Below are 72,089 nucleotides of genomic sequence, written 5' to 3'. Positions count from 1 at the left end.
GATACATCTTCATCGCCTCGGGATGAATGGAGAATCTCGACTTGTGAGCCTCCGCCATCATAACCTAGCTCACACTGCCCCAGTAAGGAATTGAGACCCTACGATGCATGGTTAATAATCCACGACTATCGTAGTCGAAGGATGCCACATACCCTATAATCCACTCACACTTCCGGCATTCTTCCTTCATAACCTCGACCTGATCCTCCCGTATCCATTCCAGCAATAAACTAATCACTGTCATCCTCAGGCATACATACCTGATCAGAGCCGCAACCGCCTTGCGACTAAGAGCATCAGCCACCACATTGGCCTTCCCCGGGTGGTAGATGATCTTGGAATTAAAATCCTTCCCCACATCCAACCAACTTCGTTGCCTCATGTTCAGATTTGGCTTATTCATCAGTTACCATATGCTCTTGTGGTCCGTGTAGATAGTACAGCGGACCCCATAGAGGTAATGTTGCCAAATCTTGAGGGCAAAAACAACTGCCCACAACTCCAGGTCATGTGTTGGGTAATTCTCCTCGTGAAGCTTCAACTACCTCGAGGTGTATGCGATGATGTGCCCTCTCTGCATCAACACTACGCCTAAGCCCGTGATAGATGTGTCACAATACACTACAAAATTCTCAACCCCCTCTAGCGGGGTCAATATCAGTGCCTCACGCAACTTATGCCTCAATGTCTCGAAAGCTACCTGCTTCTCAAACCCCCAGCAGAATGTCACGGACTTCTTGGTTAGTCGGGTCCATAGAACAACAATCTTGGAGAATCCATGGATGAATATCTGATAATAACCCGCTAAACCAAGAAAACTCTAAATCTCAGATGGAGACCTCGGAACCTCCCATCTCATCACAACCTCTACTTTGGCCGGATCAACCAATATATTGTTTTGGTTGACAAGATATCCTAGAAATTGAACCTTGTGCAACCAAAACTCACACTTGGAGAACTTTGCAGAAATTTTTTCCATGCTCAATGTCTCTAGCACCTCCCTCAAGTGCTCCTCATGCTGCTCCTGCATCTTGGAGTAAACCAAGATGTCATGAATAAAGATTATCATAGACCAATCCAGCATCCATCTGCATATGCATTTCATGAGATCCATGAACACGACAAGAGCATTGGTGAGCCCAAAGAGCATCACCACGAGCATTGATGAGCGTTGACTTATGTACATCTTCATCCCGGACTCTCATCTGGTGATAACCTGATCCTAAATCAATCTTGGAAAACCAAGATGCTCCTTGAAGCTGGTTGAAGAGATCATCAATCCTCAGGAGTGGGTAACGATTCTTCACCATTACCTTATTTAACTCCCGATAGCCTATACACATCTAGTGGGATCTCTCCTTCTTCTTCACAAATAGAATCGGGGCTCCCCAAGGTGAACTGCTCGGTCTAATGATTCCCTTGTCTAACAACTCTTGCAGCTGTGTAGACAACTCTGGCATCTCGGGAGGAGCCAAACGATACGGTGCCTTGGCTATCGGAGCCGCACCCAGAGCTAGGTCAATCCTGAACTCCACCTGCCTCTCCAAAGGTACCCCTAGGAAAATCCTCTAGGAACACGTCCGGGTACTCCCATACGATCGGTATGTCATCCACCTTCACCTTACCCTTCTCCCGGGTATCCATGACATAGGCAACATAACCTGTGCAACCCTACTAAAGGTAGCATCTCGCCCTTGCTGTTGAACACAAATTCAGTCCATACTGCGACCTCTCACCCTAAATCACCAACCCTCCCCCACTTGGGGTCCTAAATCGTACTAGCTTCTGCTCGCAGTCGATCACTTCCCCATTTGGGCTCAACCAGTCCATACCCACGATAACCTTATTCCCTTGCATGGGAATGGGGACTAAGTCCACCAAATACTGCTCATCAGACAACTGCAGTGTACATCCTCGATGAACCCTTATAACCCGAACGGTCGATTATCCATGATCTCTACATCAAGGGGACAGTCCAGCTCTCCTGGAGCTCCAACAAATCGATTGGTAAGCGTAAGCGATACAAAGGATCGGGTAGCCCTCGAGTCAAACAATCTCAACACTGGAATAACGTTCACATGGAATGATCCCATCACCACATCTAGAGTGACACGCGCCTCCTCACCGGTCAGTTGGAAGGCTTAGCTCCTCACCACAAGAGCATCTGACTTGACCTGGTGGCCATCTATGATCCACAGGGTCACTGCAGTTGGCGCCGCCACTAGCGCTCCTGATACCAATCTCGTACGGTTAGCCTTTTTAAAGCCTTGTTGAATGCAGTGAAAATAGAGTAGCTCTAATGTCTGAATAGTGGGGGTAGGGGCACTATCATCCCTGCTAAAGTTCTCAGTCTTGTCGCACTTATAGCAGGCTAATCACCCTACTCTACAAACTCCCACATGAATCTTTCCGCTTTTCCCATAGCAGCTCCGGCCCTGATGTCCCCTCGACCTCGAGTCGAATCCCTTGGGTTTCTTCACTGAAACCCCAATTGTCTGCGCGCTCCAATGGATGGGGCTCCCAAAGTATCTCCGAATGCCTCCCACCAGTCTCTAGCCCGCTCCCTCAAACACCCAACAACAAATATGACCTTCGACCCCTCAGGGAAGTAGCTCGTCACCTATGCAGACTCAATACATGTGATCCATCGCCTAGCCACAATAGGGTCTTTCACCCCGCAGAATTCTGGTGCTCCACATCCCCTAAAGTCCTTGAAGGAGTGTGTATGAGTCCCTGACTGCCCAGGTTCCATGTTACTCCTAAATGCCATAAGTCGATCCTCCATCAGCTCCATGATACCCTCCTTGATCGACCCCAAAATCACCGAGATCGACTCAAGAGGATACCTCTCGTAATCTCGGATGTAATGAACTCACTCAATGCATCATCAACTAGCTCAGAACCCGTACCCAAACCAGATCCTAATCCTGCCCCGTGCTCCATGATGTGCCACCACCATCTGAAACAAACCACACAATCATTAGGGTTATACATAATCATCGAGATATCCCATGCCCTGCCACTCCTGGTTCGCTGCAGCTCTCCAAGAGTCAAGTACGAATCCTCTGCTTTCAGTCGTACGGACCCATACTACCTTCCACATCTATTCGTACTTTCCTCCTGGGTCGCCTTGGGTTACCAAAGCCGCTTCCCTACCATGAATACAGTTCTCAATCAAATAATTCTTGTAACTAATCTCATCCTAGGCTTACATTAGGGTAATCTCTGACCCACTCTCTGCCGTCAGCTATATAAGAAGTCCATGCTATCTCTCCTTAACTTGCTCACGAATACCATTGCATATTACTAAGACCAGATAATTCTTCGAATGGGAGGTCCTACCCTATAACGGTTGGACTTAGACAAGAGCTGCGAAATAGGGCTAGACCAAACTTCTGAAATTATTTAGTCCTCGCAATATGTAACTTAACGTATTCGTTTACTAGTTAAATAAAGATAACTAGAACTCGTAAAAGCACAAAGCAAACAACATTTGAGAAATTATTTTTTACGTTTTGAAAAATTATTTTTCTTGTAAAAATCTCTCAAACCATCGATTTGAGTTCAGAGACACTCAAGCGTGTGCCCGAATCCCTCAAACAAAGGCTCTGATACCAACTTGTAACATCCTAAAATTCATGACCAGAATTTTCATTTTTAATTACGAAATTATAAAAACAAGTAGTCTGAAAACATTAATTTTGTCATCCTATATCTTAATCAAAACCAATAGGTCAACAACCAAAACATTTCATAAGGAGAAAACATCAGAGTACAACTCCAAAAGATCTCAAAATGCGGAAAACCATAGTTTGATGCGATGCGATCATGTCGGCTACTTTTTTTCGAAAAAGAAGTACGTGAAACCAAAACTGAAGACTGTAAGCACGAAGCTTAGTGAGTTCCCCATCATACCACATACCTTACAATAAACATGTTGCCTAGCATATCTGGGTGCTGACATACCCCTTCGGTCTTTTTCAACCAGATACTGCCGAGTATATCTGGGTGGTGGTCTACCCCTTCGGTCTCTTTCAACTGGATACGGGCGAGCATATATGGGTGCTGGCTTACCCCTTGGGTCTCATTCAATCGATTACGGGGTCTATTTACCCCTTACCTGTGACATCCCCATTTTCACGGCCAGAAAAGACCGATTTTGTTTATGCTTTATAAAAATCAGAGTTCTTCTTTTAATAAAAATTTTGCGAAATTTTTTCCCAGAAAAACATGATAAATACGTTATTAAAACATTTTCGAAGAAACGTATTTTATTCATTTCAAAACGTTTGGGATGTCATCATTAATACAAAAACATAAGCATAAACAGAACATACATTTATTTACACTAGTGATCTATATCTCTTTAAATCTCTCAATGTAAAGTGACTTCGTATCCACACCTGTGATATAAATAAACTGAGTGGGTCGGGTTAGGAAACATGGTGAGTACATAGGGTTTTCAACCCACAATAATATAATTATTATGTTTAAACAATCAAGCAATTAAACCCAATTACCCATCCTCATTATCTTCTTTACTCTTAAGGATCTACCCTAAGAATCAAGTATTCCTCGTTCATTCATTCCTAAGGATTATCCTAAGGAATCGGCACAAAGTCCATCATTGCCACGGTTTACACAACGTGCACTAAGTCTGCATAGTCGCCAGGGTTTAGGCATCAAGTCTGCATGATCACCAAGGTTTAGACATCAAGTCTGCATGATCACCAAGGTTTAGACATCAAGTCTGCATGATCACCAAGGTTTAGGCATCAAGTCTGCATGATCACCAAGGTTTAGAGTACACCGAGTGAACACATCGTTCACAACACCTATAGGTTGCGAGTCTGCTAGTGTTCCACTGACTGTCTAGAATAGTCTGTGGTTGTCATCCATACTCTGTTGAATGACGGGGCCATCATTTGGGAAAAAGGCTTCTCACATTATCCACCTCTCACCCTCACCTTGTGGTCTATAACACCTCTCAGATCATCATTCAACTCATATTCCATCTATTATATCTCCCCATGTTTACCCCAACATTATCGTAGATATAAAATACATATACAGCTTAAATCATTTAAAACATGTATAAAATCGTTCATTTAGCATAGACAACAAGTACTCAGATAATATGCACACCATAGCACGTAATTTATATAAAATACTTCATATCTATGTGTAAGATGAAAAGGAACTATGCACTCACCTGAAAGGTGGTGACTCAGCACTCGGACAGCGCTTCGATACTCTCAAAACAATTTCCTTCAATAAAACCTAGTACCAATACCACTAGGGTTTAGTCTAACGATAACCGCGACAAATTAATTAGTCTGACTAATATTATTATTATATAAGCGTTAATAACACTCAATATAAATCATAATAATAGCCCAAATAATTATTTTAAGGACCTAATAACTTTCCTATAATTATTCGAAAGCTATATTAAAATTTGCTTAAGCGTAGCTCACTTACAGTGAAATTTATCGAAAACCGGAACTTTATTTGGAGCAGCGTTTTGAAACCGAAAGGCTCTTTTTTCTCGGGACTCCGGGAGCCTCAGGGCTTCCTTAGGGTGCTAGGGGTTCACCTAGACTTTAGGGATGGTTTGGAACCTTAGAGATAGAAAGAAACTAGAGAGATAATGAGAATTGGTGTGGAAAATGCGGAGACCCTCGCAACTATTTATAGGTCCGAAGCCTAGGACTTACGCTGGGCGTACCTAGGGTACGTTGGGCGTACTCCTCGGGTATGGATGCCAGTCGAAGCCAGCTGTCTCGCACTCATCTCGGAAGGATAAGGCCGGAGGTACACGGGGCGTACCAGACCTCGTACGCGGGGCGTAATGCGAAGGGAGGCGTGTCCTCATCGGATGCGAGACTGTGGGGGGCAAAGGAAGGTCAGGATTGTGCCACGTCATCGCAGCTTCGTAAATTGCACACCTAACTTCTTAAAATCATAACTTTCACATACGAGCTCCGTTTTTGACATTCTTTATATCCATGCGAAGGTGGGAACGTACTCTACAACTTTCGTTTAGGCTTCGTTGGCTAATTTTGACTCGATTTTAAATTTTACATTATTAACAGACCGGGACAGGATTGGTCCATTAAATCCTCATAACTTCTTCATCCGGCATCCGTTTTCGCCCATATTTTTCTCGTTACGCTACTCGTATCAAGATCTTCGATTCTCGTTTAGGTCGTGTCGGCTAAAAGCCGCTCGATCTAACATTCGAATTTCGGGTTGTACAATACTAATCCGAAACTTCGAAAAATCATAACTTCTTCATACGAAGTCAGATTTGGGCATTACTTTTATCGATGTTCTTAGTTTAACACATTCTACAAATTTTGTTTAGATCATTAAGGCTAAATCTCACTCTATCGTAAATTCACTATTTACGTTTCCCGGTATCGTGTCGATTCCATCGCGAAACTTCAACGGGTCATAACTTCTTCGTTATAACTCAGATTTTGGCGTTCTTTATATGTACGGAAACCTTGTAACATATTCTACAACTTGCTTAAGATTATTTATTCTAAATAACCTTTTGTCGAAAAGTCATTTTCGACACTTATTGCCTTAAAATTAACTAGCCCGTATCTACAGGCGTTACATTACCACTACCACATAGTATCCTAATAAGCACATAAATCACATACTGCCTAGCATATCTGGGTGTTGGCCTACCCCTTCGGTCTCTTACAACCAAATAGTGCCTAGCACATCTGGATGTTGGCCTACCCATTCAGTCTCTTTCAACTGGTTACAGGGTCTATTTCACCCCTACCACTATCATATAATATCATAGCATACAAGCACATAAATCACAACAGATAATGGTATACCATACAATTATCACAAAGACAATCATATCACTATAAACAACAATTAGTGGGTTGGCATTGGTGCCTTCAACCCACTGCTACAGGGAAGGTAACTCACCTCGAAAACTGGAATTAGGTAAACAGTCTCTGGATCCGAATATCAACCGAACTCAATCCCCTACACATAAAAGATTTCCTTAAGTACCCCTTAAGGGTCAACTTTGGTCCAGGTCAAATTCAAAGTGAAATTCAATGCTCCGAGTTGACTCAACTTGTCGAGTTTTCCCTTCAACTCGTCGAGTTTCCATGAATCACAGAATCATGATATCACAATCCAACTCATCGAGCTTTCCTCCAACTCGCCGAGTTTTTCCCTTTTAATAGAATTAAGACTTCTCAATACAACTCGTTGAGTTCTTCCATGAACTCGTCGAGTTCTTCGGTCTGTTAACCGTTCTTAATGCATTAATTCATTATTCTTCAGATCTACACCCTATAGTCCAGATCTAGACTAGAAATTCCTCTAACAGGGTAACGTATCAAACTTTACCCATTAAGACCTTTCCCAAAGGGATTAAGCTCAAACCCTAACCCCAAAAGGCCAAACTCTTAATCCAAAACCACCAAAACTACAAGATAGACCATTAGGTCATAGATCTGGACTCTAGGGAAAAAAAGATCACCTAAAGTCCCAACTCTCTCTACATGTATGGCCATTAGAAGCTCCCAAAGGCCAAAATGACGGTCTAAAGTGTGACAACCCAAGTTGTCCCATTACATTTCTCCGTTACCGTTAACGGAATTTTCCACTGTTCAAAAGTTCCGTTAATAAGAAGCCGTCAAATTTAATAAACATTTCAATTGTGTATGTTTATATGCCGTTAATTCGTGATAAAAGGAAATAAAAACACAGGACACATATTTCCATTTATTTGGAGAATGTCAAGTTTTATTATTACGACCACTAAATCGGGTGCGACCAAAAGCCCCGTTTAACGGCAGTATCGGGTAGAATTCCACTGTGCCCCAACTCAAAACCCTATGTAAGGGTGAGTGGAGTCCATTGGAGACTTTTTACACTCTCTCTCTATACTCTCTCTCTAGACCCGTTTTCGCCCCGAAACCGCAACCAAACGCTTCCAAATTGTAAGTCCGCTTACCCTAGTTTGTTCTAAACATTACTAGCTATAATTATAGCCCAAAAACCATCCAAGAAGGCATGGAATAAGGAGTTTACGGCCCAGGAACACTCTAGGGCCGTAAACCCCAAAAATGGTGCCAAACATGCCTCTAAACTTGTCCTTAAGCTTGGAAACTAATTAGGGATCTATCCTAGGAGTGTTTAAACATCAAACCTCAATGAATTGGGGCATAAAAGTGAGTTTACGGCCCAAGCACATGCTTAGGCTGTAAACCCCTCTAAACCATGTCAAAATGCCCCAAAACACTCCCAAACCACCCTTAGGCTTCATACATAATTTAGGGACTTAGTATTTGGGGTTTGGATCAATTAAACACATCAAAATGAAGGATAAAAAGGAGTTTACGGCCCAAGCACATGCTTAGGCCGTAAACCCCTCTAAACCATGTCAAAATGCCCCAAAACACTCCCAAACCACCCTTAGGCTTCATACATAATTTAGGGACTTAGTATTTGGGGTTTGGATCAATTAAACACATCAAAATGAAGGATAAAAAGGAGTTTACAGCCCAAGTCTATTCCAAGGCCGTAAACTCCCCAAACATGCCCAAAATGTTGGTTTTTGTCCCCCAAATGGCCTTAGACTATTTCTATAAAATGCTAGAAAGGATTTAAGGACTTAAACACAATGAAATGAGGCATGATTTGGAGTTTACGGCCCAAGCATTTATCTAGGCCGTAAACTCCCCAAAACCCACTCAAATGATGGTTTTAATCCTCCAAAATAGCATCATACTTCATTAGAAATCACTAGAAAGGCATTAGGGACTTTAAACTTCACAAAATCCAATGTATGAGAGTTTACGGCCGTAAACTCCCATGGGGGTGTTCCTAGGCCGTAAACTCCAATATAATGCCCTTAGAAGCCTCAAATCCACTCATGCCTTTTATGAAAAGTCCTTAGAAAAATCCCATGAGCAAGCTAGAAGCATTAAACACCCAAGAATATGACCTTGGGAGTTTACGGCCGTAAACTCCCTTGGGTTAGGCCGTAAACTCCAAAATGGTCCATGTTAATGCTTTAAACCCATTCACACACTTGATATTTGAGTTTAGCAAAGTTCCACAACTGATAGGAGACCCGTATCACCCTTAAACGCTACCCGGGACACCCAAACACTTAGCCAAAAGTGTTTTCCGCTCCTTTGAGTGCGTATATTTGTGTAATTAGCATAAAATATACTAATTGTATGTGAACATATGTTATCATATGTTAAATAGGTCATTGTGTGTGTTCGAGTCCTTACGTGGCACCGAACGCCCAAACAGCACTCTCGTTGGACCTACTTACACCAGGTGAGTTCATACCCCTGAATGAACCTTTTAAATGCTTTTAAATGTTTTATAGGGGGGAATACAAGTTAAACATGCTAGTTATCATGTCAATCGCATATGATTGATAACCCGTATGCACTAGAATTTACCACTTTACAATGTTTTACCGAGTGGGACACTAAAATGATTTTTACCTGTTTCATAACTTTTACTTATACTGATTTATTCAAATTCATTCTAAATTGGTTTATGAAAGATACTCTAAGGTTTTAAACGTATTTTACAAAGGAATACAATTTGTGATTTTCTCTATACATAAAGGCTTTTCATTAAAGATTTCCCCTTTTGACGTATATTGTTACTTATTAAATACTGCTGCTTCACTTACACTTATTTTATACTCTGACTCGGTAACACTTTCACTTATACCTATAGTCGCTTATACTTGATGATGCTTATGCTTTTTCACGCTCTTACTTAGAGATACGATTCCTTCTTCACTTATACTTGATAACGACTCTACTTCACTTATACTTGACACGCTTTTGCTTCACTTATTATCACCTCTACTCCGTGATATGCTTATACTTGTTCGACACTTCTACTTCACTTGCGACCGCTCCTACTTCACTCGTTAGACACTCCTACTTCACAAGAATCACTTATACTTGATACACTTATACTTTATGATGCTGTTATTCCACACAGTATGAATTCACACCACAATGATATGTCTTCAATTATTACACACTCAACCATAGTTAGATGTACGTCTGTGCTTATATAGATACATATAAGTAACGATTGAAAGACTTAGGAAGGCTCATCCGCCCTATTTCCTTTTCTTCGTTGAGATGTGGTCTGGTGGGATCGGGTGGCCGTCCGAAAGTCGTTTGTTTCATTAGTTATATACTATGTATATGAGTATGGACATACAATAAATTCCTAGTCAAGTCAGTTGAGAGTCTCTACCTCTATTCTACACTTACTTTAGAAACACACTACTCACTGTTTGGAAGTCTCTATCTCTAATACGTCACTTGCATCAGAAGTCCACTCCCTTCTAGAAACACACTGTCCTCTATTTGGGATGCATCTTCGGGACGCGGCCTTCTCCATCGTCTACTTGGTAACCAGAGTCTCCTGTAGGGAGAGCGGACATTGTGTGTATAGGCCTATACGGGATTGACAACCCCACACCCTGACTGCTAGCTACAGTCCACGGCCTACCAAGCCAAGGGGTGACAAATGTCACGTTATATAGATGCTTGTAGAGCATCTAGAACTCTAGTCAGTATGGTTACGAGTATCCTGGGTTGCCTTATAATTCATGGCTTTAAGGTAACGGTATTTCGTCAGCGATTTACAATGTATGCTGATCTCACCTTTTTCAGAATCACACTGTTTTGACCTTGCTAGATGTATCTTTCAGTTGATACTGTCTGGGGTTTGTTATCTCTGTTTGACCTTGCTAGATGTATCTTTCAGTTGAGACTGTCTGGGGTCTGTTATCTCTGTTTGACCTTACTAGATGTATCTTTCAGTTGATATTGTCTGGGGTCTGTTATCTCTGTTTGACCTTACAAGATGTATCTTTCATTTGATACCGTCTGGGGTCTGTTATCTCTGTTTGACCTTGCGAGATGTACCTTACATTTGGTATCGTTTGCGGTCTGTCTTCATTGTTATGACCTTGCAAGATGTACCTTTCATTTGGTATCGTCTTCGGTCTGCGTTCACTGTTTTAGACCTTACTAGTTGTACCTTTCATTTGGTACCTTCTGGGGTCCGTGTCTCCATTTGTTAGACGGAACCAGGCGTGTCGTTAGTTCGATACTTTCCTGGAGTCTATGACTCTTTTGCCTTAGTCAGCAGTCCTCACTGCTGAGGCATATGTTATTCCCTGATGCCTCTGCTTTCTTTAATAATCAAATTCAGTATTTTGATTTTAATAGCCATTAAGGGAAACTTCTTCTTACCACATTACACTGACCAGTCTTGGTAGAAGGCTGCTTTTATTAAAGAAAATATAGGATTTTCTGGAAAGAACACTAATACACTGAAATCACTTAAACTACTACTTTATAAAGTTATTTGACTAAATGACGCTAAATACTTATGAACTCACCAGCATTGTAAAAATGCTGATACTCGCTTTTCAAATAACTTGTATTCTCAGGTTAGCATTAGACAGGTACATCCCCGGAGCTGATGATGAAGATAGCTTAGTACCACGTTGTATTTATACTATTACTTGTATTACTTTAAAGTGTTGTAATGTAACCATGTAAAACTATTACTATTAATGCAATATTTTGTTGTACTTTGATTACTATAATGCATGTGTTGTGATACTTGACATGACGTCATCCACCCCAGAACGTTTCCGCCATTCCGGTTTTGGGGTGTGACAGATTTGTATCAGAGCATTGTTTATAGTGAGCTAAGTATATCAATTCATAAAAGATATACAGCCTATAAATACAAAAGGGATAAAACACTCGGACCAAGAATTATACTTTAAAATATAACCATATTTTACCAAAGTATAATAACATCCAGAATCTAAACACTCGAACACAAGTATCACAAGAAGAACAAGAATAAAAGTCTTCGGATGTTGAGCACTACAGACAAAACTGGGCAGTTATGTAATCGTACACTGGAATAAATGTAACCTGATCAACTACCTTTATTCGAGATGCGATGAACGTGTGCTCGGGAGTGATTGTGGTGTGCAACAGGTCTGAAACTTACCAACTAGGATTTGCTAGAGCCAAACATAAAGTTAAAATACTATAGGAGTATTTTAGAGCGCTAAAAGATTCACACTAAACCCAGAATCATAATTCAAAGACGAGAACCAAACAAGAATTAAAATACCATAGGGGTGTTTAGAATACATAGATAACCTGGTGTGAGAACTAAAAGATCCTTATTGATATACCTACAACTACAGAGGGTGTACTTCTAAGGTTATATATAATAAGGATCCCATAGGCTAAGAATGTGTGGTTTCGCTCTATTTCCTTTTCCTCGTTGGGATGTGGTCCTAGAGTAGTATCACGTATTCGAAGGCCTATCGGATCTAAGCTATATATGATTTGTATACCCTGTGTAATCGTAGCAGGACTCGATGTGGATCATCCAGCGAAATGTTAATAATCTGATAGGATTCTTTAGACATTTCCATTCTCGCACGAACCCTGTAGAAAACCTTACCCACTTCAGTGCATAACAGAAGAGTTGATTCCGACCCGAAGAAGTTCATTTAGAAGATTTCCTGTTCGAAAATAAATGAACTGGGTCGAGACTATTGAATACACCAAGTGCCCATGTTCTTTTAGGGACATCGGTGAGAAACTCGCCTAAACTTCGGAGATTCCCAGTCATCCATCATGAAGTGATGACACCCATAGTTGGAATTAGAGGGAAGGCGGAGTAGAAATTCAATATGTCCATACGAGAAGAGAACCCTAGGAAACTGCCTGAAGGAAACCAACGCCGATTCCAGTCAAAGATATGAGGCAGACTGAGGGAGTCAGTACGTGGAACCCCGAGAAGTGTCTTTTCCTCGTGTTCGTCACGCTGATACATCCATAAAATAATAAAATTTAGTGAGTTAGTGGTTACACTGCTCACGCCACGTGTTAGGCAAATCGCCTTATTCCCGTTTCCAGTAATGCGCTTAGAGCGGACCCCCACGCCTCTGTGAGGTTGTTTACCCATAAGCCCTCATGAGCCTCTCTTTTCGCAACTTCGTTCCGAACTGTTCTCAAATCTCTCCAGGCCGGAGAGTGAAACCTTTCTCAGTATAAAGGTAACTTAGTAGGAACGACTCGCAACTTATGGCCCTTTTTCTGATACTCATACACCCACTTCGATTACCAGGACTACATCATAGGGATGTAGGTCGACACTCAGACAACCAATACCCGAGGCACGGGAAAAATTTATGCCTAATGCGATTGGGATAGAAATGTCCAGGGTTAACCATCGTCTCTCATCACCTTGTATTCCTTTCCGTGTAGGAAAACCATGCCACCGAAGAAGCGTAACCAATCCACAAGCAAGAAACCTACTCTCTTATTTGATGAAGCTACGTTCCAAGCTGCAGTTTCAGCAGCCGTAGCAGCTGTCATGGCTCACCTGAATGCTAACACCGCCGATGTTAGCAAGGGCCCTGTCGGGATTTCCCATCCTGGCGATGGACAGCAACAGCCGACTCTTCCATACTCAGCCACCCAAGAACCTCAACCGAACCCACTAAAGACAACGAGTTGAGGCAGCCTATACTCCTGTCAACCCTTCCCTCCTGATCTCAAGGAGACCGTACCTAGGAGACCTCCCCCACTGCAGCAGGTGCAGCTACCATCATCATGGTGCCTGCCGGGAAGTCTATTGTGCTAGGTGCCACATGAAGGGGCATACTGCTCGTGTATACAGAACTCCGGTGGAACGTATTGCATCAATCGCCAATGCGGCGGCCACACAGGTTTGCCGCCTATGTGGTGAGTTCGGACACTTCAAGAAGGACTGCCCAACCGAAGGGAAAGACAATGACACAGAAGAAGCTTGACACTACTACTTAGGGAGAAACGTCAAGGAACTCGGTAGATTTTGGTACGACTCTCGATCTTAGATAACTAAGCTAAGAACAATAAAAGACTAATTCAAATGCAAATTCTTTCCAGTAAAGCGAAAGTCGCAGCACTGTTATAAAATTTAAAATTTATTAGGTAAAACTATAGTGGCTAAACATATACGTTACGGCCATGTATATTTAAGATGGACAGACCTAGAGTGAGCGAATGCCGCCTCATCTCCTGTTCCTCGTTTGGTTGTGGATTTAGGGCGGGGTCGCTCAGTCAACAGTCCTCCCCACCTTAAATATACATGACTAGTATATGTGAGGCGATTATGAAAATGCCTCGTGAGAATCCGTTCATGAAAAGATACTCTATTCGGAAACACTTAGAACTCTATATAGTTCCGCGTTGACTCTATCGGTCCAAGTATCCGTGGTAGTGATACGTAGGACGAAACCAGACACGCCTCGAACTTGTGTGCCTGTTCGGCACATGACTCTATCGATCTTCACTTTATATCATGTCGGAGTGTGCCAACTTTGACGACTCTATTGATCATGGTTTGATTTCGTGCAACCGTGTGTAAATCCTTAAGTGCTGTGTAAAAAGAACTTTCTCCATAGCCATATCGGCAAATAAAGGTTCTTCCGAACCTGAACCTAACACAAATAAACCAACCTAATACGACCCGTAAAATCGTCCCTCTTATCTCAAACCTTTCGAAGTACCCACAGGAGGGTACCATACACTGTTGACCGACCCCTCGTAGTCAGATGAACACCGAAGTGAAACACACTACAAGATACTCTAGATGACGACAACCGACCGAAGCAGACTCCGTATATTTCCCCCGAGAGACCCTTCGCACCTCGCACATTAGGTTCGTGAACCTAGATAATAGAACTCATGAGACTGATCACTATAAATAGGTATATGCATAAAGGTGGTATATAATCGAGATCAAAAAGATTTAAGGTGTGTGTTTCCTCCCTATTCCCTGTTCCTCGTTGGGTTGTGGGTTTGGGGTGGAGTCGCACAGCTGAATGTCCTGCTGACCTCAATCGTATACTGCTCGCATACACCCGATATTTGTGGTTAGACTAAGCATGAGCTCTACCACGGACCTCTTCGCAAAACACTTTCACCCTATTACATAAAATAGGAACCCGAGTCAAGAAAATCACTACGGGTTGAACTCTTAAGAGTTCCGAGTGAGAAGATTCTATACTCACTAGATTCGACCTAGACCAAGAAAACCTAGAACCTTCGGATGAGTAGTTGCAGTATATGCCCGCACTACTCCACCTCGTTATAGACAAATAGTGCCTATCATCCTCCACCCTATTGCATGGAGGAAATCATCGTCGCCCTGTAAACGATGAAATACATTCTCCGAATAGGACACTAGAATGTCGAGAACCACAGGATAACCTTCGCAGCCAAGAATACTTGGTAAAGTGTGAACATAGTTGCATTAAGCCTCGTGACCTTGATCCCGAAGAGATTATAGACTTGACACTAGCCCTGGTGTTAGTCGAAGGGTTATGCAGGAACATACACTTTCCACACTAGAATAAACCACAGTCTTAGAGATTCGTTGGACTGTTAGGTGTTCCACGAATACAATCTCACGCAGAGATAATAGAACTACCTCCCTAGATAGTCCAACACTTGTTAGGTGAAACCCTATCTCCTCGACCCTCAAGGTTTCCATATTTCAAGCTTCGTTAGTGCAGGTTCATTTTGCACAAGCGCGAGATAGACACTCTATAGCAAACCGATAACCATAGTCACGTAACCCACTCGACGATCTAGAAAGTCTCTATCAGCCAGTTGAAAGAAAACACGAAACCAAAGACCAGCTGAGCTTCCTGAGGACTAACCTGAAGGACTACACATCCAGTACAAGTGAGAACGTTAGGAACTTCGGAATGGCGATCACGCGAGTGTTGATCTTGCCATAGAAGTACACTATGTTCTTAGTACTGAAAAGCTCTACTCCTTTCCGAGAGCTTAGGACCATCCGAAAATCCTCATGGAGACATGGTTCAACCCCTTTTCAGGCCGCTACTACCTTCGGATATACCACAAGATTCACACCGGTCTATCCACTCTTAGACTTGATACGTGAATTCCCGACAACACACTTAGTACCTCACTCATCTTGATAGAATCCATCGAGAAACCTAACCTTGTAGATACACCAGTTGGAACCCACTAGCTACACGAGACGGAATCCGCATCCCGTACGCGAGGGTCTGTTGAAATAACAAACACAGACCAGAGATCACTTAGGGGATGCAAGGACAACCACATAGGAAGTACTCTCTTACCTCTACTTGGCCATTCATACCTACCTCCTTGCCTAGATTTGAATTTCGGGATGAAATTCCCTCTAACGGGGGGATGATGTGACAACCCAAGTTGTCCCGTTACATTTCTCCGTTACCGTTAACGGAATTTTCCACTGTTCAAAAGTTCCGTTAATAAGAAGCCGTCAAATTTAATAAACATTTCAATTGTGTATGTTTATATGCCATTAATTCGTGATAAAAGGAAATAAAAACACAGGACACAAATTTCCATTTATTTGGAAAATGTCAAGTTTTATTATTACGACCACTAAATCGGGTGCGACCAAAAGCCCCGTTTAACGGCAGTATCGGTAGAATTCCACTGTGCCCCGACTCAAAACCCTATGTAAGGGTGAGTGGAGTCCATTGGAGACTTTTTACACTCTCTCTCTATACTCTCTCTCTAGACCCGTTTTCGCCCCGAAACCGTAACCAAACGCTTCCAAATTGTAAGTCCGCTTACCCTAGTTTGTTCTAAACATTACTAGCTGTAATTATAGCCCAAAAACCATCCAAGAAGGCATGGAATAAGGAGTTTACGGCCCAGGAACACTCTAGGGCCGTAAACCCCAAAAATGGTGCCAAACATGCCTCTAAACTTGTCCTTAAGCTTGGAAACTAATTAGGGATCTAGCCTAGGAGTGTTTAAACATCAAACCTCAATGAATTGGGGCATAAAAGTGAGTTTACGGCCCAAGCACATGCTTAGGCTGTAAACCCCTCTAAACCATGTCAAAATGCCCCAAAACACTCCCAAACCACCCTTAGGCTTCATACATAATTTAGGGACTTAGTATTTGGGGTTTGGATCAATTAAACACATCAAAATGAAGGATAAAAAGGAGTTTACGGCCCAAGCACATGCTTAGGCCGTAAACCCCTCTAAACCATGTCAAAATGCCCCAAAACACTCCCAAACCACCCTTAGGCTTCATACATAATTTAGGGACTTAGTATTTGGGGTTTGGATCAATTAAACACATCAAAATGAAGGATAAAAAGGAGTTTACAGCCCAAGTCTATTCCAAGGCCGTAAACTCCCCAAACATGCCCAAAATGTTGGTTTTTGTCCCCCAAATGGCCTTAGACTATTTCTATAAAATGCTAGAAAGGATTTAAGGACTTAAACACAATGAAATGAGGCATGATTTGGAGTTTATGGCCCAAGCATTTATCTAGGCCGTAAACTCCCCAAAACCCACTCAAATGATGGTTTTAATCCTCCAAAATAGCATCATACTTCATTAGAAATCACTAGAAAGGCATTAGGGACTTTAAACTTCACAAAATGCAAGGTATGAGAGTTTACGGCCGTAAACTCCCATGGGGGTGTTCCTAGGCTGTAAACTCCAATATAATGCCCTTAGAAGCCTCAAATCCACTCATGCCTTTTATGAAATGTCCTTAGAAAAATCCCATGAGCAAGCTAGAAGCATTAAACACCCAAGAATATGACCTTGGGAGTTTACGGCCGTAAACTCCCTTGGGTTAGGCCGTAAACTCCAAAATGGTCTATGTTAATGCTTTAAACCCATTCACACACTTGATATTTGAGTTTAGCAAAGTTCCACAACTGATAGGAGACCCGTAGCACCCTTAAACGCTACCCGGGACACCCAAACACTTAGCCAAAAGTGTTTTCCACTCCTTTGAGCGCGTATATTTGTGTAATTAGCATAAAATATACTAATTGTATGTGAACATATGTTATCATATGTTAAATAGGTCATTGAGTGTGTTCGAGTCCTTACGTGGCACCGAACGCCCAAACAGCACTCTCGTTGGACCTACTTACACCAGGTGAGTTCATACCCCTGAATGAACCTTTTAAATGCTTTTAAATGTTTTATAGGGGGGGATACAAGTTAAACATGCTAGTTATCATGTCAATCGCATATGATTGATAACCCGCATGCACTAGAATTTACCACTTTACACTGTTTTACCGAGTGGGACACTAAAATGATTTTTACCTGTTTCATAACTTTTATTTATACTGATTTATTCAAATTCATTCTAAATTGGTTTATGAAAGATACTCTAAGGTTTTAAACGCATTTTACAAAGGAATACAATTTGTGATTTTCTTTGTACATAAAGGCTTTTCATTAAAGATTTCCCCTTTTTGACGTATACTGTTACTTATTAAATACTGCTGCTTCACTTACACTTATTTTATACTCTGACTCGGTAACACTTTTACTTATACCTATAGTCGCTTATACTTGATGATGCTTATGCTTATTCACGCTCTTACTTAGAGATACGATTCCTTCTTCACTTATACTTGATAACGACTCTACTTCACTTATACTTGACACGCTTTTGCTTCACTTATTATCGCCTCTACTCCGTGATACGCTTATACTTGTTCGACACTTCTACTTCACTTGCGACCGCTCCTACTTCACTCGTTAGACACTCCTACTTCACAAGAATCACTTATACTTGATACACTTATACTTTATGATGTTGTTATTCCACACGGTATGAATTCACACCACAATGATATGTCTTCAATTATTACACACAAAACCTTAGTTAGATGTACGTCTGTGCTTATATAGATACATATAAGTAACGATTGAAAGACTTAGGAAGGCTCATCCGCCCTATTTCCTTTTCTTCGTTGAGATGTGGTCTGGTGGGATCGGGTGGCCGTCCGAAAGTCGTTTGGTTCATTAGTTATATACTATGTATATGAGTATGGACATACAAGAAATTCTCTAGTCAAGTCAGTTGAGAGTCTCTACTTCTATTCTACACTTACTTTAGAAACACACTACTCACTGTTTGGAAGTCTCTATCTCTAATACGTCACTTGCATCAGAAATCCACTCCCTTCTAGAAACACATTATCCTCTATTTAGGATGCATCTTCGGGACGCGGCCTTCTCCATTGTCTACTTGGTAACCAGAGTCTCCTGTAGGGAGAGCAGACATTGTGTGTATAGGCCTATACGGGATTGACAACCCCGCACCCTGACTGCTAGCTACAGTCCACGGCCTACCAAGCCAAGGGGTGACAAATGTCACATTATATAGATGCTTGTAGAGCGTCTAGAACTCTAGTCAGTATGGTTACGAGTATCCTGGGTTGCCTTATAATTCATGGCTTTAAGGTAACGGTATTTCGTCAGCGATTTACACTGTATGCTGATGTCACCTTTTTCAGAATCACACTGTTTTGACCTTGCTAGATGTATCTTTCAGTTGATACTGTCTGGGGTTTGTTATCTCTGTTTGACCTTGCTAGATGTATCTTTCAGTTGATACTGTCTGGGGTCTGTTATCTCTGTTTGACCTTACTAGATGTATCTTTCAGTTGATATTGTCTGGGGTCTGTTATCTCTGTTTGACCTTACAAGATGTATCTTTCATTTGATACCGTCTGGGGTCTGTTATCTCTGTTTGACCTTGCGAGATGTACCTTACATTTGGTATCGTTTGCGGTCTGTCTTCATTGTTATGACCTTGCAAGATGTACCTTTCATTTGGTATCGTCTTCGGTCTGCGTTCACTGTTTTAGACCTTACCAGTTGTACCTTTCATTTGGTACCTTCTGGGGTCCGTGTCTCCATTTGTTAGACGGAACCAGGCGTATCGTTAGTTCGATACTTTCCTGGAGTCTATGACTCTTTTGCCTTAGTCAGCAGTCCTCACTGCTGAGGCATATGTTATTCCCTGACGCCTCTGCTTTCTTTAATATTCAAATTCAGTATTTTGATACTAATAGCAATTAAGGGAAACTTCTTCTTACCACATTACACTGACCAGTCTTGGTAGAAGGCTGCTTTTATTAAAGAAAATATAGGATTTTCTGGAAAGAACACTAATACACTGAAATCACTTAAACTACTGCTTTATAAAGTTATTTGACTAAATGACACTAAATACTTATGAACTCACCAGCATTGTAAAAATGTTGATACTCGCTTTTCAAATAACTTGTATTCTCAGGTTAGTATTAGACAGGTACATCCCCACAGCTGATGATGAAGATAGCTTAGTACCACGTTGTATTTATACTATTACTTGTATTACTTTAAAGTGTTGTAATGTAACCATGTAAAACTATTACTATTAATGCAATGTTTTGTTGTACTTTGATTACTATAATGCATGTGTTGTAATACTTGACATGACGTCATCCACCCCAGAACGTTTCCGCCATTCCGGTTTTGGGGTGTGACAGAAAGGTTGCATGGGACTTCCATGGCCATAAAGTTGGCACCTTTATACCATGTAAACCTCTCAAGACCTTAGATCTGAAGTGTTAACCCATTTGGGACGTCCAACTCTCAAGGACCATGACATTTGGACGAAAACCAAGAAAAAATAAACCAAAAAGAAGATCTAAACAACTACAAGGCAAGGTTCAAGCTTTATACTAGAAAAGTGTCGTGGATAAGGTAAGGACTCTGGATCTAAAAGCTCCTTCTTGAGTCTTCAAGCTTTTCCTTCTTCTAATGGCTTCAACACGCACCAAAACACATAAAATGGCTCACAATCACTCAAAGTAGCTTTAGGGTTTCGAGATTTAGGGTTAGGACAATGGAGGCTTGAAATGAGGAAAACACCTTACGGTTAAGGTGTTTAAATATGGTGTAAAACCATGGAGTTAGGGTTTCATTTTACCCAGCCAAATTGTCGAGCTGAGACCTTCCAACTCGTCGAGCTGATCACCAAAACGCACGGTCCAAAACATCTCTACTCGATGAGTTTGGGCCTCAAACTCGTTGAGTTGATATATAAAAATGAATAATTATAAATTAAATATATACCAGAAACCATACGTTATAGAAAATGTCATTGCATAAAATAAAAATCATAAGATATAACAAATAACATAATTTATCATATATAATATTTAAAATAAAATGCTAAGACTTTTAAACAAAAGACACATACCTTATAATTAAACAATGAATGAATGTTGATTGTTGGAGATGGAAAGGTGAATGAAAGAGATTCAACTTATTATGAGAAAATATTGGTGAAGGATTTTGAAGGAAATATGAAATGAATTTATATCTAATAAGCCGAATTTATAGTATAAAAATTGTGAAAGATTTTGAATAACAATTCAAATAGTATAACTTTTGTTTTTTGTTTTTGCAAACATATCATCTCGTTTTCTTTTGACATATCATCTAGTTTTCTTTTGAAATGAGTAAGACATTATTTAAAAATAATATAAAATATTATTATATGATTTATAAAATAATACACCAATATATTTTCTTTTTCAAGAATTAAAATATGTACTTTATATAGTAAAGGATAAGAAAAAAACAATATAACTAAAAAATATGACTAAATATATAATTTCTAAAGGTTAGAATTAAAACTAATTATATATTTCATAAATAAGAAATTAAATATATGAAAGTAAAAGGCATTAACAAAAAATATGATATAGCTTTAAGGACTAAAGTTGTAATTTTAAAGGGCTAAAACTTAATTTTTTTTTTTTTTAGAAAGAACGTCTTCTTTTGTGGTAGGGCCAAAAAACTTACTCCATATTTTTGAAATAGAGCCATATTTATAAAACCCAATTAAAAATAAAAATAAAAAAATAAAAAAAATAAAAAAATAAAGCACTCGAAATGAGACACCAACTACTAATGAATGAAGAAGAAGAAAAAACATCATAAATGATCCCTGTGGATTTCTAAAATCTGAAGTTTAGTTCCCGTGGTTTAAAAACATCATAGATGGTTCCTATGTTTTCAAAACTTTTGACGATTGGTCCTTATTACTAACTCCGTTAAGTTTTGTCTGTTAACTAAAGGGCATTTTCGTCATTTCACTACCACATGGACCATTTATGATGTTTTTTCTTATTTTAAAAAAAGAAATTAATTAAATAAAAGGTCTCTCTCTCTCTCTCTCTCTCTCTCTCTCTCTCTCTCTCTCTCTCTCTCTCTCTCTCTCTCTCTCTCTCTCTCTCTGGAACGTCATTAAGGAATTGAAGAACAAACCCATATTGATTTCTTTAAATCCTTCATCTGTTCTAAAACCTGCAACACAAGCTTAGCGATGTCACCGATTTAACAACCGCACCGCCATAGTCTTGATCAGAATCGCGCTCCAGCACAACACCACCATCCAGATTCAAAGCCGAAGGGTTTCTACAAGTTGTCAGTCTCTATCTCCAACGTCTTCCAAGAGGGTTACTTTGTCTTCCACCTCCATCCCCAAGCTGTTGATCTCCATCTCCAACGCCATCTGAAACATATCGCTCTCTCCATCGTCGGACCTGAAAACCTCATAAGCCTCAACTTCATCATCGCCAAATTTGAATCCAATACTGGAAAAGATCTTGGTGGACGATCGAACGCGTTTTTCCCAAATGGGTCCTCCCCAAGAAATGTTTTTCAAGATCTGCAAGAAAGATCTTGTGGGATCGATCCAGTGGAGGAGTACGGGCTACGATTTGAAGAAGCAAATGAAAATTAATCCCTAGAAAACGAAAAACTACAGCTCCAAGACCGAAAAAATACAGTAGATGGTGGTGTTTCGTGACAACGAGGGAGGCAGGGGTGGGTTCAGAGGGTGATGGTCGGTTTAACCCGATTGTTTTTTCTCTTGTTTTTTCTGAACAACAATGGAAGGAGGGTGGTAGCGAATGTGTGGGCAGCAACCGGTGGTATTTGGGTTGCTGTCTTGGTGGCCGAAAAACAACTCCACCTCCGATGGAGTTTTCTTGATCGAACATGAAAAAGAAGGTGGGAAAGAGAAATTGAATATGAGAGCAATCAGGTGGGTGGTGCTTGGCTGGAGAGAGAGAGAGAGAGAGAGAGAGAGAGAGAGAGAGAGAGAGAGAGAGAGAGAGAGAGAGAGAGAGAGAGAGAGAGAGAGAACTTTTATAAATTAAATATTAATATTTAATTTTTTTTCTTTTTTTCAAACGAAATACAAAAAAACATCATAAATGGTCCCTGTGGTAGTGAAATGACGAAAATGTCCTTTGGTTAACAGATAAAACTTAACGGAGTTAACAATAAGGACCAATCATCAAAAGTTTTGAAAGCATAGAGACCATCTATGATGTTTTTAAAGCACGGTGACTAAACTTCAGATTTTGAGAATCCACAGAGACCATTTATGATGTTTTTTCGAAGAATGAAAGCGAAGATGTCTTGATAGAATATGACATGTAGATGTTAAAGACATTAACAAAAACCTACCGAGATTATGATCCAAATACGATTTATGGGCCGCAACCGTCATATTCGGCTAGGTATATAGTCCAAAAATATAGTCCACACAATAAAAAAAGTTCAGTCCAACAACTTCAAAACGTGACGTGTCCTCATTTCAAGAAAGCCAAGGCTTTCTAAAAAGTATAATGTAATATTGATAGAGATAGCAAAATTGTGAGAACTCTTTAAGATGCTAGTTGATAAGATTTAACATAAATTAACTATCCAAAATTAATGGAAAACACGACGGCTTCACCAAAGCAAATGTTTGTTGTTTCGCTAATTTGCGAAGCTATTGGCACGAATTAAATAATTATTTTGTGATATAAAGTTAAATTTTGATTATGTGAAAATATGTCCATCCGGTTATACTTATCTTCTGGTCATTTAATCAATAATTCTTTTATTCATTAATTTATGTTATTGAATCGAAATTAAATGTTTTTAAGTTGACCATCAAAACATTTAATTTAAATCAATGATGGAATCTTTTGGTGCCTTCTTATTCTTTTCTTATCCTCTCATTTTCATTATCTTGCTAAACGAGAAAAAGGTACGACCCCTTTGTACCCATTCCCCCATCATATATTCTTATCACAATGTATTTTATTATTTTGATATGTTTATGTATTATCTGAAGAAATCGAATTACGAGCTTTGGGTGTTCTATGTTTCTCGGATTATTGTATCCTTTCCCTTATAACAACTTCTTTCAGAGCTATCATTGTTGAATTTGCAGCATTATAAGGATGTCAACAACGGTAAACAGGACGGGGAGTGCATCCGCCGCTTCCGCCCCCGAAATTTCCCCGTTCCCTCGCCCCCGCTACCACCCCCTATGCAACAATCCTTATTGATTGGTTATAATGTGTGCATAGAAAATTAATTGTGCATTTTTTTAGTTATGTTATGTTAATATAATCATCTTCCTTTCAAGTATCACATAATTGAGATGTCTTCTATATATCAATTTACGTTGCATAATTGGGTAGATTTTTTGATGTTTGAAAATGAAATATTATAATTGATTTTCCATAGTTTAAAAGTACAATGATATAATTGGGTAAATTTTAATAAAGTGCATTGCATTAATAAAAAAATATTGAAACTATAATTATGTAATTGGAAAAACTATATAAAGCAGCTATTACACAAAGAAATGAAAATCCGTTGTTGAGAGCTAATTATCCCTTATGTTTTTCAACTACGAAAATGGTCGTAGACCTTGATTTAGGGATTATCAACCTCCACCTTTAGTGCTGTGTGACGGGTCCTTTTTTTTTTTTATTTTTTTTTTTATGATAGTGATTATACAGCTCTACAATTTGATAATTGCCCAATTGAACTCAGAATTGAAAAGAATGTGTGATGATGATTTGTTGTTTTCATTTGGATTCTTCGTTTTTTGCTTTTATAGCGAGTGGGATTTTAAAATTCTTTAATACCAATGTATGTACACTATTATAGTTTACATATGTTATGATTGTTGTTTGATTTTAAACCAACCATTCGAGTATGGTGACTAGTATTTGCAAAATGCAAGAGGTCTATCGACATGTGTTATGACATGTCTTTTACTACTTATAATGATTTAATTACGTTCCTGATTATTTTTCAATTTTTTTTTTTTTTAAATCTCTGTTTTGAAATGTTTCATTATGGGTTTGATATTCAAATTCCGGAATTATTTTTATGCTTTTTTAACATTTTTTTTTAAATATACTCATTTATGTCCAAAATATTCATTTGTAACTATCTAATATCACTGGTTTCAATAAAATGTATGATTTTATGCAATAATATAGTATATATATAGTTCACATTTAGTATATTTATTTAAATTTTTATAAAATTTAAAGAAAAACGATTTTTTTTCTTAAAATTTCGGAATTGTTCTTATTTCGGACCTGTTCTTGAAATTCCGGAATTTTTATAATTATTTATTTTATTTTATTTTTCTATTTCAAAATCTGGAATTTTAGTCTAGAATTCGGAATTGTAACCCGGAATCCGGAATATCGTTACGAAATTAGTCAAAAAATATTTTTTTTCTTAGACCGAAATGTCTATTCCAAACAAAATGATTATTTTTGTTAAAAAAAAATTGTTATTTTGTTCCAATTAACATTAAAAAGTGGTTAGATTACTCAATTTTCCTTTAATAAATATAAAGTCAAAATAATAATAATTATAGAGACGTTCTTTATAACCATCACAAAGATTCACAATGATCATCAAGCATAGAGTCCAATAAGGTTATGGCATCACGACACTATTATGTCGATTCACAATGATCATCATGCATAGAGTCCAATAAGGTTATGGCATCACGACACTATTATGTCACCATGTTTTCCCAAGGGGTTGGCTAAATGGACACTTTCACTTTACGAGTGAAATGGTTCAAACATGTGTCTATGTAACGTTAATAGTTTTAAGTGACACCTAACAAATGGCTACTATAAATAACTTTAAAAACCACTAGATAGCTAAGGTAAGTAAGGGTAAAATCCACAAGGAGTTCGTGGTCAAAATTTGTGCTATAGTAAGTAGTGAAAGACAACTAATACTATCAATTATCACGAAAAAGATTTAGGACGTGTTTGACACGAAGCTTTTGGAAGCGGACAAAACGATTTAGTATAAACAAAAAACTCCGTCTGACAGTACGAACGTTTAGCTTTTAGTTTATATAAAATGCTCAAAATCTAAAAGCTACTTCATGTAGCGTTTAACAAAACGTTATGGAGTTTTTGAAATCAATTTCCATAATTATCTTTAAAATTTTACAAATTTATTTATTTTTAATCAATTGTGATTTTATGTAATTTTATATATTTCAAAAGTTTTCAGCCACTTTTATCAAAGACTCATATAATAAATAAAAACTATAGCTTTCCACTACCCGCTTCCAACTAACAACTATTTTTGCCAAACATGTCCTTAAACTAAAATTAAACCAACAAGCTTGGAAATTTTTTGTAACATTCATAAAATTTCAAGAAAATTTAAACTTTTCCAAACCAACCAAAATCATAATTGTTTACATTGAAGTTTTCAAAAGATGTTCATCATCAGACTTATTCCCAAATTCACAAAAACATAACCTAAGGAGGAACACGATCAAGCCGTTGTCTTTCGACAATCATCTAAGGTACCTGAAAACATAACCCAAAACTGTAAGCCCAGCGCTTAGTGAGTGTCCCCGAAATACCACCACAACACATAATCATATATATCACAACAACAACATGCATACAGAACCTTCAGTATGTCTGGACCGTCGCACCGGGCCTTCAGCATGTTTGGACCGTTCTCCGGGCATTCGGCCTAACTAGTCCGCCTCACAGGCCTTCAGTCTATCTGGGCCGCCCTGGGTTTGTTGGCCTTCTATACACAGTACGACCATCTCAACCCAACCATCCACCACATATCCACATATAATATAACCAAACATTGCTAGCATATCCAGACAGTTATAACAGATCAGTATAGCATAACACATCCTATCTATTAGGATGTCAATCTAACATACCACTAAATCATAGCAAGCATACAATAACCAGGAGGACAATCTAAAAGGGTCAGCCTTGTTGCCTTCGACCCGAGAGTATAGTGAGGACAACTCACCTCACATTGACGAACCCGACTGCCAACCCACTATAATCCCGAACTATCATAACAAATAAACATATAATTAATAATTGGATTACCATCCCTGACTAATAACACAAACTTAAGGTAAATGGCTAGTTTACTCTATCCATTATTTGGTTAAGACCTAGGCCCAATTCTTGATCCAAAAAATCCAAAGCTATATAACGCCCATCATTGGCCCAATTTTCCAAATTGGGCCCAAACTCCTTATTGGGCCTTATCCTAAGGTCTAACTTCTTAATTGGCCCAAAACACTCATACTCAAGTGGCCCAAGCATTCAAGCTCAAAAGATGGCCCAAAACTTAAATCCAAAGTCCAAAATCCAACAAAAGGCGTACGCGAGGCGTACTCCTACGGTACGTAGGGTGTACTTCAAACCCGCATTGACCCACATCGAGATGGTTGTCTAAGTTCACGGGGCGTACTCCTCTTTACGCGGGGCATACCCTCGCATATCCAAAAGTCCCATTGTGCTTAATAGCTTAAGCACTTAAGCCCAAACTTTATATCCATGGTCCAAATGCACCCTAGAGTCATAAATTCTACAACTTTATGACTTTACTTGTCCAAAAGTTCTTAATACAAGGTCTTAATCCATTAAGACCCTTCTACCAAATGCATGGGACACTTCTAGCCATTGAGACCTCATTTGTATGATTAAGGACCCTCCAAGGGTCTGAATGGGTGATCAAAACATCCAGAACATTCCATGCTCAAGATGGAGCATTTGGGACCAAAAAGAAGCATAAAAAGAAACAAACAAGAGATCTATCAAATAAACCATAAAGGTATGAACTTTATACCTTTAGATGATTGAGAAGGAAGCCAAACAAGAGATCTATCAAATAAACCATAAAGGTATGAACTTTGATGCACTTCCTTTCCCTCCAAATCACCAAGAATACACCTTAGGGATCTCACTCTTACACAAGGGTCTATGGTTTTGCAAGAACAACTTAAGGACTTGGAGGCTGAAAGGATAACAGAAAATGGCCCATAAAGATGTTTAAATACTCCTCAAATCCTAATATTTAGGCTTTCACCAAGACCCTAGTACGCCCAACGTACATATATGTATGCCCAACGTACTAGGGCGTGCCCTACAAAATTTAGTGTCACACCCCCAAACCAAGGATGGCGGAAACGTCCGGGGGTGGAGGACTTCATGTAGAGTATCACAACAATGAGTATGATAGTGCTCAAAGTAAATACAACCAACACAAATATAATTGAAAACGTTACATCAAAGCACATGTTTATATGATTCACATCAATTACATTATGATACAAAATGAACTGTTTGACGATTTATCGTCCCATCCTCAAAACGTTGTTGATTTCCTGTTTTCACTGAATTCCTGAGAATACAAGTAGTTTTGAAAAGTGTCAACACAAAGGTTGGTGAGTTCATAAGAGATTTCGTTAGAAAAGTAAATCGTTTTCCTTGTAAAAGCGTTAGAATATGTATCCAGAAAATCCAATATTTTCTTTAAAATTTGTGTAATGTAGTCTTATGACTGAAGACCAAAATGTATAAGTAACCTTTCTTATTAATAGAAAATGTTATGTACTTAAATGGACATGGACGCATTTGAATTAAATGAAATTTCTGTATGTTCTCATGTTTGTTAATACTTTATATATATGTAGTCCTAAATTAGAGGACCGAATAATAACAAGTATTGACCATACTTAAAGGTATAAATGTGGTTTCAAATGATGTGTAGTCGTAACTACCAAAACCAAAAGTGTACAGTAATATCTGTACTCGTAGAGATAAAAAGTGATTTTAAATCGACATAAAACTCATTTAGGTTTTAAAAATAAAATCCCATAAACTTATGGATTGTTATATCCCTATGTGAGTCGCTATAATCATACTATGACTATGTGAACCTGCCACGACGTTCTCAGGCGTTGCGAAAACTGAAATGACATTTGTCACCCGTAGACCTGCAGGTCCCACTGTAGCTAGAAGCAAGGTGTGGGGTGTCAAACCCAATATAGATCTATATACAAGTATCACGTTCTCCCTCAAGGAGATTCTGATTATAACTACCAGGAATTATATCCCGCACTCGGACGTACGGGGAGAGAGAGAGTCTCACAATATAGGTTAACAAGTTTACGTGAAATGTGTGTGAATATAAATCTTTCTTGTATGAATGTACCCTTTTTGTACGTGTGTGTTGAGTGATGTATCATAAACTATACCTATTATAGTTTATCTAAAATGTATGTAATATGTATAAACTCTTTTATGAAAATGTATTAGTGTTATGAATTTACCAAACTATACCTTTATAGTTTAATATACGTGTTCTAAAATGAATGATTAATATTTATTATGAATTACTTAGTTTCAGTTCATGATGAAAAACTAACAAGGAAACACATTCAATAATTAGAACTTATGATTATACACTTTGCTCAACATAATACAAAGTGTTATGATATTTACATGCTGTTGGCTAACTTTAGCCATTGTGCCCTGTTTTGGAAAAATCATAGAAAACTCATACGAAGTCGAAAACTAGATCCGTAAATTCTGAGAGTTCAAAAAATGTGTCTAGTTTAGTCATAATTTTTATCACGATTTTTAACGACCTCCAACTTGGGTGAATAAGTCCAAAATCACAGACAGGTCCGGATTGTTGTTTGAAATGATAGTCAGTTTTGTAAAAATCACCATAAATTGTAGAAAAGTCGTATGGAGATGTGCAAGTAGTCATTTTAAAGCTAAGAACTTGAAATATTTGCACCTTGTACAGTTTTGAAAACAAAAATGTTTAAGATGCCCAAAACAGTCCGTGAATGGAGTTGAACTTTTCTGATGAAGGCTTTTAGAAAAATTTAGTTATGTTCTTGGTGTTTTAACTTGTATTCCCCCCCTGAAAACTTGAGAAAACATGAAAATGTAGGGGTATGAACTCACCTTGAGTGATTTCAGTGGATGGATGATGGAGAGAAGGGGTGTTCAACTCAAGAACACTTGGGAAGATTGCTTGAAGATTTGAAGATCTAACACAAATATGATGGAGTTTGTGTAAGATATCTTTGATTTATGTGGAAATAAGTGAGATACTCACAAGGAGAATGGATTATGCTTACCAAATGTGGAAGAACACTTGATAATCAGCCTTGAATCTCGAGTTTGGTGGAGAAAAAGTTTGAGAGAAAAGTGGTGTTTGATACTTAGTGAAATGAGGCAAATGAGAGAAATGAGGAGAGAGAATGTTTGTTCCGGCTCTAAAAACGTGGGAATGGGTGTAATTTGAGTGTAAGGGATATTAAAGTGACCTAGGTAAGGTGGGGAGGTGTGGTTAGTCAAAGAGTGGGCGTGGGGTGGTTGCTTGTGACATTGGATAAGGCAAAGTCAACACTCCATCTTTAATAATTCACTCATTTGATTTTTATTATTTAGATAATGATTTTCATCAAAATATGTTTAAATTATGAATATTTAGGGTTTATTATGTTAAAATATAATTTCTGGAGAAAATCCCGCTTTAAAATCACGAAAAACGGGCTTAAAATGTTAAAAATATCAAAAAGGGGCTAAAAGTGACAAATTTCCGAAATCTGGCCGAGGTTTGGCCTTCTGATGCTGAAACCGAGAGGAGGGAGGGTAGAAACCGAGAGGGAAGAAGAGGGAGAGCAGGAACCGAGAGGGGAGAAGAGAGAGGGCAGGAACCGAGAGGGGAGGAGAGAACAGAGAGGCGCGAAGAGACAGAGAGGAGAGAAGGAGCAGAGATCGAGAGGAGGGAAGAGAGAGCAGAGACCGAGAGGCGGGTAGAGACAGAGACCGAGAGGCGGGTAGAGACAGAGAGTGAAGAAGCGACAGAGAGGAGAGGAAGCGACAGAGAGGCGAAGCGACAGAGCGAGAAGCGATAGAGACAGAGCCCGAGACTCGGTCTTCGCTACAGTGATTCGGTCCTCCGGTTTCGGCCAACAGAGGCTCGGTTCGTCCAGGGTACTTTCGGCCTTATGGAGCTTCGGCTCCTTGAGAAGGGTTTCGGTTCCTAAGGTCCCGTTTTCTCGTTTTTACCCCGTTTTAAGCCGTTTTTGACCCGGTTAAGGGTCGGAATGACCCGAATGATTCCAAAAAGTTACGGGAAACTTTTGAGAGAGATTTGGGAGAGATTTCTCACACTTGGAGAGATGTGGGAGAGATTTGACATTCTTGGAGAGATTGCTCATACACAGAGATATTTGCGAGAGTTTTCACATACTTGGAGAGATTTGGGAGAGATTCGACATTCTTGGAGAGATTTCTCATACAGAGAGATATTTGAGAGAGATTTCACATACTTGGAGAGATGTGGCAGAGATTTGACATTCTTGGAGAGATTTCTCATACAGAGAGATATTTGAGAGAGATTTCACATACTTAGAGGGATTTGGGATAGATTTGACATTCTTGGAGAGATTTCTCATACAGAGAGATATTTGAGAGAGATTTCACATACTTGGAGAGATTTGGGAGAGATTTGACATTCTTGGAGAGATTTCTCATACAGAGAGATATTTGAGAGAGATTTCACATACTTAAAGGGATTTGGGAGAGATTTGACATTCTTGGAGAGATTTCTAATACAGAGAGATATTTGAGAGAGATTTCACATACTTGGAGAGATTTGTGAGAGATTTGACATAGAGAGAGATAGAGTGAAAATGATTGAGAGAGGTTCCATGTGTGGCAATTGTGAGTGTCCGGCATCGCAATGCATGGTTCGTAAACTCTGTTAAGCCTTGTTTAAGGGTCTTACACACTCCCGATGAGTATGCAACATTATTTTATCGGTTTGGCTCGCCACGTACCACAATTTTAGGTTAAGGAGATCTAGATGTTCGCACTTTTTGATTTATGATCTCTCATTAGAATAGAGAGTTATGTAGAAATTTCATAATGTAAATTCTAGTACCCAAGGGCTAATTGAGTCAAACGGTTTGACTTGTTGACTTTAGTTGACTTTGACTTGACCAAAATTTGACAGTTGTCACATTTAGCGTACTCACATGTACGCTCAACGTACACCTCCTACCCTAAAATTTACCATTTTTCCACTAGGGCTTCTTAGGGCTAATTCCAACCAAATCCAAATACCCAAAAATGAAATACTTAAAACCAAAGGAAGGATTTGAAAATATTTAAAATCCAGGATGTTGCAACTCTCCCCCACTTGAACTAGACTTCGTCCTAGAAGTCTGATGCTACAAACACCCTTCCGATGCTGCCATCGCATCTTTACCAAAGGTAATTCATTTCTCCGTAAAACCTTCACCTTTCTTTACAGAATAGCTACGGGCCTCTCAACATAGTTTAGGTGCCCGTTAACCTAAATATCGTCCAATGACACGATTCGATCCTCATCCAATATGCACTTTCGTAGTTGTGAAACATGAAAAGTGTTATGGATCTAACTAAGCTCCTCATGAAGATCTAATCTGTAGGTGGCGCTGCCAACCTTGACAATAACCCAGAACGACACAATACATCGGGGACCTAATTTCCCCTTTTCCTGAAGCGAATCATACTTTCCCAAGGTGAGACCTTCAGTAACACCATGTCACCGACCTGAAACTCCAACCCGGATCGGTGTCAGTTGGCATAGCTCTTCTACCGACTCTGAGCAATCTGGAATCTCTATCTGATCTGCTAATTCATTTTTGTAGTCTAAAGGACCACCTTGGTCCGCCTCATAACCTTGTCACCAACCTCGCCCCAACAGACTAGAGTATGACACCTCCGCCCATATAAGTGCTCAAAAGACGGAGTGCCAATGCTGGAGTGAAAATTGTTGTTGTAGGAGAACTCTCCAAGAGGTAGGTAGGTGTCTCAGCTCCCACCAAAATCAATGACACAAGCTCGCAACATATCATCAAGAGTCTGTATTGTCTGCTCACTCTGGCCTTCGGTTTGTGGATGATAAGTTGTACTAAATTCCAACCTCATGTCCAGTTCCTCATGGAACTTCTTCCAAAAATTGGAGGAGAACTGAACATCACGTACCGAAACAATGGAGACCGGAACCCCATGGTGAGCATTGATCTCGCGAATATACACATCAGACAACTTATCGGCCGAGGAACTCTCCCGAATCGCCGGGAAATGGGCACTCTTGGTCAATCTATCCACAATAACCCAAATAGCATCCAAATCTTTTGCTACCTTCGGTAACTTGGTGATGAAGTCCATCAAAATCTTCTCCTATTTCATCATGGGAACCTCGAGAGGCTATAACTTTCCATGCGGCCTCTGATGCTCAACCTTGACCATCGTGCAGGTCAAGCACCTCTCAACGTACCAGGTGATCTGCCTCTCCATGCACGACCACTAATAGCTCAATATCAGATCTCGATACATCTTGGTGGCCTTCGGATGGATATAAAAACAAGACTTATGAGCCTCACCCAACACAATATGTCTGACCCCACCAGACACAAGAATCCATATCTGACCACAACGGGTCAACAAACAATGACTATCTGGAACATATCTGGTGATCTCACCCCTGATCCTATCAATCTTCCAATTCTCCTCCAAAACCCTCAGCCTAAGCTTCCCTAATTAATCCTACAAGTGGAGAATCAACAAATATTCTCATACATGACACCCGAACAGAAGGTCCAGACGATTTGCGGCTCAAGGCATCTTTTACCACATTCGCTTTACTCGGATGGTAAAGGATCTCGCAATCATAATTTGTGACTACACCCAGCCACCTGCGATGCCCCATGTTCAGGTTCGGCTAATCCATAATGTGCCTCAAGCTCTTGTTATCCGTGTAGATAGTACAACGGACCCCATAAAGATAATGCCTCTAAATATTGAGGGAAAAAACCACAGCCCCCAACTTAAGATCATGCGTGGGATATCTCGTCTCGTGCATCTTTAGTTGCCACGAAGCATATGCTATAACGCGTCCTCTCTACATGAGGACCGCCCCCAAACCAGTGATGGAAGCATCACAAAAAGCCACAGATTCCTCAATTTCCCTCGGAAAGGTTCAAGACCGGTCCCTCATATAATCTCTACCACAGGGTCACCAATGTTGACAGCTGCTCAGGGACCCAGCGAAAATCTACCCCTTTCTTCGTCAGACGAGTGAGGGGTACCGCAATCTTGGAGAAATCCTGAATAAATCTCTAGTAGTACCCTGCCAATCCCAAGAAACTCCTAATATCCGAGGGAGATTTCGAAACCTCCCACTTCATGACCGCCTTGATCTTGGCCAGATAAACCAATATCCCATCTTGGATAATGAGGTGTCCAAGGAAATGAACCTCTTGTAACCAAAACTCACACTTCGAGAACTTAGCATAAATCCATTCTTGCCTAAAAACCCCTAGAAGCTTGCAAAGATGGTCCTCATATTGCTCTCTTGTGTTGGAATATACCAGGATATCATCAATAAACATGATAACTGAATGATCGAGCATCGAGCATACCCGATTTATCAAATCCATAAATAACGCAGGCGCATTGTTGAGCCTGAATGGAATCACCACGAACTTGTAATGCCCATAATGATTTTGGAATGCGGTATTCTCTGCGTCCTCCTCTCTCACCATGACCTGATGATACACGAACCTATGATCTATCTTGGAGAACCAAGATGCACCGTGCAATTGATCAAAAAGGTCATCAATCCGCGGAAGGGGATAATGCTTCTTCACCATCAACTGGTTCAAATCCCGATAATCGATGCAAATCCGGCGTGAACCATCCTTCTTCTTTGACAAATAAAATTAGCACCCCTAAAGAGAACTGCTCGGTTTGATGAACTGCTTTCCTAGCAGTTCCTGCAGCTGACATAACAACTCCTGCATCTCAGTGGGTGCTAAATGGTACGCTGCCTTGGCAATTGGTTCAGCACCTAGCATAATGTCTATCTTGAACTCAACCTGCCTCTCCGGAGGCACACCAGGAAACTCCTCCGGAAACACATCGGCAAACTCCTTGAATATCTGTACCTCTGAAACTGAAACCCGATCCCCAACTTGCGTATCCACCACATAAGCCAAATAACCCACACACCCGTGTTGAATATACTATTGGGCCCTGGTTGCAGAACAAAACCTTGAACTGATCCTCATGCCCTCTCCATAGATGACCAACTCTCCCCCACTTGGGGTTCGAATTACCACGCACTGACCCTCATAATTAATCTGATGGTTTTGAGCATTCTAACACTTCCTAAGTGTAAATGCAACCCTAATAACCTTGGATCTATGTTTGTCTAATTATCATGCAAAGTTGAATTCCAAGGATATATTCCTATCTGTAACAGCCCGAAATCCAGGTATTCTTCTATTTGGCCTTGCATCTTGGTTATGTTGTCATTTTAGGGTTTTCATGATAAGCGAGTACGTTAGGCCTACAAGGTGTACGTTGCGCGTACTCACACGCCTCATTTGGACGCGTTCACCCTCAGGTACGCTGGGCGTACCCAAGGTTACGCTTAGCGTAACTAGACCAGTCCTAAAAACCCTAATTCCTTTGGAGGGCTATAAAAGGAATGTTTGGCTGGACTTCTCAGCCACCATCCCTCAGAGAGAAACCCTAAAAAGAGTGTGCATTCGTTCTTAAGCCATTTTGTGAGTATTCTAAGCTTGGTGGTACCATTCCAATGTTACAAAGGAGAAGAAGAGCTCATTGGAAAGACTGGAAGTGGTGTTCAAGTGTAGATCTGAGCTTTGCAAGGGTTAAAGCTTCATTATCAGGTAAAAAGTTTGGATCTTGTCACTTGGTTCATGTTATATGCTTCAAGTACCATTTTCAAGGGTTTTAGTCCCAAAGGTGGAGACTTTTTGTGCAAATGGCCTCCATAATCTTAGATCCTTCATATTTCTGATCTATTGGAGTTTTAGACTCATAAAAATGACATCTTGGACGTGAATATTGCACCATGCATGAGATCTAGGTCATTGAGTTGGAATAGAATGATGTTAAGAAGTGTTGGAGCCTTTACTGCCATGCCAAGGCTTAAAGGTCTCGACTTTATGGGTTTAGACACATTAACAGAGTCGGATCTAGAAGTTGGAGTGATGGCTTAACCGATTAAGACCAGAAATGAAGTGTGTTAGAATCTGATGGTTACGCTGGGTGTAACTTCTAGTACGCGCAGCGTACTGGGTGGAGACCCTGATCCATGGGCTGGCAATGTACCCCCCGCGTACATCTAGCAGTACGCCCCGCGTACTCCCAGGGTTGACTTTTGTTGACTTTTAGGGTTTTGGTCAACATGAGGACTTTAGGTCAAGGAAGGGTAAAATGGTCTTTGACCCTCTGAGGAATGATGATAAAGGTAAAGTTTTAGTTGTGGAAGTCTTTGATTATTAAATGATATTTTTTATGATTAGGTGAGGTAGGGTCGTCATTGGGATTTGGAGATAGCGAGTACGCGAGATCTTAGACTTTCCACGAGGTGAGTTTTCTCACTATACTGTACCCGGAAGGGTTTTTATTGTGTGACCAGAAGGTCAGATATGTTATGAGTTATATGCATCGTATGTGATAAGTTAATCGTTTATATGTGCCATGTATGATATGATTGATATGGGCCGGAAGGCACTATGTTATGGGCCGGAAGGCGTATATGTATTGGGCCGAAAGGTGTTGTAATGTGGACCGTAAGGTTGACGTAGGTAGGAGCGGAAGGTTTACCTAGTCGGGACGGAAGTCCCCTGAGACACACGGACCGGAAGGTCAGGGCCTGGAGAGGCGTATGTGCGTAAGTTGTATTTTGGGGAACTTACTAAGCATTTATGCTTACAGTTGTTGTGTTATGTGTTTCAAGTACTAACGAGGACCATGGGAAGGCGCCGACGTGATCGTACACATTGTCGGGGAAAAACTATTTTATGATCATTGGGATGTATTTTGTTATGATAACATTGTTCACGTTTGAATTTGGAATATTAATCGATGGTTTTTGATGTTTACAAAAATGAAAATTTTGTTTTAAAATTTACGTTGTTACAAGTTGGTATCAGAGCCTTGGTTTGAGGGATTCGGATACACCTTCGGGTGTAACTGAACTCAAACTGGGGATTTGATAAAATTTTTAATTAATAAAAGCAAAAAAAGAAAAAAAAATCTGATAAGAGATTTCGAAACAACCAAAGGAGAAGCAGTGTGTACGGTCAGCCAGCGCCCGAACGGTAAAATCCCCAAAATACTCTTACAATATGTGTTATGAGATATGTTATGATATGATACGCATGCTAGTAGACTAGGTATTCATATTAGGACTAGAGTGGCCTGATTTATGATGCCTTAGTCTAGGGAAAACTGCTGCTATGAGATGCTTTGAAAGCGAATGGGTAGCTAGTGCATAGCAAGAATAGAGTACTCATGATCCGAGGTTCGGGGAAGTGGACTTGGGGTGAATGCTGATGCGGTGTAGTTGGTAGTATTGGGCCCGTACTACTGAAGACACCGGGTCAGTGGGCAACCCAAGTAAGAATCCTTGGGTATCGGAGACCGAGTAGGGTTGCGTTATCGAGTGCGATTATGCTAAATGGAGTCTCTGATCTTTTTATGTTGTATTTCAGAGGTATCATGGTTGGACCACGCCACAGACCTAGTATGAGCGGTGTGAGTGACGAAGAGCTTCGTCAGATGAATCACGAGGAGGTGGCTGCGACGATCCGGGCCGAGATTCCGGAGATGTTTGGGTCTATTAAGACCACACTGATGGAGACTTTTGATGAGCGGTACGCCGCAGTGACTGAGGCTGCAGCCGCTGCAGCTACCGCAGCTGTGGCCGCTACCAGACCGCAGGGAGGTGACTCGTTGCTGTTTCGGGAGTTCAGTAACACGAAGCCACCCGAGTTTGACGAGATGCAGGATTCGATCGCTGCGATGAGATGGATTGCTGATATCGAGGGATGCTTCTACACTTGTTCATGTCCAGAGCATCTGAGGGTACGGTTCGCTTTGAACCAGCTCCGCCTGGGAGCAAAGGATTGGTGGAAGTTCGTGACGGCGAACTTCACTCTTGCGGAGGTTTCAGCCGTGACTTGGGAGAGATTTACTACTATGTTCAGAGACGAGTATGTTCCCCCGGTGAGAAGGAACGGTTGGTTCAGGAGTTCTTGACCCTCAAGCAGGGTAATGATTCTATTACGGTGATCACTTGGAAGTTTCATGAGAGGGCAATGTTTTGCCCTGAGCAGGTGTCCACTGAGCAGGCTCGGATGAGCCGATATTTGGGTGTACTGAGGAGGGATATCCGGGAGTTTGTATCGAACTCGTCATATCAGACCTTTGCTGAACTCCAGGCGAATGCCAGGAAGCGAGAGATCGAGTTGGAGACCCAGGCCAGGGAGGAGGCCGAGTCTCAACGGGTGGATCGGCGGCCGGCTCAGTCCTAGCCGGAAGCCAAGCAGACCAAGTCCACTGATTCGAGGACGGGAGGTCAGAAGGGCCACACTTGCGGAAAGTGCGGCAAGGGTCACGAGGGGGCATGTCGATCGGGTGCTTGCTACAAGTGTGGCAAGGAGGGGCACATTGCTAGGGATTGCCCCAAGGGATTTATGGTTTGCTTTCATTGCAACCAGACCGGCCATTGGAAGGCCGAGTGCCCCCAGCTTCGCTAGGGATCTGCGTCTGCTGCCAGGGTTACCGAGACTCAGCCGGTGAAAGTCGAGGCTCCGAAGGCTCGTGGGAGAGCTTTTCAGTTGACTGCAGAGGAGGTCCGTGCGGCGCCCGATGTCGTAGCTGGTATGTATTCTTTCGTGTTTTTACTTTTATGCTAAGATATTGTGCTGATATTATGATATGCGCAGGTACTTTTCTTGTGAATTCTGTACCTGCCTTGGTATTATTTGACTCGGGTGCGAGTCGGTCTTTTGTATCGTTGGCTTTTAGCTAGCACATCAGTATTGATCGGGAGGTGATGAGTCAACCCCTGTGAGTTTCTATAGCGAATGAGAAAATGGTATATGCCACTGACATGATTCGAGGATGTGAGCTCGATATTTTTGGGGTCAAGTTCCCTATAGACTTGGTTCCTATAGCGATGGGGGATGTCTGCGTCATCGTGGGCATGGACTGGTTGAGTAAGTTTGGGGCAGTCATTGACTGCGAGAGATAGGTGGTGACTATACGAGACCCTAGTGGGGGAGTGCTTACTGTGTATGGCGAGGGGACCCGGTGTGGGTCAGCGTTTTGTTCGTCTGCCAGGGCGAGGCAAAGTTTGTAGCAGGGCTGAAGTGGATTCATAGCCTACGTGATGGACACTCGAGTGGCCACGGGGAGGCCCAATTCGATTGACGACGTTCCAGTAGTATGCGAGTTTTCAGATGTGTTCCCCGAAGAGTTACCAGGTGTGCCTTCGGAAAGGCAAGTGGAGTTCTGTATCGATCTGGTTCCGGGAGCGGCACTCATCGCCAAGGCGCCTTATCGCCTCGCTCCACCAGAAATGCATGAGTTATCCTCGCAGCTTTAGGAGCTGTTGGGAAAGGGGTTTATTCGACCGAGTAGCTCACCTTGGGGAGCGCCGATTTTATTTGTCAAGAAAAAGGATGGTTCACACCAGATGTGTATCGATTACCGGGAGTTGAACAAGTTGACGGTTAAGAACTGGTATCCGTTAGCTAGGATCGATGATCTGTTCGATCAGTTGCATGGGGCATCTTGGTTCTCCAAGATAGACTTGAGGTCGGGTTATCATCAGATGAGGGTTTAGGATGAAGATATTCAGAAGACTGCATTCAGAACTCGTTATTGACATTATAAGTTTGTGGTGATGCCTTTTGGGCTAACCAATGCCCCGACTGCGTTCATGGATCTTATGAACAGGGTGTGCAGGCCGATGCTGGATCAGTCGGTGATCGTATTCATTGATGATATTTTGGTATATTCGAGGTCTAGGGAGCAGCATGAGGAGCATTTGAGGGAAATTCTTGGAGTATTGAGATCGGAGAGGCTGTATGCCAAATTCTCCAAATGTGATTTCTGGTTACGAGAGGTCCAGTTCCTTGGGCACCTTGTTAACCAGAAAGGGATATTGGTCGATCCGGCCAAGATTGAGGCGGTGTTGAGATGGGAGGTGTCGAGATCGCCCATTGAGATCAGGAGTTTTCTAGGATTGGCTGGCTATTATCTGAGGTTTATCAAGGATTTCTCCAAGATCACCGTGCCACTTACTAGGATGACCGGGAAGGGTGTTGCATTTTTGTGGGGACCGGAGCAGTAGTCCGCATTCGAGACCCTTCGTCAGAAATTGTGCGAGGCCCCGGTGCTTGCACTCCCGGAAGGGATGGAGGATTTTGTGGTATACTGTGATGCGTCTATATCGGGTTTAAGGGCGGTGCTCATGCAAAGGGGACACGTTATAGCGTATGCTTCGAGGCAGTTGAAGCCTCATGAGTCGAGATATCCCACTGACGATCTGGAATTGGGGGCTGTGGTGTTTGCCCTCAAGATTTGGCGGCACTATCTTTATGGGGTTCGGTGTACCATCTACACGGACCACAAGAGTCTGAAGTACTTGATGGATCAGCCAAATCTGAGTATGCGTCAGAGGAGATGGTTGGATGCGGTGAAGGATTATGATTGTGAGATCCTGTACCACCCGGGCAGGGCTAATGTGGTGGCCGATGCGTTGAGCCGTAGGGAGGAAAGCACCCCGATCCGAGACATTTGTATGAGGTTGATGGTGATGACCCCGATTTTGGACACCATCCGAGGAGCTCAGGCTGAGGCTGCGAGACCAGAAAACCAGAAGAGGGAGCGGGTTGTCGGTCAGGTATCGGAATTCGTTATGGATGGTGGGGGACTTATGACTTTTCAGGGTCGGATTTGGGTACCATTTGTGGGCGGTACGCGTACTATTTTGATGGAGGAAGCGCATCGATCGAAATTCTCGATTCATCCCGGGGCTACTAAGATGTATTTGGACCTAAGGAAGGAGTATTGGTGGCCCTGTATGAAGAGGGATGTTGCATGGTTCGTCGAGAGGTGCCTGACTTGTCGTCAGGTTAAGGCCGAGCACCAGCGTCCGCACGGTAAATTGCAGCCGCTAGAGATTCCCAAATGGAAGTGGGAACAGATTACCATGGATTTTATCACCAAATTGTCGAGGACTGCGAGAGGAGTCGATGCGATTTGGGTGATTGTGGATAGACTGACGAAGAGTGCTCATTTTCTAGCCATCAGTGAGAGCTATTCTGTGGAGAAGTTGGCATGAGGTTCCGATGTCGATTTTTTCAAATCGGGATGTGCGTTTTACTTCCAGGTTTTGGAAGAAGTTTCATGAGGAGTTGGGTATGAGGCTACATTTCAATACCGCATACCACCTGCAGAAGGACGGACAAAGCGAGCGGACGATTCAGACGCTTGAGGATATGCTCCGAGCATGTGTTTTGGATTTTGGAGGGAGCTGGGACACCTATCTACCTTTAGCAGATTTTTCGTACAACAACAACCATCATTCGAGCATTGGTATGCCACCCTTTGAGCTGTTTTATGGGAGGAGGTGTTGCACCCCATCTGCTGGGGAGAAGTCAGGAAATGGGTGATGGGTAGCACGGAGATTGTACTCCAGACGACCGAGCAGATTCAGCAGGTCAGGTGGAGGTTGTTGACCGCGTAGAGTTGCCAGAAGAGTTATACGGACATGCGTCGGTCCGAACTCGAGTTTCAGGTTGGAGGCCTTGTGCTCCTAAAGGTCTCTCCTTAGAAAAGAGTGATACGATTCAAGAAGAGGGGCAAGTTGGGACCCCAATATATTGGACCTTTCAGGGTAATTGCTAGGGTAAGCAGGGTAGCCTACCGGTTGGATCTACCTGCTGAGTTGGGGCATATCCATAATACCTTTCATGTCTCGCAGTTGAGGAAATGTATTGCCGACGAGTCGACAGTCGTGCCATTAGATGATATTTAGGTGGATGCAGGCCTGAACTATGTGGAGAGACCAGTGGCGATCAGGGATCGGAAGGTTAAGTTCCCAAGGAACAAGGAAGTAACCCTGGTACAAGTGCAGTGGCAACATCGGAGGGGGTCCGAGCTGACATGGCAGTCCGAGTCTGAGATGCAGGATCAGTATCCAGAGTTGTTTTCAGTATGAGACTTCGGGGACGAAGTCTGGTTCTATTGGGGAAGAATTGTAACAGCCCGAAATCCAGGTATTCTTCTATTTGGCCCTTCACCTTGGTTATGTTGTCATTTTAGGGTTTTCATGATAAGCGAGTACGCTGGGCGTACAAGGTGTACGTTGCGCGTACTCACGCGCCTCATTTGGACATATTCACCCTCAGGTACGCTGGGCGTACCCAAGGTTATGCTTGGCGTAACTGGTCCAGTCCTAAAAACCCTAATTCCTTTGAAGGGTTATAAAAGGAATGTGTGGCTGGACTTCTCAGCTAGCATCCCTCAGAGAGAAACCCTAAAAAGAGTGTGCATTCGTTCTTAAGCTTTTTTGTGAGTATTCTAAGTTTGGTGGTGCCATTCCTAGGTTACAAAGGAGAAGAAAATCTCATTGGAAAGACTAGAAGTGGTGTTCAAGTGTAGATCTGAGCTTTGCAAGGGTTAAAGCTTCATTATCAGGTAAAAAGTTCGGATCTTGTCACTTGGTTCATGTTATATGCTTCAAGTACCATTTTGTAGGGTTTTAGTCCCAACGGTGGAGACTTTTTGTGCAAATGGCCTCCATAAGCTTAGATCCTTCATATTTCTGATCTATTGGAGTTTTAGACTCATAAAAATGACATCTTGGATGTGAATATTGCACCGTGCATGAGATCTAGGTCCTTGAGTTGGAATAGAATGATGTTAAGAAGTGTTGGAGCCTTTACTGCCATGCCAAGGCTTAAAGGTCTCGACTTTATGGATTTAGACACATTAACAGAGTCGGATCTAGAAGTTGGAGTGATGGCTTAACCGATTAAGACCAGAAATGAAGTGTGTAAGAATCTGATGGTTACGCTGGGCGTAACTTCCAGTACGCACTACGTACTGGGTGGAGACCCCGATCCATGGGTTGGCGATGTACCCCCCGCATACATCTAACAGTACGCCCCGCGTACTCCCAGGGTTGACTTTTGTTGACTTTTAGGGTTTTGGTCAACATGAGGACTTTAGGTCAAGGAAGGGTAAAATGGTCTTTTACCCTCTGAGGAATGATGATAAAGGTAAAGTTTTAGTTGTGGAAGTCTTTGATTATTAAATGATATTTTTTATGATTAGGCGAGGTAGGGTGGTCGTTGGGATTTGGAGATAGCGAGTACGCGAGATCTTAGACTTTCCACGAGGTGAGTTTTCTCACTATACTGTACCCAGAAGGGTTTTTATTGTGTGACCAGAAGGTCAGATATGTTATGAGTTATATGCATCGTATGTGATAAGTTAATCGTTTATATGTGCCATGTATGATATGCTTGATATGGGCCGGAAGGCACTATGTTATGGGCCGGAAGGCGTATATGTATTGGGCCGGAAGGCGTTGTAATGTGGACCGTAAGGTTGACGTAGGTAGGACCAGAAGGTTTACCTAGTCGGGACGGAAGTCCCCTGAGACACACGGATCGGAAGGTCAGGGCCTGGAGAGGTGTATGTGCGTAAGTTGTATTTTGTGGAACTCACTAAGCATTTATGCTTACAGTTGTTGTGTTATGTGTTTCACGTACTAGTGAGGATCGTGGGAAGGCGCTGGCGTGATCGTACACATTGTCGGGGAAAAACTATTTTATGATCATTGGGATGTATTTTTTTATGATAACATTGTTCACGTTTGAATTTGGAATATTAATCGATGGTTTTTGATGTTTACAAAAATGAATTTTTTTTTTTAAAATTTACGTTGTTACACTATGTAGCATAGATGGGGAACAATTTTTAACTTGAATGAAAGATAAAATAACTTACCTTGTTGTTGATTACGATCCTTGAAACCTTTTGAGCATAGCACCCCAAGTGTGATGCATCAAATGTTTCACACAACACCAAATGCTTTTGGAATGACCTTTGAGAGAATACACACACTTGAAAATCGGCCTAGCCCTCTCTTGTACTTGTGTAGCCGATTTTGGTGGAGAATGGGTTCCTTATATAGTGTTGACACATCTAGGGTTACACCATTTAAGCCCTAATGTGTCATGACTCTTCATTTCCATGACCCATGGGTTTGTAACTCCCATGGAGCATCCCATGGGTTTAACCCAACTTGATAATCCATGGAGCCTCTTAGCCCACTATACAAGTTATGGATGATTTACATAATCAACCCATATATTTAATTAGTTATCTTTTTATCACTTAATTAATTCTTGATCAAAAAAATTAAATAATACTATTAATATATTAGAACTTATAATATATTAATAAACCACAAGTGTTATTTCTCTCATTTAGTCTATCCAATTACATGGTGCCATGCAACCCAAATGGACCATGCCGGGTCGGGTCAAGTACATACCAGAAATAGTTATGGACCTAGACACCTTATCCAACAGTGTCCCATTTGGATAAGTCTAATAACTATAATTGCAAGTATGACTTCAGGAACCGATCAGCAATCGTAGATCTTTCAAGGTTTCTCGGAACTGAGAAGATGATGATATGCCATTTAAGATAAATGATCATATAATCCTCTGTTCTAGATATCAGCCAGACATATACATGGAACAATGTCTTACTTATTGTCCAGCAGTTTGTTTCCCGACTTCCGATTTGTTTGACAAAGAACCTAATTGAACACATCAACTTAGTTCTGATCGGGCCCGATACATAGGTCAAAACAAAATCATCGAGGGGCCCAAATATCAGCTTCTAATCCAAGAAGGAATAGATAAACTTCGACTCATATGTTTGTTCTACTACTCATTGGATTATACACAAGAGCACGTTTAATAACATCGAGTTACCAATGCGTTTTCGTACAATCAATGCATAACCAACTTATAAGTAACAACTCATATCTCTAGGTTTGAAGACTTAGATGATATTACCATCTCACGATCACTCGAGATAAATTCCATGAAGTGATTCCAGTGAGCGTGGTTGAGTCCAATGCTCAGAACTTATGACCACTCATGATTGTTGTGGCCATGTCAAACAACTTAGACCTCTGCAACCAATCATGATAGTCTTGATTCATACCTACTTCCGACATATGACCGAGTGTGGAGGTTCGAATAATGTGATATACTAAACATAATTATTCTGGAAGTCAAAACATGCAAAAGAAATAAAGTAAACGATCGACAAGAGACAGCAACACTTTACTCATAAATAAAACACCTTTTATTCATCATCTAATGTCAATTACACTTTACAAATTTCAAGGTTATCTAATTTCTAAATCTAATTTCATCATTCAGCGCTATGCTCTGAGCATGCTGGAGATGCTTAACCCGAGTCAGTCCCTTTGTGAGGGGATCTGATGGATGCTCATCCGATGATACCCTCTTTTCCACGAGGAGTCCTTCTTCTATTCGATGTATGATGAAATGGTATTTTCTGTCGATGTTTCATGATCTCCCATGATCCTTTGGTTCCTTGGCTAAGGCCATAGCACTTTCACTATCACAAAAAATTTCGATTGGCTCCTTAATAGCTGGTACAACTCCAAGGTCTCCAATGAAGTTCTTCAGCCATATCGCCTCCTTTGCTGCCACGCTAGCTGCTGTATACTCTAATTCGCAAGTTGAATCAGGCACTATCTCTTGCTTGGAACTTTTCTAAGAAATTGCTCCTCCGTTTAAGGTAAAGACCCAGCCTGACTGAGAGCGAAAATTATCCCTATCAGTCTGAAAGCTAGCATCACTATACCCTACCACTCTCAAGTGATCACTCCCACCGAGGGTAAGGAACCAGTCCTTAGTCCTCCGTAGGTACTTGAAGATATTTTTTGCTGCAGTCCAGTGTGCCTTGTTAGGGTTCCCCTGATACCTGCTAACCATGCTAAAGGCAAAGGCTACATCAGGTTGAGTACACATCATAGCATACATGATCGATCCTACAACCAAAGCATAAGGTATTCGACTCATTTCTGCTATCTTAGCCTCAGTACTGGGGCTTTGTGTCTTACTCAATCTGGCGTTACTCTAGATGGGTAACTCTCCTTTCTTGGAGTCCTGCATGCCGAATCTCTTCAGCACCTTATCTAAGTAGGTACTCCGACTAAGTTCAATTAGTATTTTACTCTGGTCTCTCATGATCCTTATCCCTAGAATATAAGCAGCTTCTTCTAGGTCGTTCATAGAAAACACTTCCCAAGCCAGGACTTAACTATACTCCCACTAGCTTTGACATCCATACAAGATTCATCTTCACTCCTAGAAAAGCAAAAGTCTTTGACTTTCTCAGCAAAGCAAAGATTCCATCTACGAGGTGCTTGCTTTAATCCATAAATGGATTTCTCAAGCTTACACACTCTATTAGGGTACTCAGTATTGACAAAACCCTCTAGCCGACTCATGTAAACATCCTCAGCCAACTTTCCAATAAGGAAAGCAGTTTTGACATCCATTTTCCATATTTCATAGTCATGAAATGCGGCTATGGCTAACAGAACCCTAATGGACTTAATCTTGGCCACTAGAGAAAATGTCTCATCATAATCAACTCCCGGAGTTTGTGAGAAACCCTTTGCAACCATTTGTGCCTTATAAGTGTGTACATTACCATCCATGTCGGTCTTCTTCTTGAAGATCCATTTGCACCCTACAGTCTTATGACTTGGTACATTATCAAACAAGTTCCAAACTTGATTGTCATACATGGACTTTATCTTTTTATCCATTGCCTCTTTCCATTTGGCTGACTCAGGGCCTACCATGGCTTCCGCGTAACTGTTCGGTTCATCCAGACCTATCAGTGTCTCATCACTGATAAGTGTATCACCTTCCGTAGTAATATGGAATCCATAGTAATGCTTAGGTGCATTCCTAACCCTTGTGGAACGCCTCAGAGGTACAAACTTGTCGATTGGATCAACAGGAGTTTCCTCCTCAAGTTGAGCGCTAGGGTTTGAAGTTCCTTCACCACTTGACTCTTGAATTTCTTCCAGGTCAACTTGCCTCCCACTGTTTCCTTGGCTTATGAACTCTCTCTCTCTCTCTCTCTCTCAAGACAACCCTCCTTGCTACAAAGACCACATTTTCACTAGGTCTATAGAAGAGGTAACCAAAGGATTGTTGTGGGTAGCCAATGAAAATACACCTCTCGCTTCATGGTTCGAGCTTATCATGAGTCTTCCATCTCATGAAAGCCTCGTAACCCTAAATATTGATATGGTCTAGTTTGGGTACTTTACCAGTCCACATCTCATGAGGAGTTTTGGCAACTTTCTTTGTAGGGACCAAATTAAGGATTTGGGCGGCTGTCACTAAGGCATACCCCCAAAATGCGGTTGGTAGCAAAGCTCGACTCATCATGGAACGAACCATATCAATCAAGGTTCTATTACACCTCTCAGCTACACCATTCAATTATGGTGTCTTGGGAGGTGTCAATTGTGAGACAATCCCACATTCCCTAAGTTAGTCGAGGAACTCTGAACTAAGATACTCACCACCTCGATCGGATTGAAGCATCTTAATGTTCCTGCCCAATTGATTCTTGACTTCCTGTTTAAACTCTTTAAACCTTTCGAAAGTCTCTAACTTATGCTTGATTAAGTAGACATATCCATATCTATTGTAATTATCAGTAAAAGTCAAATAATAATGATTAGCATCCCTTATGGCATATTTGAAGGGCCTACACACATCTGTGGGTACAAGATCCAACAAACCTTCACCCGTCTCACAAGAACCGGTGAAGGGTGACTTTGTCATTTTTCCAAGTAAGCATGATCGCAACTATCATCCGACCTAAGGTTAAATGACTCCAAGACTCCATCCTTTTGGAGTTGGCCTATGCGTTTCTTGCTTATATGTGCAAGACGACAATGCCATAATGACGCTTTATCCAAGTTATTATCATTAACATAATGAATACACTATAGATTATTTCCTAAGTTATCAACCACATATATACAGTTTCCTACACACCATCACAAGGTAATTCTTTAAAATAAAGAACATTATTAAAGAAAGCATTAATCGAACCAACTTCATTATCAAATGAAAATGTGAATCCTTGTTTATACAATGCATGAAAGGAAATAATATTTCTTGCCATTTCTGGCGAATAACAACATTTATTCAAATCTAAATTAAACCCACTACTTAGCGATAAAGTATAAACTCCAATCTTGGTGACAGGTAAAGCTTTCCTATGCCCCATGATTAAGTTTATTCTTCCATGCTCCACATTCTCACTTCTTCTTAGTCCCTGCAAATCAGAACATATATTAATACCACAGCCGGTATTAAGGACCCAAGAGTTATCATGGGGTGAGTTATCAGATAAGATAGTGTAAATACCTTCATGGTTGGGTTTAACTTTCCCATCCTTCACATCTTGCTGTTATTTTGGGCAGTTCCGCTTCCAATGTGATTTTCATGGCAATAGAAGCATTCAACCACTTTTGGGTCAGAAGAAGGAGTGACGAAACCTTTCTTGGTTCCACTTGAAGAAGAGCCATCAAGGGTGCTAGCTTTGGTACCCTTCGAAGATCTTTTTCTCTTCTTCCCTCGACCTTTCCCGATTGCCAAAATCAGCGCGGAGTTTAGAGTAGGAGTGTTAACAACTGACTTACCCTTAAGACCTATTTCTGCGGTCTTGAGGAGTCCCTGAAGTTTGCTGAGTGTGACCTCTTCCTTATTCATGTGATATGTCATGCGGAATTGATCATAGCACGATGGTAAGGAGTGCAAAATGATATCTATTGCAAGCTCCTCAGGGAAGTTCACATTAAGCTTCAGCAACCGATCCACATACCTTTATGTGGCTCGTGACGGACTCTCTATCCTGCATCATGGTTGTTATGATGGAGTAGATGATTTCATACCTCTCTTGTCGTGCACTTTGATGTTATCTTTCCATCAGATCTTGGTGCATTTCAAAAGGGTAGAAGTCCTCATAGGACTTTTGGAGTTCCGCTGTCATGGTGGCCAACATGATGCATGCCACTTTTGTAGCATCCATTTCATGTGCCTGGAAGTCAGTGATCTCCTGGGGAGTTGCAGTGGTCTCATTAATCTCCTTAAGCTCCTTGTCAAGGACTTATTCTTTGTCCTCGTAGTGGGTAATCATCCTGATGCTTCTGATCCATTCATTGAAGTTGGATCCATCAAAAGTGACTTTCCCACACAAGTTCATAAGAGTAAAGGAGCCATTACGATTAAATCCAGACGCAGCGTTATTTGAAGACATCTGAATGAAGAGAACAAGATTAGTTTAGATATTAAGAGAGTCCTTAATAAAACACCCAAATATAATATTAATGCTAGGATCCAATCACAATATATTATAGCTTAGAAGAGGTATGCCGTAATCTAAGCTATAAGATATTTTAAAGGTAGGTGAATGATGATTCACCAATTTCCACCATGAAAAACGAAATATAATTATTAGGTTTTTTTTAATTGGTTCTTAGAAATTCTTATATTTTTTTAGATTCAATGAACTTTTCAAATGCATGTTTCAATCTCGAGTGTGCCGTACAAGTTTTATGACTGGGATACCGATGATCACAAAACAAGGTGCGAATTAACCATGCAAATCACTTGGTACCCTTAAAGTTTATCACTTAATCAATGTGCCGGTAAACCACACACGCTCCACCGATACTGTGATCAACATTAAGTCACCCTTTACTTGCTTGTTAAGTCCAAGTTAGTGTGTCAGTTAACCACACACGCTCCACCAATGACTTAAACAAATTTTAAAGTGTAATTTCATGCATTAGCACCTTATTCACATTTTTCCTAAAGTAACTAAGATTGGGAATTTAATAAATTCATTTAGTTACTTTATAATATTCATCATACTTTAAATGAGAATTTATAAGTCCTTTTTCTACCCGTTCGGCTAACAACCCTCCACCGATCAAGGAACCGGTGGGTGAGAGTGGACACCCATTAAGTTGCCATTTTATAGGCAACAACCTTATACCCCCCCCCCCCTTATAGACCGACTTCGTGAATTAGGCGTACTAGCAGTAAGACGACCTTATCTTATACATACATATATATCTTTACTATATTATTAAACGTATTGCTCATTTCTTGAAAATTAAGAGGTATACCTCTTATAACACCATGTACAATTCTATTAGGCTTACAATGTAAGCGTATACACATGCGTATCATCGTAACTTACGGTCTTATCTTATCCTTTGTTAGATGTTGGAAAACCCTAATATCTTCCCCCAACCGTCATTTCTCCCAGATCTCTCCCGTCTTCTTCCTTACTCTCTTCAATAGCCTCGGTTACCACCAACCTCCTAACACTGCCATTACCTTCACTGGCATCTGCCACTCGCTTCTACCTTATGTCGAGATGAGAAACCCTAACTCTATCTCGCTGCCACCATCAATGCCACCATCGCACATCGGAAACTCTAACCCCAAATTGGCTCAATCTTCATGGTACGTATCCCCCTCCATTCAAAATACTTGTAAGTATTTTTAGAATTTTCTATTTCTCAGTTCGTGAGATCTCTTTTTCTCCCACTCTCTATATCTCTTTCTCCCATGATGCCTCTCTTTTTCTTACTCAGAGAATTGCCAGGTATACATTTTTCTTACTTTGACAATAAGGCTATTAATAACCCTAAACGGCGCAATAACATTTGTTTGTTCCATAAATTTCTTGGATTCGACAGCAAGTTCTACATGTTGGTGAATCTTCATCTTCCTGATTTTTAATTCCTTTCTATCTAACCTTTCTTTTTGAATTTCTTGGATGATTTTCCTTTGTTTCCAAAATCAAAAGAGGTTGACATCTACGCGTTTTTCTCTTTAACGAAATTAGGATTTGTTCTCTCTGCCGCTTTTCATTTATCTGCTTTTTTGCATATTTGGCTAGGAGGGCTTTTTTAAGTGGTTGGAATAGTGAAATTTCATTACTATAATTGGTGATCCCCCAAAAGTAGATTGGTATATTGAAATGTCGACAAGTACGTAATGGTGCTTTCTTACCCCTGATGACGTTATTCATACTTGGGTTGTGATAAGTTTGGAGTTCTGTAATTCAATGTTTATGGACAACCTTTTTACTGTTTTCACAAATGTTTAATAATTCCATTTCATGGAGTAACCTTATGATGTTCTTGATGGATAGGTTGTATTTTTAAGAATCTCAATTCTTCTGCATTAACGTGATATAATATAGTGATTTTTTTCTTCTATTCAATAATTAAAATTTTCTAGGTTGTATTTTTTAGTAACTACCGACCTTAATCTTTTCATTTTCTTTGTTTTTGCAGTCAAAGATGCAGGCGAAATTGGTCAATCTGTTCATTGCTAACATTTATTTTGCATTCTATCTTGCTTTTAAACTTTTCATTGACTTAGTTGTATTGGTTTTTGTGTTTTTCAATCATGTATAGATGAATTTTTAGTTTTTGTTGCAGTTGTTACAAGAGCGGGGTTGTGGCCGGATAAAAGTATAAAGATTGGTTTAAAGGTGTTGAATAATCATCTAATGTGAGGGACATTATTATTTTAAACGCATATTAAAAACGATGTTTTTGTCCTCCAAATAGGTGCTACTTACTGATCTGGAACATGGTTTTGGAGAACCACATGCAAGCATTTTATCACAAAGAGAAGACAAAGGTATGCAATCATTTCTTTGTGTAATTGACCACGATCTTCTAATATATCTGTTGTTATATTGCCATGGTTCACAAGTATTTTCCAGACAAGTAATTCTCCATTTTATAAAATGGCTACATGTCTAGAAATTTACTCTCAAATGAATAAGTAGTACACAATAATCTTTTGGTGATTGATATGTGCCTACTTCAGCCTCAAAATGTTGTGGTGGTGTGTTCGTTTGGTGTTTTTTTTCCATATTTGTATCTCTTGTACAATTAATGTCAATGTATGATCTTTTGTTTGTTTTCCTTTTTGACAGTGCTAGAAGAAATAAAAGAATACGTAGGGGGCATTATTTTTCTGAAACTCAGGTTAAATTTTTTGAAGTTTCTATGAGCAAAAGAAGGGCACCGCACCATGCCGTATTTTTTTCGCTGAAGTGTAAAAGACGGGTTTGTAACTGCCTAAAAGTTAAATCTTGTGGCTGTAATTTTGTTTGCTTTCGGAGTTACAAAAATAAAAATAAAAAAATAATGTCATGTATGAAATCTATATATAGATTTAGATTACAAATACTTTATAACCCCACTTTGGGACTCCATAAATCCTTTTTAAATGCTCATTGTGGGGGAATTTTCTCTGGAAATCGTATCAGGGGCTGGGTTTGCCCGCTTTGCAGAGCTCAAACCTGGGGTGCGTATTTAAAAGTATGCGTTTTGCTGTTTCAAAAAAAAAAATTAATTTATTAATTTATAAGATCTATTCTAAGATATTGACGGATTAATATAACTTTTTTCGTTTGCATGATTTGTCATACATTTAACTCATGAGTTTCCTTTTTAATAGTTTTTCTATGGGGAGATTTAATTTTAATTTTAGATATATTTATTGATTTTTTATTAATATAACAATATTTTTTATCAAAAAATGTTGTGAACCTTTGATTAGCATTGATGCATATATAAAAGTTATACAATGGCAATATATATATATATATATATATATATATATATATATATATATATATATATATATATATATATATATTAAATAGATTTGTCAACAAACTATGTTTTTTGTAAATATGATAATTATACAAAAATAATTTATTCGACGCCAACTAAAAGGAAACAAGGCGTTGAGAAAAATATTAATCTTGTATGCAACGATGAAAGTTGAACAATATGAGTGAACTAGATTAGCTCAAATACCACATTAAACCAAAAAATGTGATTTCAAACCTAAAAAGCTAACGAAAAAAGATTGATAGAACTGAGCTTCAAGGAAACCCGATCGAAAAATAAGACAAGTCAGAATCGCTTTTTTCGTATGACCGATTTTATGTAGCATTATCTAGAAGGATATTATGTGCCAATGCATATGAGTGAACTCTGACGAACATTTAAATATCAGCGAAGTCTATACATAAAATGTGATGTATAAAGAAGTATTGCACGATTAATAATACACAATCAATCACATGTTCATATATACATTTGTAAAGAATCACAACTTTTTATTTTTAATTCTTATTGATTTCATTTATACTAGCACGACTATTATTCATACTTGTTTATATGTAATAAAATATTTGCGTAAAAGAATTAATCGGCTGTCGAAATTAATTTGAGTAAAAACTATTCGCACCCGTCGCATGGCGCGGGTAAACGACTATATATATATATATATATATATATATATATATATATATATATATATATATATATATATATATATATATATATATATATATTATTAAGTTATAATATTATAAAGTATAAGGGATGAATTTTAACTTTCAAAATTCTAAGGGTTGGAACTAAAGTTTATTAAGTGACTTTACATGTTCCAAAACTTGAGGGCATTGTAACTTTACAAAACATTTCATTTCTTATAACTTATGAATTAATTGAGTAATAAAAATGAACACCCTTCATTTTTTATAACTCTTGTGTTCTTTTAATGACTTTAATAAAAGTGTGACTTTTGGTTTTCCATAACTTGAGGGCAAGTTATGGACTCCATTAAAACACATTATGATCATTAATCAAACTACCATGAAGGTTACAAGAAATTCCTATGATCATCTAATCTTCATAAATTCAAGAACATAAATATGAACACTTTCAAGAATCAAAAATTACACTTAAAAACTTGTAATTTTGATAATTTCCATTGTAAATGTATTAGCATAAACATTACACCATCTAAAACAAGTTTGCAAGTACCAAAACAGTTTAGGGTAATGTTTCTAGTCCATGTCCAACAATAAAAGTCGAAAAACTGCTGTCAGGGCCTCCTACTCGTCGAGTGCATGAACCTACTTGACGAGTAGGATAAATATTCACTTAGACTCATCGAGTCCTCCCATGGACTCGGCGAGTTCACTGATCAGACAACAAGTTGTTCCGATTTTTAACACAATTTTGCACAAATAGTAAACAAACAAGCCTAGGCTCTGATACCACTGATGGGTTTTGAGCATTCTAACACTTCCTAAGTGTACATGCAACCCTAATAACATTGGATCTATTTTTGTCTAATTATCATGCAAAGTTGAATTCCAAGGTTATATTCCTATCTAGCATACATGGGGAACAATTTTTAACTTGAATGAAAGATAGAATAACTTACCTTGTTGTTGATTATGATCCTTGAATCCTTGTGTGCCTAGCACCCCAAGTATGATGCCTCAAATGCTTCACACAACACTAAATGCTTTTCGAATGACCTTTGAGAGAATACACACACTTGAAAATCGGCCTAGCCCTCTCTTGTACTTGTGCAACCGATTTTGGTGGAGAATGGGTTCCTTATATAGTGTTGACACATCTAGGGTTACACCATTTAAGCCCTAATGTGTCATGACTCTTCATTTCCACGACCCATGGGTTTGTAACTCCCATGGAGCATCCTGTGGGTTTAACCCAACTTGATAATCCATGAAGCCTCTTATCCCACTATACAAGTTTTGGATGATTTACATAATCAACCCATATATTTAATTAGTTATCTTTTGATCACTTAATTAATTCTTGATCAAACTAATTAAATAGTACTATTAATATATTAGAACTTATAATATATTAATAAACCACAAGTGTTATTTCTCTCATTTACTCTATCCAGTTGCATGGTGCCATGCAACCCAAATGGACCATATTGGGTCGGCTCAAGTATATACCAGAAATAGTTATGGAATTAGACACCTTATCCAACACAATCATCGTGCCAAAATGGCTCAGCCAGCCCATACCTACAATCACGTAGACATCCCCCATGGAGATAGGTATCAAAACGATCAGAAAGGATACCCCAAAGATCTTCAGAACACAACCCTGATACACTGAAGAAATAGAAACCCCATGTTCATTGGCGATAGAAACTCACAACAGACATTACAACTCCCCTAAGGGCATATTAAACTCCCTACTGAATGATCGAGATACAAAAGACTGACTCGCACCTGATTCAAACAGCACTAGAGCAAGAAAAGAGTTCACTAGGAACGTACGTAACAAAGGTACACAAATAAGCATAACATAAAATATAATTATCAAGATAAAGGATAGAAACATACCAGTCACCACATTTAGTGCTACTCTGGCCTTCTCGGTGGTGAGTTGAAAGCGCAGCCTCTAGCCATCGGGGGCTCGCCCTCCCCTGATGTCCAACATTGCTCCTCAATGATAGCAAATCCTCATACATTGAACTACGGCTAATAAGATGCAATCCCTTGCATAGTGCCCCTCCTTTCCATAATTGTGGCACAAACTACCAGATCGAGATGCTTTGTCATGAACCCTACCGCACTTCCTACAAGTGCAGCTTTGCTGACCCCAGATCTTAACTCAACGACCATGAACTGCTTTGACGACGGCCGCTACTGTATCGGGGCCGGTCTCTTCTCCCTCAATTAAAGCTAGCTGACGGAGTCTAAACGAAAGTTGTAGATCGTAGTCTCACCTTCGCGTGGCTATAAAGAACGTCGAAAACGGAGTTCGTATGAGAAAAATATGAATTTTTGATGTTTGCTAATTAATTAAAATATAAATTTAATTAAAACCCGGGATTATCTGAAGAACGAGTCATTGGTCCGATCCCTCGTACGCCCAGTGTACCATCGTACACCCCGCGTACTCGGATGCTAGGCTCCGGTTCATCCACGTCGCCCCAACGCTTCGATTGAGGATGCGGTCACCTGTGACGTCTCGTACGCGCCGCATACAAGAGTATGCCCCGCGTACCGAGGTCCTCCAGCCCCTATATAAAGGGTGCGAGGGTGCCGGCCAAAATTGCTAATTTCCTTCCTTTCTCGTGCCGAAGCTCTGCGTTTCAACCCTCGTAGTCATCCCAAAGGCCCGGTTTTCATATCCAAGGTGGGAAGAAAGATTTACACACACGAGACTCCCGAGATTTCCCGAGAATCTCGAGAGATCCGCTTTCTCTAGTAGAAGTTCTGCTTGGTTTTCGTCACGCTTTCTTTAATCAATCAAGTGAGTTCATACCCCTATAAACTACACTTTTAAATGTTTTATAAATACTTTTATATGCTTTTAAGGGGGGGAATACAAGTTAAATACTCGATTATTGTCGTGTGTTATATAATAAATTTCATTATACGCTTTTTATCAATGGAATCATATGTGATTTATAAGAATTATAGGGAAAACTTCCGTATGAAAAATATATCACGATAACATCATAGCTTTTGAAATGAAAAGTGTTGTGTTATATATATATATATATATATATATATATATATATATATATATATATATATAAATCAAACACTCTGCTTGTACCGTATGTATATGTGTCCATCTTTGGTACCACAAACATACGATTATTTTGGCACGAAAAACATCAATATTTTGGGATACTTGTTGTTAATAAATCAATCATATGGGATTTATTACTAGTATACAAATGGATTTACTACAAGTTTAACAGTTTTACTAAACATATTACTTCAAAAGACTTTCTTAAACGTTTTTATATGATTAAAGCTCTTTATCAAACTGTCTTACACACTGTAAGCTTCCTTTCAAACTCGGTTACAAATGTGTTTTCAAACAGTGGTTTTCCGTGTACTTAAACTGTCTTATCAAACAAAATACTTTCAATCGTTTTATAAACTGACATCAAGTCACAAATTCTTTATTAGACTTTTCAACGGTTTTACAAAACTTCTTTTATGCTTTTATATTATAAATTGCATGCCTCTATATGTATAGTTATATAAGAAATGTTTAAAAAAGACTTAGGAAGGCTATCCACCCTATTTCCTTTTCCTCGATTTGGATGTGGTCTGGTGGGATATCGGGTACCCGTCCGAAGGTCTTTTAAATATTAGTTAGATATCATGTGTACATACATAGTCATAAATGTTCCATCAGTCTATTCTGTTCTGACGCTCTTGGGTAGCAAGGGTGTATAAATCTACTTGGACACTCATCAATTATATTCTATTAAACTATTATAGGAATAGTTTAGGGGATACAAAACATTATTCCTATTACAAGAAATTACACCAGAGTCAGTTCCTTCATGAGTCTAGACTACATGATATATGAAGGGATACTCTTACAGAGATTCCTCTTACATGGATATATTTATAGGGATACCCTTACATAGATACGCTTACATGAGTACGTTTACATGAATACTCTTACATGAATACTTATACATGAATACTTTTACATAGACATTATATGGCAAATTACTATTACATATTATATGTCTAGATACCATTATATAGTTCTCCTTTCTATCTTGACCTTGTGATACAAACACATCATCGACGAGATAGATTGGACTTTATATCCTAGTACCAAAGGATACTTTACGGGATTAACCATTCCTAGAATCTCTATTAGCTACAGAGGTAAATGCACATCCACGGATGACCTCGATTGATACCATTACAGGTATACATTAAGGGATTAACTATTCTACACGTAGCTGTTAGCAACAGAGGTAAATGTACATCTACGGATGTCTAAAGTTAACACTGTTAGTTATCCTAGTATAAAGGGATAATACGTAAGTTAGTTATATGATTACCATCATCTTGCGACTCATCCACATAACAAATAAGGTGAATCGTATTTGAGTATCCTAGTACCAAAGGATACAATTTCTTATATTAATAATAATTGTCAAACAGTTGGGTCTTGGTAGAAGACTACTTTCAAAACAACTTGGTCTTGGTAGAAGATTTCATCTATACTAATAGGAATCATAGGGATTTCTAGAGTTTACCAAACGATTTCAATTACTTACAAATATTTTCACACTTATACAAACTTTCTTTCAGAACAATATCATGTCTTGCATTACAAGTTTTACAAATCAAAAACACATAAATACTTATGAATTCACTAGCTTTTTGGCTGATACTCGCTTTCAAAATAACTTGTATTCTCAGGTCGCAAATAGATAGGTACGATGACCAGGTGTTGTGAAGACGGAGCAATACAAACTCGTCTTATTTTCAGTTTATTCATTTTATTGTTGTATATTATGAAAGAACACACATGTACTTGAAACATATACTATTAATGCAATGGATGAGGTTGTTGCTTGTTTACTACTTTGCATTGTTGTGATACATTACATGACGTCCTCCGCCCCAGAACGTTTCCGTCGTTCTCGGTTTTGGGGTGTGACAGATTGGTATCAGAGCATTGTTTATAGTGAATTGAGTATATCAACCCATAAAAGATATACTAACTATAAATACAATGGGATTAAAAGTACTCTGACTTAGAGTTTATACTTTTAAATAATAAAATATTTAATTAAGTATACGTGCCTACATTCATACTAAAATCAGTGTCACAATGACAAGAACAAAAGTATTACGATTGTTGAATATCACAAGTAAGCTTGGGGATGTATGGTTAGTCCTGGGAATGGCATAGCCTGATCAACTATGCTGGTTCGAGGAGTGATTAGCATATGCCCAAGAATGGTTGTGATGTGTCAACATGTCTAAAAACTTACCAACACTACCACAATGAGAAACATTATAACAGAACCTAAGTCTAAAATACTATATGAGTATTTTATGTTACTATAATTACTTACTTGAGAACTAAAAAGGATCTTCATTACTAAGTTGATGGTTGCTAAGTGGATATACTAAGGTTATATGTAACTAGGATGTCATAGACTTAGAATCTGTGAAATTCTACTTTACCCCGGTTCCTTGTGAATTTGGAGTTGAGTTCACTTATTCGAAAGCCTATCCTGTTTTGATTACATATAACTGGTATGCACTTTACAAATAATGATGTAACTAATGAAGGTTATCTAATAATTATCTAGATAGTTCGCCTAATAATTATTTCTTTACCCAAATCCTAGTATAGATAACATGGCTGGACTCCATCCCCACGACGACCCGTACTTCCCGAACAAATGCAGTGATGGATGGTTCAGAGAAGAACCAGAGAATGATTATCCACTCCCTTTTGAATGATCACCATGCTGAAGACCTTTCGGATGATGATAACTCCGAACCCGAGGATGAGAACCTACCCCTAGTAGCTCCCAATTCAAACCCTAACCCTCGTCCAGCTCTCCATGGCCCGACGCCTCCTTGGGTAGAATGCTTGGAAACATGGAGTGAAGAGCAAGATCAACCTATGCCGTTTAATGGATACCGAAGCTTCTACCACTCAAGTGAAGGAATCTCAGCAGATAGAGTTCTACAAATCATAATCCGTAGAGTTGCCCGAAACGTAATTCAGGGCATGATGACTTTTCAACGTATCGAAGAGGTTAATACCAATACAAGAATGCATACCATTCACACCAATCACCTTGATCACCAATGAGAGATCTGAGAGAAACCATGAGACCCTGCTGCAAGCACTAGCTGAAACCCGAGCCGAAGTCATAGAGCTCCAAGTACGCCAGAGGGTGTACGAGAGATACCTGCTTGATATGAAACGTCAACTAAGGGTTCACCATAGGGGTGACCATCGCTAGTAGGAGATAACTTACTTCCTTCTTTGTTTTAAAGAACCATGTTCATGTCTATGTGCTGTGTAGTACTTTCTATGTGACTACCTTGTACTGTAAGTACTTTTAGTAAAGTCTTTATGCGGTCAAGGACTTTTCTACTCCGAATATGATGTATGACCTACAACAAGGTCAATTCCCCCAAACCTATTACATTTTAAACATCAATGATATCGAAAGTCGACTAACTTCCGTGTTACTCATTGTTCAAATACCTTCATTTTACTACTGTTGGAGTCTATCTGAAACCCCATCTAGTTAAGTTATTGGACTATGGTAATTTAACTCCAAAATCATTTTCAAGCCTCTTTTAAAGGTGGGATCATATTATCCACCAACCTATAATACCTCGGCTTGAACGATAAACATTTAAAGACCATTCTACAAACATACTTCTACTCAGAACTAGGACTGCATCTTAGGGATGTAGGTCAAACTATCATGAACATACTTCTAATCTGTACTAAGACTGCATCATAGAGATGTAGGTCAAAACTTGAAGAACATGCTTCTACTCTTTACTTAAGCGATCGAAGTACATCCAGGTTCAACCATTCTCACTCACAAATTCATTTTCTTTCCATGCAACAGAATCATGTCGCCGAAGAAAAACGATCAACCCATCAACCAAACACCAACTCTTCAGATTGATGCAGCTACCTTTCAAGCTGCAGTCTCGGATGCCGTGTCAGCTGTTCTGACCCACCTTAACGCTAACAACGCGAATGTTAGCGGGATTGTTAACAATAACTCCAATCCAAGTAACAATCAAATACCTCAACGGACAACAAACTACCACAAAAACCCGAATCCCAAGCCCAAGAATAACAAACGAAAGTTCTGGGCTAAAGCTAAAGGAAAATCACCCCAAGGGGCGAGCAAAAGACAACAACATGTGGCAACCTTCGCAACCACGACATCTGTATCTCCTACTACCATACCTTCTGGTATCCCAATTGTCCCTACACCAGCTAGGCAGTATGCCGGAAACCTACCGAAATGCAATAAGTGCAGCTTCCATCATCTGGGTAGTTGTCGTCCGTTACACTGCTTTAAATGCAACAAGAACGGACATACTACCAATTGCTGCCGGACTCGGACCCAACACATTACTTCAAACACCAATGTCGAAATCTCTCGAATATGCCATCTATGTGGCGTAATGGGATACTTCAAGAGGGACTATCCAACAGAGAAGGACGACGGCGAATCCGGAGGAGCTTGACCTCAGAATGGAAATAAGCAACGAAGGACCCTACTATAGTATAGGTTCACTTCCAATCGTCAGTATTATGTATGTCTTTTTAAAACATGTTTAAAACTAGTACAACGAGAGTTTTATCTTTTGCGGAATCCCGTCAGTATAGGGATGCTCGTACTACGTATACTTACCTTTTTAGTATACCTTGTGCGCAACAATAATCTTATAGTAGTCTAAAGTGCTGTAACTCTGTTGATGGTTGCACGGTTGTGTTTTGTCTGTAAACGTCTTAAGTTCAAATCTAATGTCTTTAAGTTTCCTTATGATTCCGACATTATCATACGACTTGATTCAATTTGATCCTCACAAAAACAGCTTCATACGTACATCTCTTCCTCCGAAATTGTCTTTCTAGCAAAGCCGTCATTCCAGAACACCAAAGTACTCCTGCATAGAGCACTTATTGTTTCCCATCCTTTCCAAAGAACAATTCAACAAACCGCCCCGAAGTACCACTCGTGCAGTACGTCAAGTTCTGAAACAATTGAAATTTCGAAACAATTAAAACTTTTCAAAAACAACCCATATTTGATAACGTTGTTACAAAAAGGTTTTCAATACATTATTTAACAGTGTATTTCCCAGGTCCATTTCATAAAACACCAACGCGAGGAACGGTACGATCACACCTTTGCCTTGCCACAGACTCCTGAGAACCTGAAAACATAAAAACCACAACTGTAAGCCCGAAAGCTTAGTGAGATACCCCCAAAATACCAACCACATATACGCCCTTCCAAGCCACAACCTTCCGGTCCAAAACATATCGCCTTCCGGCCCATAACACATTGCCTTCCGGCCCCTAACATATCGCCTTCCGACCCGCAACATAAAAAGCATACATATCATGACAGAACATAGAACAACCATGCATACCGGGTTACACTCCAGACCAGACAACCATGCACCTAACATATAATCATATAACAGTTCACAGTTAGCAACTCGATCAACAAATCACATAACATATCATTACCCTAACCAAGATACCAGCCTAGCTGATCACTAGCATAACATTACCCTACGAATCAGCCAACATAATAATTACGCACATACGCCTTTCCAGGCCATGACCTTCCGGTCCATATCGCATTGCCTTCTGGCCCACAACATGTAATGCCTTCCGGCCCATAACGTAACGCCTTCTGGCTCATATCCCGCAATATCATACAACAGACAATTACCCGGATTTCCATCCGATAAAAGGGTCGGCCTTGGTGCCTTAAACCCTATAGATATAGTGAGGATAACTCACCTTGAAACTGCCGACTGAACAGATAACTCAAGCTGCTCCGATCACTGATACGATCTCCACCACTAGATAGCCACCAATGCAATGAACTCAAAACCATAATCAACAATTACCAAAGTACCACTGGAAACCACTGGTTAACCCTTGGTAAATTACTAGGTCAAAGTCAACCCCTGACTGACCCGACTCGCCGAGTCAACCCTATGACTCGCCGAGTTCCCATACTCAAAAGTTCACTCAATCCGCAACCTAACTCGCCGAGTCACCCCGAGACTCGCTGAGTCCAACAACTCTGAGTCCACTTGCACACAACTCACTGAGTCATCCATTGACTCGCCGGTTCTTGACTCAACCAGAAAATATTTGGACTCTTCGACAAGACTCGCCGAGTCCAAAAAGAGACTCACCGAGTCTAAGGCTATCATCAACCTACTCGTCGAGTTGTTCATACAACTCGCCGAGTTTCAGGCCATCTTCATCCAACTCGCCGAGTTGTTCTTCCAACTCGTCGAGTCTCATCTCATCTTCAAGCAACTCGTCGAGTCCACCCATGTGACTCGCCGAGTACCACCGGTCTGCATCCAAACAGAAGCGTTCCAGACCATGCAATTGATCCAAAACATAGATCTAGCCTCCTACAACTCATCCATCATGTAAAGTGGCAAGCTTTACGTGAATCCAAAGAGATCTATGCATTTTTCACATTAGGGCTAAGGTTTGGGACAAGATAGCTTCATCCAACACTGAACACAGGGACTTTCCTGCATTCCAACTCTCTTCCCTACCATATCTGAGGGAGCAACCCCAGATCTAACCTCTAGACTCCAATATCACCCAAGATAAGCTTCCCTCAAACCCCAAAATGAAGAGACAAGATAACAACAGCCTAAGAACGAGATATTACCTCAAAGGAACGCTCCAATCTGCAAGGAAACTCGAATCCAAGCAAAGCCCCTTGCTCCACACCTTCAAATTCCCAAACTTTCTTCAACAATTACTTCTCCAAGCTCCAATCCACTCAACAATGGTGCTTCTCCACGATTTTAGGGTTTCTGGGACCCAAGGGGGTGATAAAGAGGCTGGGGAGGAATCATAAGTCTCTTTATATTGGGCTCAACCCTGAGAATTAGGGTTTTCTCCACTCAGCGCCTACTCGCCGAGTCCATCTCATTGACTCACCGAGTCGGCTATTTAACATGCGAGCAAGTTGCGACTCTACTCGCCGAGTCCATCCATGGACTCGCCGAGTCACTCTTTCCCAAATTACACTTTTATCTCTTCAACTCAACTCTTGCTATTTCGGTATGTTACACTTCTTTCCCACTTAAATTAGGCTTCGCCCTCGAAGCCTACAACAACTCAACTTCAAAGATACCCTCACAACGCGCCACCTGGCCTTAACCGAACCCGGTCCCTCAAAGCGTACACATCGTAACTCGAATACACTCTCCCTTCCTTTACGGTGTCCAGACCACCGTCTCGAACCGGGCACCGACTGTACCCTCTGATAATCACACTCAATAACCGAGAATTACCCAAGATGCATCACTACCCCAAATCTCAATAATCACTCGACCCATAAGGGTTAGAAAACCATGAACCATCGGATCCCCGATCCGAATCCCACTCTCTCCAATCCGGGACGACTGAGAGGCCCATTCTTAATCTCAGAGCAACTCTCACGAGTTCTGCCATTGCAACCGCATACACATGTTGAACTAGCTATATCACCCTCAGGTTGGGAAAACCTGATACACTGATAATATCCTCAAACATTCCCCAGTATAAGCTACTAATACATTCCCCATACCCTGATCAGAATCACACTGAGAGTTCAAGACTCTCTCCCTGCATCCTTTCCGAGACTTTTGGCTCTACACCTGCGGAATTCCCTCCGCAACCTCAGCAGGCATCCCAAACTGGATGAGCTTCTATTCCACTGCAGCAAACATGCTGCTCAAACCATATTCGAAGTACTCTATTCATAACTCTGCTCTGCCACTTTTACTTCCATAAACTTGCACTCCCTCTCGGAGTTACACACCTCTTACCTCTCTCTTTTCCTTTACCAAGGAATCCACTCGGCCACAATGTCACTCCGACAATTGCCACGGTGCTCGCCCAACGTTACACCACCCTTTAGCGTGTCCGCTATCCATCCAACACACTCACTCTGACTCTCCTCGCAGGGAATCTCAAGCCCATGCACTACCTCAACTAAACAAGGTCACTACCCGGGGCCAGACCTCCCAATGTAACCACACTGCAACCTACACAATCCATATCCTCAAACTGATTCAACAATACCTGCAGGGTCTTTAGCATGACTGGACCGCCTCACCAGGCCTTCCGCCCATCCGGACCGCCCAACTAGCATTTGACATTCCGAGTTATCACCCCCGGAAATCCTCCCATGCATACCGTTCTAGCACTCTAGGGGTTCCGAACTCTAGCTCCATCAAACATACTCGATCTCGGCCTGCTCCCAGGCCTCCACAACCAAATGCCCTAGGTCTGAATCCCTCCCCGTATGCCCGACACTCGCTCCTATCAGCCTATACTCTGGGCTGACAGAACACTGCTGAATCCCAACAGCTAAGAACCCTTAAGTACTCATTGATCTCCCGGAGAATTCTCCAATTCTTCCCCTACTTATAGCAATGACTACAACCACCGGTTGCCATCAACGACCTTCCAGAACAACCCTGCACAAGAAAACACTTACACACTGACTGCTTCCCACAAGCATAAACAACCCTCAACCAAACACATCTCCTCACTGATCAATCCGCTCAAAAAAAGAACCCGATCTCTAATTATCCATTCCACGACTGCAGATGCTACCCGACATTCAACCCAGTGCCACATCTCCACTAATAACCCTCACGAATGATAACCAACGATAACATAAAACACCAAACTATAATCATACCAAACCCTCAGGGAACAACGAATACCAAGACGAAAACCCGAAACACAAATCCATAACCATGCCAAACCCTCAAAGAACAACGGATACCAAGATGAAAACCCGAAACACAAATCCATAACCATGCCAAACCCTCAAGGAACAACGGATACCACGACGAAAACCCGAAACACAAATCCATAACCAAAACCTCAACCCTCAAAATGACGAATACCGCATCGAAATCCACACAAAGATACCTGCACAAACAACACCCCACAATAATCGCAAGATAACAAGATATCAAGAAAGAACCGTACCCACAGCTGCATCCGACACTGCTCTGACCTCCTCTGCCACAAGCTGATAAGAACGACCCTGAGCCCTTGGGGGCTCCGCTCCATCCTGACCTCCTCCTGAATTCCTCAAAGTGGCTGGTGCTGGAGCCTGCACCGGTCCTGCGGAAAGTTATGGACAGTTGACCTTCATATGTCCAACTTGACGATAATGATAGCAAATCCTCAAATCCCGAACCAACTCTGACCACCGACAATCCCCCGCATAGTGCCCCTCCTTTCCGCACTTGCGGCATGCACCACCGGACCTGTAAACTCCAGTGTGACTCCTCCCACACTTCCCACAAGTGTGGCTGCTAAAGATCCTCCACTCTGACATCAACGGTCTTGGACCGTTTCGGCACCGGCAGCGACTGCACCGGAGCCTGCCTCAGCTTATGCAACTGCCACTCAATCTCTAACTCACGCCACCTATTGGCCTCCTGCAACTCCAACAAGGTCTCGCACCTCTGCGCAGACACAAATTGTCTGATATCCCCTCCCCTGAGCATACTCAGATATGGGGACATCTGAGCCTGCTCCGAAGTGAACTCAGGGCAAAACATCGCCCTCTCAGAGAACATCCTGGTGATCTCAGTCACCGACTCCAAATCATGCTTCAGCTCAAGGAACTCTTGAGCCAATCTTTCCCTCTCAGCCTGCGGAACATAGCGAGCGCTGAACATCTCTCTGAACTGATCCTATGAAATGGCAACCCTCTGCGCATCTGAGTATGACTCCGTGGTCAATCTCCACCAATCCTTCACCCCGAGCCTCAACAGGTTCAGAGCACACCTCACCCTCAGATCAGCAGGGCATGAACACGTGAAGAAACACCCCTCCACGCCCGATAACCACCTCATAGCAACAATCGGGTCCTGAACTCCATCGAAGGTGGGAGGCTTCGTATTATCGAAGTCCTGATACTGAAAATCCCTATCAGCTCCTCCCTCTGCCGCTACTACAGCCACTGTAGCCACCGCGGCAGCCGTCTCCGTGAGAGCCGCATAACACTCATCAAAATACTCCACCATGGCAGTCTTGATCGACCCAAACAGTTCCGGCAGCTCGGCCCGGAACAATGCAACAACCTCATCATGCAGGCCCTCATGAATCCTCACATCTAACTCATGCGTACTCACCTGACCGATAACCTCGGGCGGTACTGCCCCATCCGCAACTCCTCCTCCTGCCCCCGATCCTGACCCGGATCCGCTTCCAGCATGCCTCGAAATCTCCATACTAAAAAGATACTAGAAAATCTCAGACTCCTCCCACTATCCCGGGAACCAACTCTCAACCCAACCCTAGAGGTCATGGTTTCCCTGATACGCGTATGGGTCCTGTGCTTTCAGTAGTACTGGCCCATACTACCTTCCACACCTACCCATATTTGTATGAAGTACTACCACAACACCCTAGCGACAAATGTTCATAGCAAGCGCTTGATCCTCACTCCTAGAGGAACACTGGAAATCTCAACAGAGGAAAACCATAGGCTAGCAGGCATCATAAAACAGGCAGCATTATCATGAAATCCTGAAGATCCCTAGCCTAACACTAGCATGCTGTTCTATCAAAGCTCAATAAAACAAATATCCTGAATGGTAATTTGGGGTTACTTATTGGCTCTGGCTGATTGTACCTCCGCGTCCTCCTTTTACTTAATTTACAAAAAACCATTTTATTTCCTCTTTTTAAAACCTTCCTCGATTTGAGACTGGAGTCACACGAGTGTTCCTCCAATTCGCTCAAACCAAGGCTCTGATACCAACTTGAAACAACCGAAATTTCGAAACAATTAAAACTTTTCAAAAACAACCCATATTTGATAACATTGTTACTAAAAGGTTTTCAATACATTATTTAACAGTGTATTTCCCAGGTCCATTTCATAAAACACCAACGCGAGGAACGGTACGATCACACCTTTGCCTTGTCACAGACTCCTGAGAACCTGAAAACATAAAAACCACAACTGTAAGCCCGAAAGCTTAGTGAGATACCCCAAAAATACCAACCACATATACGCCCTTCCAGGCCACAACCTTCCGGTCCAAAACATATCGCCTTCCGGCCCATAGCGTAATGCCTTCCGGCCCATAACACATTGCCTTCCAGCCCCTAACATATCGCCTTCCGACCCGCAAAATAAAAAGCATACATATCATGACAGAACATAGAACAACCATGCATACCGGGTTACACTCCAGACCAGACAACCATGCACATAACATATAATCATATAACAGTTCACAGTTAGCAACTCGATCAACAGATCACATAACATATCATTACCCTAACCAAGATACCAGCCTAGTCGATCACTAGCATAACATCACCCTACGACTTAGCCAACATAATAATTACGCACATACGCCTTTCCAGGCCATGACCTTCCGGTCCACATCGCATTGCCTTCCGGCCCACAACATGTAATGCCTTCCGGCCCATAACGTAACGCCTTCCGGCCCATATCCCGCAATATCATACAACAAACAATTACCCGGATTTCCATCCGATAAAAGGGTCGGCCTTGGTGCCTTAAACCCTATAGATATAGTGAGGATAACTCACCTTGAAACTGCCGACTGAACAGATAACTCAAGCTGCTCCGATCACTGATACAATCTCCACCAATGGATAGCCACCAATGCAATGAACTCAAAACCATAATCAACAATTACCAAAGTACCCCTGGAAACCACTGGTTAACCCTTGGTAAATTACTAGGTCAAAGTCAACCCCTGACTGACCCTACTCGCCGAGTCAACCCTATGACTCGCCGAGTTCCCATACTCAAAAGTTCACTCAATCCGCGACCTAACTCGCCGAGTCACCCCGAGACTCGCCGAGTCCAACAACTTTGGGTCCACTTGCACACAACTCACCGAGTCATCCCTTGACTCGCCGGTTCTCGACTTAACCAGAAAATATTTGGACTCTTCGACAAGACTCGCCGAGTCCAAAAAGAGACTCACCGAGTCTAAGGCTATCATCAACCTACTCGTCGAGTTGTTCATACAACTCGCCGAGTTTCAGGCCATCTTCATCCAACTAGCCGAGTTGTTCTTCCAACTCGTCGAGTCTCAGCTCATCTTCAAGAAACTTGTCGAGTCCACCCATGTGACTCACCGAGTACCACCGGTCTGCATCCAAACAGAAGCATTCTAGACCATGCAATTGATCCAAAACATAGATCTAGCCTCCTACAACTCATCCATCATGTAAAGTGTCAAACTTTACGTGAATCCAAAGAGATCTATGCATTTTGCACATTAGGGCTAAGGTTTGGGACAAGATAGCTTCATCCAACACTCAACACAGGGACTTTCCTGCATTCCAACTCTCTTCCATACCAGATCTGAGGTAGCAACCTCAGATCTAACCTTTACACTCCAATATCACCCATGATAAGCTTCCCTCAAACCCCAAAATGAAGAGACAAGATAACAACAACCTAAGAACGAGATATTACCTCAAAGGAATGCCCCAATCTGCAAGGAAACTCGAATCCAAGCAAAGCCCCTTGCTCCACACCTTCAAATTCCCAAACTTTCTTCAACAATTAATTCTCCAAGCTCCAATCCACTCAATAATGGTGCTTCTCCACGATTTTAGGGTTTCTGGGACCCAAGGGGGTGATAAAGAGGCTGGGGAGGAATCATAATGCTCTTTATATAGGGCTCAACCCCGAGAATTAGGGTTTTCTCCACTCAGTGCCTACTCGCTGAGTCGGCTATTTAACACGCAGCCATGTCGCGACTCTACTCACTCTTTCCCAAATTACACTTTTAGCCCTTCAACTCAACTCTTGCTATTTCGGGATGTTACAAGTTCAATCCAAAGACCCATACGGTTGATCTAACGCTGAAGAATGTATACATAGGGGTAGTATATAATCAAGGTTCTACAGGTTTAGAATTGATGATTCCACTTTAACTTTTTTTCCTCATTGGGATGTGGGCTTAAAGAAGAATCATTTATTCGACTACCTTTTCAATCTTAATTATATACAACTCCTATACGTGAAACTGTAATTGATGAACTAGGTATGAGTTCTAAAATGAACTTCATGATAGAGACTACTTAAGACTATGAGTGATCATGCTGCCATGCGAATAAACTTAGAAGCCAAACACATGCCCTTTCCGCCGATCGGGACAAGAGAGACAGATGGAACAAAAGTACCTATTAATTTTCCTAAATTCATGAGTAATCATAGTTACTTTTAGATCTTCACGACATCTAATCGACCACAAGGTTTTGACTTCATAATCAGTACGACAAGGTTGTGTTCTTATGCAAGAGGAAAGGTCACTGCCTATACCTCAAGACAGCTTAAGACACAGGATGTTGACTATACACCACATGATCTTGAGTCAGGAGTAGTGAAAATTGCTCTGAAGATCCGGAGACACTACTTGTAGGGTACAAGGTGTACTAATTTCACAGTCCACAAAACATCCAACATACATTCGACCAAGAAAAGTTATCACACCAGTAAGGAAAACGAAAGAAACAAAGTTGTACCCCGATAGTGAAAGGTTCACTGGAAGGGCATGAGAGGATCTTAATTCACTTAGGAACGCAAAGATCAAATAAAACTTCTATCCGTAGCGTAGTATCAATTCTGCTTAAACTCTAATTTCGGGACGAAATTCCCTCTAACAAGGGGATGATGTGACAACCCGATATTTCGAGACAATGAAATGTAACACCAGTCGAATATAGGTAAAAATTTAACTTTCCTAAAATCTTATTTGGGCTAAATAAAGTAGTAGGAATTGTATCAAGGTTTTCATACATATAAAGAACCCTAAAAACCGAGTTATAACGAAAAAGTTATGGCCAACCGAAGATTCTCGGCAAAACCGGCAATACTGATAAACGTAAAACGCGAAGTTTCAATACAATAGTTTTTGGCCTTAGGTATCTAAATGAAAGTTTTAGATATCATCAAACCGTAAACATACATAAAAAGAACGTCCAAATCTGACTTCGCATGAGGAAGTTGTGATTTTTCTAAGTTACATATATAACAGTAGACAGCTAAAAACTCGAAATAGAGATCGAGAGACTTTTAGCCGACACAATCTAAATGAGAATCGAAGAGCTCAACAATACTAGCACAACGGTAAAAAGTCTGACGAAAATCAACGTCGGATGAAGAAGTTATGGAATATTAACGGACTTTTCCTGTCCCGGCCTATTAGAAATATAATATTAAAAATAAAGTCAAAACTAGCCGACGGAGTCTAAACAAAAGTTGTAGATCGTAGTCTCACCTTTCGCGAGGATATAAAGAACGTCGAAAACGGAGTTTGTATGAGAAAGATATAAATTTTTGATGTTTGCTAATTAATTAAAATATAAATTTAATTAAAACCCGGTATTATCCGAAGAACGAGTCATCGGTCTGATCCCTCGTACGCCCAGTGTACCGTCGTATGCCCCGCGTACTCGGATGCTAGGCTCCAGTTCGTCCACGTCGCCCCAACGCTTCGACCAAGGATGCGGTCACCTGTGACGTTTCGTACGCGCCGCGTACAAGAGTACGCCCCGCGTACCGATGTCCTCCAGCCCCTATATAAAGGGTGCGAGGGTGCCAACCAAAATTGCTAATTCCTTCCTTTCTCGCGCCGAAGCTCTGCGTTTCAACCCTCGGAGTCATCCCAAAGGCCCGATTTTCATAGCCAAGGTGGGAAGAAAGTTTTACACTCCCAAGACTCCCGAGATTTCCTGAGAATCTCGAGAGATCCGCTTTCTCGAGTAGAAGTTCTGCTCGGTTTTCGTTACGCTTTCTTCAATCAATCAAGTGAGTTCATACCCCTATAAACTACACTTTTAAATGTTTTATAAATACTTTTATATGCTTTTAAAGGGGGGAATACAAGTTAAATACTCGATTATTGTCGTGTGTTATATAATAAATTTCATTATACGCTTTTTATCAACGGAATCATATGTGATTTATAACAATTATAGGGAAAACTTCCGTATGAAAAATATATCACGATAACATCATAGCTTTTGCAATGAAAAGTGTTGCTATATATATATATATATATATATATATATATATATATATATATATATATATATATATATATATATAAATCAAACACTCTACTTATACTGTATGTATATGTGTCCATCTTTGGTACCACAAACATACAATTATTTTGGCACGAAAAAACATCAATATTTTGGGATACTTGTTGTTAATAAATCAATCATATGGGATTTATAACTAGTATACAAATGGATTTACTACAAGTTTAACAGTTTTACTAAACATATTACTTCAAATGACTTTCTTAAACGTTTTTACATGATTAAAGCTCTTTATCAAACTGTCTTACACACTGTAAGCTTCCTTTCAAACTCGGTTACAAAGGTGTTTTCAAACAGTGGTTTTCAGCGTACTTAAACTGTCTTATCAAACAAAATACTTTCAATCGTTTTATAAACTGACATCAAGTGACAAATTCTTTATTAGACTTTTCAACGGTTTT

At 40.6% G+C, this 72,089-nt stretch overlaps 1 long non-coding RNA gene across 1 annotated transcript; it reads left to right on the top strand.

Annotated features, from left to right (window-relative positions):
- Nucleotides 1-51,476: 51,476 nt before the first annotated feature.
- On the top strand, nucleotides 51,477-52,283 carry LOC145000081 (uncharacterized). The gene is made up of 3 exons (XR_013661108.1): nucleotides 51,477-51,650; nucleotides 51,730-51,802; nucleotides 52,104-52,283. It is a non-coding gene; the product is annotated as an uncharacterized LOC145000081 (long non-coding RNA).
- Nucleotides 52,284-72,089: the final 19,806 nt, after the last annotated feature.

This window comes from Lactuca saligna, chromosome 6 (genome assembly GCF_052625555.1).
Source record: "Lactuca saligna cultivar CGN05327 chromosome 6, ASM5262555v1, whole genome shotgun sequence".
NCBI lineage: Eukaryota > Viridiplantae > Streptophyta > Magnoliopsida > Asterales > Asteraceae > Lactuca > Lactuca saligna.
Note: the sequence above shows the minus strand (reverse complement) of the source record. Positions and strands in the feature narration are given on the sequence as shown.